General features: G+C 45.2%; 1 long non-coding RNA gene across 2 annotated transcripts; it reads right to left on the reverse strand.

Annotated features, from left to right (window-relative positions):
- Positions 1 to 4,774: 4,774 nt before the first annotated feature.
- Positions 4,775 to 42,876, reverse strand: LOC137144110 (uncharacterized). 2 transcript variants are annotated; one of them, XR_010917326.1, is made up of 3 exons: positions 42,638 to 42,876; positions 5,193 to 5,399; positions 4,775 to 5,083 (listed from the first exon to the last, which is right to left on the reverse strand). It is a non-coding gene; the product is annotated as an uncharacterized lncRNA (long non-coding RNA). The 2 variants fall into 2 exon arrangements; XR_010917325.1 differs by lacking the exon at positions 42,638 to 42,876 and adding an exon at positions 31,745 to 31,829.
- Between the last annotated feature and the right edge of the window lie 29,213 nt (positions 42,877 to 72,089).

Consider the following 72,089-nt stretch of genomic DNA (forward strand, 5'->3'; position numbering starts at 1 on the left):
ATGGAAGAGCAGATGAGGAGCAAGATTTCCAAGCAGCAGATACTGTCCTTGATCCAATCACTCCTGCTTTGGCTTCATTCAAGATCTTGACTGGAACAGGGTAGCTAAAGAGTGATGGTGTTGGGACAAGGTGATAAAACATCCGGGCTGTAATATCTCCACTTCTCCAGGACTAACCTGACCTCACTAGCAATTCTGACTTGTCAAAGGCATTTGCTCTAAAAGGAACTGCCATGGAAACATGATGGCTCGAGGCAGAGTGACAAAATATAGATCTAATACAGTACTTGCAGAATGATGTAATCTTAAATTACTGCAAAAGCGCTTTATTTCTAATTCACCACTTGATTATTAAAAGCCTCTTTCCTAGATTGCTTAGTTTTCATTTCATGGTTGAGTTATTTAAATTCTACAGTTTCAATCCTACTTTTATCCTACTCATGGCACCGGTTTCCTTCATCCCCTCCTAAACCGAGTTTTCAAGTCACATCAAACACCAGCCATGTTTTCCAAAGCCAGATTCTTAGTAAATATTTTTTTCACCCAAAGTATTATGGTAACTTCAAGCATTTCCACTGGCCACAGCTGTCGAAAGAGCAAACGTCTTCAGTGCCGAGAGACGCAATGGTACTTTGCTCATTTCAGCTCTTAGAGTCCAACCCTGCTCCCATCTCAGTCAATGGGGAGAATTTCAGAATTTAGCCTCTTAAAGACCAGAAGTTGAATCCAAGGAAATATAGAGGCATTTGGGGTGACTCCAGCTCTATATTAAGAGGTAAGGATGATTGATATTGAAGGATTTGTGGGTACTACTCACACACACATCACATTACACAGAATATCGTTAGCGAGGAAGGACAGTGCCTTCTGCTGAATGGAATCACAGTTGCTCATTTGTTTATCATAAGCTCTATAAGGTTAGCAACAAATAGAGATTCTCTTTTAGCTCAAGTGACGGGGGGCCCATGCTTTTGCAGCAATAGAAGTTGTATTCTGGCTGTCAGCATGAAGTCACACGTGAAGCAGAATGACAACTGTCACATTCTTTGCAGGTGAATGGTTTGCCGTGGTCTGAGGTCAAGTTACTGTATTAGTGCTAGCCCTGGTGAAGAACTGCTATTTGCTTATTGATTCATGTATTATGGATTCATTCCTTCCTTCCATTTTTTGTTTTAATTATTTCTCCCTCCACACCCTGCTCCGGTATGCTTTGCATGCACTTTCTTTTTTGTTGTTGTTGGTCTCTATCTTTTTTAGTCTCTCATCTCTTGAGAAAACTCTCAACACAATTAAGACGACTAAATCAACCGGACCAACCTACTCACGTTTGCTTGGAACATTAACAGTCTTTTCATAGTGGGTGTATTACACACAGTGCTGCCTTCTTGTTCTAGAAGGTCATTTGAATGTCTAACAATTGCTGAGGTGTTATTGATCTTAATGTTGCCCTGTGTTTGCAATTGGCCCAGATGCCTGTCCGCTTGTATTACTTTCGTATGTTCCATTAAAATATACCAAAGACCTTTACTATTCTTTCTCTAAATAACAGAATGGGAATGTGGAGGAAGGTTCTACTTCTTATAAGATTCCCAGGGGTAACTCTCCCTTTCAGATGATAAACCCCTCCCTTGCTTTGTTGTTTGTTCCCTTTTATTCCTGGTCATCCCATTCCCTATTTTCTCTGAACCCTAAGATCAGAACCATGCAGCCCCCAAAAATTGGCTTGCTTGGTAAAATGGATTGGGAAGAGATATTGTTCTTTTCTCATGAAATATGACAGAGGCAACATTAGAGACAGAGAGATATAGGAACCCAAAAGCCATCAGGATTGCGTATCAATACTTCTGTAGTCCTACCTTACGCCTTTTGAAGGTCCAGGCTACTGGGTCTTCTGTGTCTTTAACTAACAACCCAACAAGAATGGCGACTAGTGCTGTTGCTTTTGACAAACGCTTCAGAATAATTCTAGTCCAAATTTCAAGGCTAACGTCACAGGTTGGGGGGGAGGCGGCTGGGCTGGTAGAGACAAGATGACCTCAAGTTGCCCAAGGTCACAGCTCTTGCTTTTTGCAAAATGTTAACCAAAGTCTGCATTCTTTCCCTGCAAAAAATCAATAAATAAACGGCCTGCAAAGCAAGCCCAGTGAGTTTTGCATCACTGCTCAGCAGCTTTGTTCGTTACGGGGCTGTGGTTGAACTCCAGGAGGGAGCCATTCCTTTCTTCCCTTTCCCTCAAACACTGTTTGCTCACATTGCTCCTAGCCCACTACCTGCCCAGACACTGAGGTGCTGGCAATGGAAGCGTATCCTCCTGCAGTACAGAGTACACAGTCAGAGTCTTGCCAGTGTAAATGTTGTTATACTGCAGTCTTGGAGTGTAAATATTTTTATACTTGTAAGCCAGGCCGGCTCGCTGTGCTGCTCTGCCCCCTCTAGTGGTGGTTAGGCCAACTAGAGATTAATGTGCCCGCTATAATCTTGGTCGGGGGAACTAGGTCTTTTAGTTCAGGTGGTAGAGGCTCATGCGTTAAGATCCCAAGTTCAATCCCCACTGTCGATTACATAAGGGAAGGTGCTAAAGGCTAATCCTAGACCCTGATTAAAGTTTATGGGGATGCTAACCACCTTTCTTTCTGGTGAAATGGAAGGAGCAATTTATAAAGCGAGATAGCTGGAGATAATAGAAGCTACTGCCCAAGGCAAAATTGGCTACATGGTAAGGTCTGAGCCAGGTACTGTTTGGTAAGCTCTGTGTATGCGGCGGAGGGCAGGCCCACAGAGGGATAGAGGTCCTTAGAGGACAGGATGAGCTGGAGGAAGGCTTGGAAACTGACTGTGAGGAAACTACACCAGTGTGGCTTGTTTTTACCGTGTTTAGAGAACAGGACTGTGTGGACATTCTTTGAAAATAATCAGAATTGCACCAAAACATAGATCAGACTCCTATCATCAATTTTTCCTCCTAATGGAAACAACCCTGCATGACCCCATACACGGTGGCTTACCACTTGGGCCGATGGGGAGACAACACTGTCAATCATTTTGAAAGAGAGATGCTGCCTTTTATCACAGAGGGCAAAAGACTCTTTGGAAAAATAAGTTGCATTAGAAGCAGCAGCCAAAGTTATGAAGCATTAGGGCAGATGAGAAAACTAGAATGATTGATACGTGAACTGAGAAATGATCTGGCCTGTGAGCTTCAATGTTTGTGCACCTGGTTCGGTTAAGGACAACACTGAGAAGAAGCTAGCATCCAAGAGAAGAGAGAAGCTGTAATATCAGGAGAGGCAAGTGTTGTGGATTTACATAGTACCATGGCATGCCTGTGTGTCGGGGTGAATCTCCAAAGAAGTGGAGTTTGGGCTGGGTTAAGAAAAGCACTCAACAGTTTGGATGCTCATCCAAAGTTTATATGAACTGTCAGAATCCCTTGGTCTAGAGAAGAGCTGGAGATCTCCCAAGGACAGATTTTCTGATGAGGGGTGACATGCGACAGGTACCAGCCTCTCTCTGTGTTTTAGCCCTTTCCCTTCTAAAGGGAGGAGGAGGTAAGAAAGGGGAAGGAATATATCACATGCATCCCATGCTTAGGGATCCTGCTTCTTTGTTGGAGGACCTGGTTCTGTGTCTCAAGCCTTTAGCCCCCTGTGGCCGTGAAGAGAAGCCTGGAAACGTGAAACAAGCATAGATCAATTCAGTGACATCTGTCCGCCTGAGTCTGCAGACAGACTCCAGCAGCCTGAGAAACGACAGCCACTGTAGTCGGGGAAGAAGCTACTGGCCCCACACCCAACACCAGAGCAGACCAGGCTTCTTCCTCTGCCTCCCTCCCCATCCAACTTCTGCTATTTGGGGGGAAAGGGGAGAGACTGCATGGGGGTGGGAAGGGGAAGCCACCGATTCACCTTCTGCTGGGGTGGAGGTCATGGGACCCCCTGTGTGAGGTGCACCAAGGGCCCTGAGTTATCCTTGTCCAGCTCTATTTGATGACTCAAGGTGAGAGACGGGAAAGAATAACTGTTAGCAGTATCTAAAGGCTGAACACCCTTGGCCATTTGTCCACCTGGGTAAACTTTGCTTAAGCAAGAGAACAACAAACAATTGACGTGGGGGAAAAACATGCAAGTGCCCTGACTGGAAAAGCCCTGGATGACGTGTGACCAGATGTCAGTTGGAACATCTTCATTGCAAGAAAAACACCTCACTAAAGCTTGTTATGCCTAGCCCAGTAAAAATAGAAGCGTCTGATTTATGCAGATGCTTCCTGGAAATCAGGAGGCGGAGTACTTGAAAAATGTGCAAATTTACACATGGAAGTCAAATGTAGTCAAGGGGATTCTCTTTTTATTGAGCATATAATGTGTGTACGTGAATCCTCAAGTGCAATATTTAAATGGTAATTCATTCTGGAGCATTTTAAGTGACTGGTTTTCCTTCAGCAACAAGTAAATGGCAAAGAGCTGTCAGAAGAAGAAATGAAGTGCAAATTAGAGCAATTTCCTACAGTAGATGTAAGCCAGATCTTTTATGCTGGGAGTACTCCCAGTCTACCAGGTCTTGGTGTGGGGTAGCAGACAGAATCCAATGAGTGTGAATAGAAATATATGATGAAACATGGGCAGCAACAACAGGGGATGTAGGATTCAGGGATTTCTAACACAAAGATAACAGCATGAACATGCAGGTTAGATAACTGTCGTAAAGGAAGTCTTTGACAAGATCTGTCAGGGAAGCTTCATGCAATAATGTACTGGCTAGTTTGTACTGAAACTCAGTGCCAGATTCTGATTTCACTCTGGTTTTTACAAACAAAATGGCCCATTTTTAATCTGGACAGTTTTCAGTGTCAGTGGCTAATGTCAGCGTAGAAATAAAACAAGACACACACATGTCACATGATCTATTTATGGTTTTCTTCTTATACCTATTACCCTAGTACCTAAACACTCCTGCAAGTAAACCGGCAGAATGAAATAAAGAGAAGCTCTTGTTACATTTCCTCAAATGGTCCATACGTTGACTTCCATGGAACTACTCTTGCAAGTAAGGACTACTCACGCAAGCAATGTTGCAGGGCCAAGATCTAGAAGAGAGGCATATGAACAGAGGGGAGCTGATCCAAAAGCATTTATAACAGAGCTGGGCACATCTTTAACAACTTCATATAAAATACCTTTAAATTCAATCCTCACCTCCTATATTAGCCAGGCACGAGAGTGCTGACAGGAAGGGTGCTACTAAGAGGGATCCAGTGCCTAAAAATGAAACAAATCAGGTTGAGCTGCTGGCTGCAGACAGCCACTCCAGGAAGTCCAAGGGTTTCGTTAATATTCAGTGTGCGTCTTCTGAAAACTTCAGCATCCACTTTTATAATTTCACTGCCAGATATTTTTTGGGGCCTGGAAAGACTAATATAAAAGGCTGTTATGGATCCTGTGGAGGGTTTTCATATTTGCACTTCAGCCAACCGAGATGATAGAACCGAAACTGCGTTTGTGTAGATGGAGTCTCAATGGAGAGGCTACATGCTGAATTGGCCATGGAATCCGAACTATCCTCTTACTCAACAAGGTGTGGTCCCTCCACTGTGAGCCTAGGGACAGCTATCCAGCATCAGACTAGTGGCCCTTCTTGTCCAGTAACCTCTCTCCAACAGTGACCAATAACAAAGGCATCAGAGAAGGGGCAAAAAACCTTGAGGTCAGCAATTGTGGAATAATTAACCCAACAGGGAAATGTCTTCCAAACTCTCTCAGTTATGTCCTGACACTGCTTATGGGGAGTGAGGGAATCTTGCACCATTACCACCTATAATGTATCTAAGTCTGTGGACAGAGAGGTCCAAACTTCAGAGAGGCCATTGTGGCACATTTCACAAGCACTAAAATGACTTGAAAGAAATAGACAGATTTTTCTCCGCGGGGAGATCGCAGCTCCTCTGATGTAGCTCATCCCATCATCTTCCCCAAGAAGTGCAAATTAGAAACAGGAAGGTCTGATACACCATCATCTTTCCTTAGCACTAGGGAGACTGCTTCAGCAGAGGCAGAGCAGCTGTCCTCTTTAAAAGTGACAGCAAACTAGCCTGACCAGAAACCTGTAGTGGAAGACGATCCGGACTATGCCAGTGGTTATGAGCCAACAGGTCTTGAACCCAGGTCTGTGAGGTTCACAGGAGCAGCCACTCTCCAACTCTACATCACTAGCAATAGCTTACCTGAGACCCATCAAGTCCAGCCCCATTGTGAGACTCCACCCCTGAGGTCTGATTGGCAGGGTTCCAGAGTGGCTGACTGGCCCCCTGGCCCTACTTAAGCCAGCAGCAGGAACAGGAACCTGAATAACTGGGCTCTGCCCTGCTCCAGACTGTGCTTTGTGCTTCCTGCTACCCTGGCATCTGGTTTGTGATTCCTGACTGAGTTTGTCTTGTGCCTCTGACTCCTGGTATCTTGACCCGGCCGGACTCCGATTTCTGACTTGCGCTTCTGATCTCCACTTTGTCTCCTGCTTCTGACCTCCCAGTACCCAGAACCAGCGGACTCTTGAATCCTGTCTCACGACTGTTGACTCTAGGTCCGACTACTAGGTCTGGCTGCCCACAGCTCGGCTGCGACACTGCCAGAGTAAGGACACTGGCGGATACATATCTAATGGAAAACTATAGATCAAAAATTGTTGCTGCCCATTGGAGAAAAAAAAAAAACTATTCCCCCAAAGTGGTGGTGCAAGAAAATGTGCCAAAAAACTGGGCTGCATCAGTCTCAACAAAGCTGGTAGTCTCAAAGTTTAGGCACATCTCATCTGTCCTCACAAAGCAGCTATGCAGGTCCATGTGCCTAACTCAGTCCATCTCTGGCATCGGGACAGGACACTCGGTGTCTATCAGCAATGACTGGCTTGTGCTGTTCATGCAGCCCATGTTCACTTTCTGGATCAACTCCACCAAATCATGTCCCTTTATGCCCATCTGCACCCTCATGCATGGACTAAGTGAGGAAGGGGCCTTCTGCTGCTGCTTTTTAAGATAAAATGAGGGTGTAAAGCTTACTCAACACACTGCAATTCTCTGCCATGTTCTCATAAAGCATTTCCCCTCTCTCATATGTCCCAGTGTAATTCTAACTCCAATTTGTCCCTATGTTCCTAGACTCTAAAACATACAGTTGTCCGCAAAAGCAGCATCCTTGTTGCAGCCGTTCTGCTTTCCTAACCTCATTGTTAGTATCCTATCCTTACTGTGGTTGCAAGAACACCCTCTTTAGAAAAGAGAACATATACACAAAGCATTCTAAATAAGTACTGAATACTTTAAACATCAAAATAAAACGTGTTTTCCATCCACAAGCATTTTCAATCAGATGGGGGAAAAAAGAGGCTTAAATTACTCTTTTGCAAGAATATTTTTCTAAATTACTGTATCTCTCTGATTCTCCAGGAAAAAAATCAAATCATGTGAAGAACCGTCTCTACAGAAAACATTCACCTGGAAGTTTGCAGAACATTATGAAAACAAAAAACCTGAGTGAGCGTCTCTATCAGGGGTTCTGCCTCTAGCATGAAGAGAGTGGAATACAGCTTCATTAGCGGCTTGATCGAATGCTTAACGAAGTCCATGGGAGTCATTTCATTGACTTAAATAGGCACCAGACCAGGCCCACAGTGTGTTTAGACTTCTGATTTACATCAATGTAAGTAAGATCAGAACAGTCCAGTGCATTCGGCTAACGAACATGTTGTGAGAAATGTATTCTAATAGAACGTGCTATGTTATGAAATTATTCCATAGTCAATAAAATCTTAAAGAAGAGGCAAGAAAGAAAAGAAAACAATATCGATATGAAAGAGTTAACTATACATCCAGTGTTCCTCTACATAGTAGCAACCCCAAGTAAACACACATTAATAAGGATACACTTCAAAGTAAGTACTCTTTTCAAAAGGAAGAATTCTTATTTAGTGCAGATAATTATAAGAGCAAAATAAACCATCTTTCTTTCCCCATAAAAATGTTTTACACCACTCAATTAAAGCCTTTGAGATAAAATCATCTCTCCTGGCTGTTTTCCTTTGCTCTTCACTTTGTCGGAAGTCATTTCAATATTTTACTAGCTTGCTAATAAAAAATACATAATGCCTTGCCATGCAATATTATTTCCACAGCCAACTTGCTAGAAGAAGAAAATGTGCATCGCTCAGTTGCCTCATTTTACTTTGGAGGAAAAGTATGTGACCTAATGCCACAGGGGTGGGACTGGAATTGATTCTCACAGTGAAATATATGAGGTTATTTGCTTAGGATTGACACAGTGCCCTTGGATAATCAGACTGGACTAAGCGAGCTGTTATCCCCTGAAAAACATTGGTCAACCACGGCCTATCAGCCACTGCCACTATTCAACATCCACCCCAAATTCCAATTGCAATGAAGGAGGAAGAGAATCAGCATCTTCCTAAGCATCAGTAAATCTTCACCATCCAATTAAATTCCAAGAAATACCACGTTTAACTGGTTCCAAGCGAGATAATTCATCCCTACCCATATATTATTTAACACTGTGCTAAAACTACAATTACTTTATTGCCCGGCACTGGTAAACAATACTTTAAGTGCTTCTAGCAAATCCCAGTTTTATAAAATAATTATTCAATTCTAATTTTTTTTTTTTAAATCTCAATCAAGTCAGTCTTCAGTGGGCATTTTTCAAACCCCCGATATTTCATTTTAAAGCTGATTTTCCATAATAAAGCGATGGGGCCATCAGAAGGAAAGACATGTGTTAAAGGAATTTCTTTAGGTTTAAAAAGAAATACAGTAAGGGAAATTTAGGACAAATACTAGGAAAAAGACTTCTTGGGGCACGTTCAAGCCCTGGCCTGTAAGGTGGCAGAAGTCCGACGCCTTTATGCTCTGTGGGTGTCTAACAAATTTCACATCCTGCCTACCATCAGTTCAGCGCCATTGACCTTAGCAGCAGGGGGAACTCTAGTGTAGACAGAACTATATAACGTGAGCTTAAAATGCTGCCCTGTCATAGTAAATCTGACATGAGGCTTGAATAGCTGATGGGCGCCAGCGTCAGGTCTTTGTTAGCATTCCCACTGCTGCAACCACCCGTACTGCTCAACTGAGTGGTGGGGAATTTATGGGAAAAGTCTCACAGCCGACATGGCTTCAATGCGGCTTCTTTCCACTTAGATTTCTAGATCTACTTATATCCACTTATGGATACGGGCGCGAGCGTAAAGGAGTCTAGGATGAGCTAACTTACACTCTAGGGAGCCAGGAATAGGTGTATGTTACATTAATTTAGACTCTCTCAACACTTAATTCACTTCTGCGTTTGGCCCATTGACACTGAAATCTATTCGGTTGTGGAACAGTCTCCTAATGGAAATGATGGAAGCCTAATTGCATGAGACTTTTAAAGCTAAATTGGAAAATGCCCTAAAAAGTCCATAGTAGGGAATGATGCTGACTGGCAGAAGGGCAGGCGTACATCTGGGAGGGAGGGAGCAGTAAACTGGAAGCCAGTGATTCAGTCTAGTGTTTTAGAGACCAACTCCTCAGACACTCGTCTGATTTTGAGGATTTGTCCTCAATGCTAACACATGGCCTGTATCTAAGAAAGGGCCTGGCCCTGTGACCTATGTTCACATGAATGATGCTCGTTTGTTACACGAGTTCTATTCAAATCAATATGCCGTGTCCATCACCACGGTATCTGTGCGCATAATAGTCTGACTTAGTGAGATTAGTCTGGTGCCTTAGTGAGAATTATCCATGGGATGATTTCTCATGCAAATACGGACTGCAGGATCAGGTCCTTCAACTGTGTGCTGTTTTTGCCTGGTCGCACTGACACATCTGCTTGTGATATACAGTTTTTCTATGACTTGTTCCAAACTTCAGCTTTTGGTGAAAGCAGTGAACTCACAAGAGATTAAGGAGGGTTAAAAAGCAGAATATAGATGCTGCTGTAGAGCATCCTTACCAATCAAGATGCAATTAGCTGGCCAGACACTGGATTATGTTCTTCATGCTCCATTAAATAGTTAAAATGGATTTTATTTTTTTTAAATCATGCATTAAACAGTTCCCAGGGCAACTCAAAACAACATGGTTGTTTCCCATAACAAACCTCACTCAGTGCATTAAAAAAAAATCCACAGGAACAATTTTTTAAAATGAGAAAATGGATTTTTTTTCAAATTTCATTATTGCTTAGTTCAAAAATGGATATTTTTTTTCCCCCAAGAAGAGGTTCTAAACAATTCACCTGCAAAGGAAGAAATGTAAGCCCCAGACGAATATTTGAGGGCAGAGGAAGGAAAAATAATGATTAACTGAAGATCAGGATTTAGAATGGAACATCCGCTTCTCAGAGTTAACTATGGTGCCACTAAAACATACAGTGCCAGAGAGAATAGACCTAGTGCTCTTGGGCAGGTGTACAAGAGGGGAGATGGTGCAAAGATACCTTCCCCACCCTGCACTCTACACAAGGAACTGCCAGAATCCTGCTTAGTGTTATTCCTGGGTGAAATTCACTCCCGGTCAGAGGATCACCACTTAAGCTCTACTTTGAGGACTTAAGCAGGACATAAGCGGTGCATGGGCCCTGCACTGGTCCTCTTCCCAGGGGTGACTTGTGCCTGGCTGCAAGATGCGATGGAGTCTTAGCATGACCAAAAACACCACACGCCCCAGAGGGGACACAGATGTGGGGGAGGGAATGGGGCGGCCCACCCTGCCTTGCACACTGGCGGGGGATGGAGGAAGTGCATTCGGTACAACCAAAATGCAGAGGTGTGAGCACCTGCACTTCGCACAGCCAGAACGCCTCCAGTCACCACCCCTGATGAGGTAAACATTTCCACCAACGCTCCTGCAGGCCGCTCAGGCTTCGCACGCCAACGGCAGCTCAGTTTGCTAAATGAAGGCGGTGTGGGCTCACACACACACAAGCTTCCCCACAGTCTCTCATGACCTGGAGCCAGGGGACCACCTCTAAGATTCATATCTCCATGGCCCATTCCATCCTTGACCTCTCTACTCATCCTGCCAGGGAGAGTTACCAGTCATGGGGGTGCTTTTGTGCTGTGGGTATTTGCACAGTAGAGTCCGGAGTGATTGTTCCTTTCACATAAGTGCTGGTTTTATCCATTGTTTTAGCCTTTTCCCCTCCCTCTCCTCTTTCAAGAAAATACTCTTAAATGTAATGACTCCCTCCACACCCCGCTGCGAGAACAAAGCGGATAATAAACCCCTAAGGAAACAAAACATCCTGTTGCGTCATAGAATCATAGAAATGTCAGACTGGAAGGGACCTGGAGAAGCCATCTCATCCTGCCCCCTGCACTGAGGCAGGACCAAGTAAACCTAGACCATCAGGTGCAGGTGTTTGTCCAACCTGTTGGACATGACAAATAGGGTGATTCAAAGACCTTATAACTAAGCGATGAGGAATGCAGGAGCTCTAAGAAACGGAGGCAGAACTGTTAGCTTAATTAGCACATTCCCCAACATTTCTCAGGATGCGTTAGCTATGGTGCAAGTGAAATATTTGATAGGGGAGCTCCCTTTCCCTGTACACCTCTTCCTATACACTATATTGAGCAAACCACTTGCTTTTAAAAGGGAAACAACTAATTTTTGGCTCAAAAGGCCTGATTCCCTGCCCCTAGCGTAAGGCAGGCAGGTGCGCAAAACCTTGCCATTTTTTTTGGTAGCTTTTACCACCTACTTCGCCCAGGCGCAAAAGATGACACACACTGCAGAGCCATTGAGGACAAGGCCTGGGACGCAGATTTTTGGGTCAGAACCTCAGCTGGTGAAAACCACTCACTTCCATGGAGCTACGCTGAGTGAACCCAGGTGAGAGTCTGGCCCTTGGCTTTTAAATAAAAAGTAGAACAGAAATGTTGGTTGCCGCCAATGAAAATCACTGGGGTTTAGACTGCCCTCCACAGGCGGAAAAAGGGCAGAAGCCCGGAGAAAGCTGTCTGGGGATTCTGTAGCTCGTAAGTTCTCAACCTGGAGGTTTCAGCGAGTCATGGCCACCCACTTTCTCTTAATGGCTAGCTATTGGAGTGTGCCCCTTTTCCATGTTATAGCACGGAGTCGCAGTATGGCTGGGAGCCTTTGACCCACCAGATCTTCTGATTGGGGCCCTAGCTGGGTGCTGGGCATTGGAGGAAATGTAGAGGGTGGAGGCGGGGGGGGCGAAGGAGATCTAGGGGTAAGCTGGGACTCTTGGTGGTGGTAGCTGGGTGGAGATGGGTGTCTGAGAAAGCTGGAGAATAGCCGGGTGGGTGTTGAAAAGCCTGGGGTGGTTGTGGGGTCCACAGGGTTAGGTGTGTGCCGTGGTAGCTGGGAGGGGCAGGGCACAGACCATCTTTTTGTTCTGTGTTTGTACAGCACCTAGCACAATGCTCCTGTGATACAAAGAATAAAGGAAATGTAGCAAAATACCTGGGGTGGCTGGCCGTGGTCACAGAGGCACCTGGGGCTATTGGAGATTTACAATGGGGAGAGGCAGGCGCAGCTGGCTGCAAGAGGAGGAAATCTCACCTTCTGCTGCAGTTGCCACCTGCTCCTTCCAGCCTCTGATCCAGCATGGGGACCAGCGAGAGGGGAGGCAGAGAGATCCCCTGTTCCACAGGCCCCACAGCAGCCCCACCAGGCAGGAAGGTACAACTGCAGGCCAATACCGGAGACCTTCCCACAGCCAGGCCCGTCGAGAGAAATTCGGGGCCCCGTCATGTTCGCTGGAGGCCCACCCCCTCCCATTGCACTTTATTTACACAGATTTACAGCTGTTTTGGTGGGGGCCCTCAGAGCTTGGGGCCGCAGGACAATTGTCTCCCCTTTTCCCCTCCTGGAGAATTTCACAAAGTTCCCCCCTCCATCGCCATCGAAGGGCGGGGGGAGGGCGACACTGCCAGTCAGGGACTACCAGCTTAAGCGAGGTTGTAACTGATGCCCTGCAGTCAGGTGCAAGGCTCCCGCTCTGGTTTCAGACACTCTACGCCTGCCTGTCTCCTGCCCGCTCGACACTCTAGCTTTCTGTTGCTATGGTCTCAGCTGCTCATCCTGTCCGTTCCCCTGGCATAACTGGTGATACCAGAGACAAAAGGAACTGGCTTTCCACTGAGTCATAGACCCAAGAAAATATATATTAAAAAAAATATTAAAAATATTTTTTTTTTAAAAAAGAAAGACCACACTCCCTCCCCCCCACAAAATGGTTTTAAAATATTTGAGCTGCTCTGACTATGCCACTCAAGCAGCATGAGCCTCTTTTTTCAAAAGCTGGGTTTATAATAATACAAAATGCATTAGCAGCACTAGCATAATAGAGCTGGATCTCACCATGCCAAAAGACCAGTGTCTAACACAGTAGAAATGAGGCACAGAACGGTGCAGGAAAGTTATGTGCACAGGGAAGCAAAGAGCAGCGTGGGTACTTCTCAATGCAGAATAAAGGCTTGGGAACATCTGAGACAAAGCACCGGAAATAAATCGGTCCTTTGGAATGCTCCCCCAATGATGTCAGCATTTGTCCTTGAGCACAAGGGGCAGGCGTGCACATGCACAAACGTACACAAACACACACACACAAAATCATGCTAGGGATACAGAAGAAATTCTCTTCTCCCCCAAGTTGCCAAGGAAATTGCCCCACACTGAGTCTATCTACTCTCTATTCCCTGGCCCTAAACATTTACTAGCCATGTAGACAGGGAATATATCTTCCCCCTCCACTCGTCTTAGCTCGGATTGCTTTTGTTTTCCAGGTCGCTGAGTGGCAGTAGGGCTACCCTTGATCCAAACATCAGTCCTAAGGTTGTAATGGCCCACACTGTGCACGGGAAGCTGGCTAGTAGATCAGCACTGGGGTGGATCCATCTGTCCCCCCATTCTCTCTTTCCCAACCCTAACTTACCCCTACCCCAAACAGCAGGGATGTGGAAAGAACTCCCATGGCACACGAGGCTCCCTAAACACACACACACACACACACACACACACACACACACACACACACACACCCCCTCCCCTTCCATTGCAGTAGCCCAGCATTATTCCACTGCAGGCAGGGTCCTGCATGGCTTTGGAGGGGGGGAAAAAAATAGGCAAAATTTAACCCTTCAAAGAAAAATGAATCCATTAGCCATCACAGGGCACTGCTCCCAGTTTCTGTTTAAGGGCCCGATCTGCACGAGTGACTAGTGGGAGATTTAACACTGGTTTCAGTAGAAGCAGGAGGGGGCCCACCAGGCTACATTACAACAAAACCAGGAGCTGCACCTGCACAGATCTCGGGTGAAATCCTGGCCCCATTGAAGTCAATGGCAGTTTTGCCCTTGACTTCAACGGGGCCAGGATTTCACACTAAGGTATGGCATGGTCCTACCTGCACTATGCTTAGTCAATGGCAACTGGACCCCCCGTCCTACCAGAGTGTCCCAAGAAAATGGGAATCCTTATACACCCAACCGCTGGCTGGCTGACAGCCACATTAAACCCACGGACCCTAGGGGCTGTTAGAGGAAAGTGTTGTGCATAAAAATCAACATTATAACATAAAAAGAACGTAACGCAGCCATCTCTGATTGAATGGAAATGCTGCCTTACCCAAATCATGGAGCCTGTGTGTCATTTTTCACTGGTCCCAGCAGCTATTTAGCCAAATACCTTTCATGCTCCTGAAATGATCTGCCTAAATCTGACTTTCATTTAATGAAATCGCAGGTCTAGCGAGACCCCCCGGAGCCTGAAATATTCTTTTATCACCTGATGTTCAGGAGTTTCCCCTCTTCCAGCACTGCTTTGAGGAAACAAATGACAGCCGCAATTTTTGACAATACCTCACGTTTTCAATGCGATAAAAGATTTTTTTGCTTTTAAAAAAAAAAAAAAATGGAAAATGGGGTGATTGTTTGATCAACATTTGGACCAGTCTCTTTTGTCAGGAGAATTTTTATGCTGTTCCATTCCTCTGGCTAATCAAAAGGACTCTCTGACTGAGATGTAACATTTCCCCAGCTTCAGAAAATCCCCACTTAACTTTTAACAGGATTTCCTATGGGTTTGTTACAACGTGGATTTTTTTTAAAATGTGCTTTTCCCCTTTGGCCGTGGGCGTTCACTCAGCATAGTGTGCTTTTATGGTTTGTTTGAAGGCGATTCGGAAGCTGAGAGGTCATAAAGCATAGAAACAAGTTGATCTGAGAATGCACATTAAATCCACGTAGACTCCTATAGGTTTACAGGATAGATTTCTGCACAGGATTGAAGAGCTCTCAGTAATCGGTGAAAGCTTCAGTTGATGTAAAACATTCTGCTGTGATGTGTGTACACACACACACACACACACACACACACACACACACACACACACACACACACACACACGTTCCCAAAGTACTCTGGTTCTTGGAAGAATTCTCTTAGTAGGAACACAGGACTGGAAGTGACCTGCTGGATCATTGAGTCCAGCCCCTGCTATACAGGCAATCTCATCATCGGATGGTAAACTCTCTGGAGCAGAGACTGTCTTTTCGTTCTGTGTTTGTACAGCACCTAGCACAATGGGGCCCTAGCCCATGACTGGGGCTCCGAGGCACTACAATAATACAAATAATACTAATATAATCCCATTCATAAATGTATAAAGCTCTATTTTATTCTTAAGAACACTGAAACCAGCATTGATTGTTCAGGGTTTTGGAAAACGTGCTCGTTTTCTCGGTTGACATTCTGCTGTTCATCAGGGATCCAGCTGGGAAGGTCAGAACATTGAAGGTAGCTGATGGATCTGAGAAGTTCCAGGAGCTCATCTTGGTGAAACTTGGGCCAGATCTGTCACAGAAGGACAACGGTCCATCTTGTGTTTAGAATGAAAAAAGCTCAGCAGCGATCTGTCTCTGAGGCACGATCAGCACGGAAGAGTGAGTCTGGAGTGTACAGTATGGAGTTTGTGGGGATGGTGGTTCTTTGGCTAGAGTTTGCCCAAGGAAATGTGAAGACAACGGGATAAAAAAAAAATAATCACAGAGGGAGCATTTTAAAGCATTTCTAATGCAAAAGTTAGGAAGTATTTTTCCTGGGAGGAAAAAACAATCACAGGGAAAATTCAACTGTCTGAAGAGGTACTGGGCCAAATTTAGAGGTTAAATTCAGGCATTTAAGTGTGAAAAAGCAAATTTTGATCCCATTTTTGTGTGCACATTCAATGCAGCATGAATGCTGGAGTCACTCCTGATGCCTCTGCACAAACAGTGTGGGCCAGCTTGTGCCCCCCCGCTCCAGGACTATGCCAGTGAGTGGAGATGGTGCAAGAAACCAGCCCAGTGCAGTTACACACCTTGCACTCCTGAGGTCTGTGCTCCTGGAATGGGAGAGACACTAAATGGTAGGACAAATGACAGAACTGTCCTCCCCCCGGGCCCATTCCACACCAACCAGAAGAGCAAACTGTACTCTCAGGAGAAGGGACATGCTTAATCTCCCGAAGGAGTATAGTGGAGGTGGCGGGGGGGAGCACACTCCCCTTCCATGCTGGGGAACTCCAAGAAGCATCCCACACCCCAGAGGTAGAATTTCCCTGGAGCTTCCTCCGGTGAGCAATGCAGCTGCACAACAGTCACTTCTGAAAAGCCCTTTGGGGGAGATTTCAAGGGAAGTTAGGCACCTAATTCGAAAGTCAGTCAGAGTTAGGCACTGCCTAACATTGGTGCATTTGAAAATCTTCCCTTTCATGCACCCAGCTTCCATTCAAGCGACCCCTTCTTTCGCCCTCTTTCCTTCCTAAATGCCAGTCAGCAAAAGAACTTGCCTAGCCTTTTATCCCCAGAAGAAACACAGTTTTTTTTTAAAAAATATATAGCCCAAAACATTAATCCACACATTACAGCTACATTCCAGGCCAGATTAAATATTCATTGCGGTCCCTCATTATTTTCCTCCCCTGAAAGCCTTTTTTTTTTTCCCTCTCCCAATTTGTGTGTGGAGGGGGTGGGGGGAAATCAGGGTTAAGACTTTTCCAGTCAGTCATGTTAATTTCCTTCCCTGTTCTAGACAACTAATGAGATCTGCGTGGGCGAATGTCTCCTGCACCGTGTCAGAACTACCCTCACATGGATTGAGACATGTGACTGGAGTACCATTGTGTGTGTGTGTGTGTGTGTGTGTGTGCGCGCCTGCTGTACGCTTTCAGACTGAGTTGGGGGGGTTCGCCGCTGATGATGCACTGCAAATCTCATCTTGCTTAAAGGTTAAATCAATATATTATCCACTTTATTAGCCATTTGCATGCGGGGAATATTTGTGCAGAAAGCAAGTGGGTCTGTCTCTTCCCCATCCTTGAGCTGGGCTGGTTGTCTTAGAAATGAACTTGACAGAGTTCAGCCTTTAACCCTCTCTTTGTTTGGGAGACGCTGGCACAGGAAAAAAAAGTAGATGTAAAAAGCACGTTGCATGCTTCATTGTCCACGGTGACAGGGTGTTAGGACTACATTGTGGAGAGGATTTAGGAGTGAATTTAGAGCTCATTGAAATAAGGGATTTAAAGCACCGGGGTAAGCCAGGAGCTGGGCGAAATGTCTGCAAGCTCTCCAGCTCTGCATAAAACCACACCCCACCGCAGACCTGCATCTCTTCCTGCTCGGACAGCAGTGGAGGATTACCCAGCTACTGAGAGCCGGGATGAAACAAGGCTGGCAGGTCGCAGACCTTTTCCCAGGGGACAAGCATCCATGTCACATACTGACATTAACAGGAAAGAGGATGAGGTGTGAATAGAGGCCACGTGGTGTTGCAGACAGGGCATGGGACAGGCCGTCAGGAGACCTGGGTTCTACTGTGGTTGTGCTTACTGAGTCACCTTGAGCAAATCTCTTCACCTGTCTATGCCTTTTTTCCCCCCCTTTGTCTTGTCTTTTAAATATAAGCTCTTTCAGGTAGGCACTGTCTCTTCCTATCTCTTCGTGCAGCACCTAGCACCATGGAGCTGCAATCTCAGCTGGGGGCCTTTGTAATAAAAATAATCAGTAGAATCAGCAGGGAGACTAAACTGCCTGGTCTCCGGTAGAGGTAGTGTCTCCCATTCAGGGATGAGTTGCCTGGGGGAAGCTTGGATTGATTCTGCCTGAAGTCAGTGAACCTGTTCTGAGATTAAGGAGAGGATGTCAGGACCGCCCTTCCAGCATCTTTCACCTGCTTGAAATTCACACAAGCTCTCAGACAAAGAGAAGCAGGGGCAAACCAGCAGCTGAGGGGTTGGGGTTCGTTTGATGTGCACCAACAGGGAGAAGGATGAGACCAACGTCCTCATTTCCACGTGTACCAGACATGAGCTCAGCTTTCTAGATGCATGGTGTACATTAATTAAAGTCGTGAGGGAATTTTTTTAACAACATTTTTTTTGATTGAAAAATGCAGTTTCCACAAAATCAGAATTTTCTGCAGGAAACTTTCAATTTTGCCAACATTATTTGATTTTTCCATCAGGAAAATCAAAACAGAATACTTCTTTCAGGTGAGGTCGAAGTGAATCAAAATGCTGAGTTTTGGGTCAGTTCAACATTAATCTCTGTCCCCCTGAGTTGCTATGGTGCCTCATGGGACTTGTAGTTTGGGTGTCTCACACCCCCATTCTCCTCAATGGGCTGGACTTCCTGCCTGGACTACATTTCCCATAATACCCACCTGAGGTTGAGCCACCATGGTGCATCATGGGAGTCACCTGTCCACAGTGCATCATGAGAGTCATAATTCATCCGGGGTGCCCAATCCATAAAATGGGGATATGAAGCACTTGAACTACAACTCCCAAGAGGTACCATGACACTGCAAGGAAACACAGACAACTGTACAACTGAGATTAAATGAAATTTGAAATTGAAATTTGAAAATGAAAACATGAAACTTTTTGACATTTCCCAACGAAAATCTGTTGGAACTTTCTGTTCCATGAAACACTTTGGCATTTCCTTTTTGCATCCCAATTTGGAACCAAAACAAATGTTAAGCTATTGAATGTTAGATGGAAATTCTGATTTTTTACCTGGCTCTAATGTTAATCTAGAGTCTCAATGAGCTCTTTGTGGACTAAATCCTGATCACCTTAGTTATGCAATTTACCCCCCATGTGTTCCGACTAGTCCCAAACAATCCCTTCCTCTCTCTTTTAATCTAATTTCTTTCTGGATTATGCCCTGTCTAACCTAGAATGCAAGTGCCTAGGAGAGGGGAGAATTTCCAAGATCTTCAATAAATGGTTGTCACAGGTTTAAGCATCTAAATTTGAATTTAGGAGCTTATCTTTAGGAACCCATTTTAGAAAACCTAAAACAAGGACCCTGCTTCTAGGAGCTCACAATCTGGGTTAGATATGATGCAACATGACATGGCCCAGGGATAAGTTAGCTTATGCAAGGGAAAGGTGGGAAGGGTTGACTGGAAGTTCAAGGACTTCAAATTGAAGGGGTCAAGAAGTCTGAGAACACTTCGGATAAGCAAAATTGTGAGTAGTTATCCAATATGAACTGAAGATCTGAACTTCTTGAGGTCTATTCACTACGTCAGCAAACCAAGTAGGGTATTAAAAGCCAGAGTTAAAATCTTACACTCAATTATGGGAGAAACGGGACACCGTACACAAATCCATTTGCTCCAAGCAGAACGCTCCAGTGAATGCATCAGCTAAAAATAAGCTCATTTCCTCCAGCTAAACCTCATAACTGCTGCCGGAAACCTGAATCGTAACGTCAGCAAGATATCAATCTCACAACACAAACAGCACCTTTGGCTGCTGAGAACTATTTGGAGAGAAGTGGGTGGATCCCAATGGGTTACATACACCATCCTGGAACAGCCAGAAATGAACATATATATGGCAAATGGAGAGAAACCATAAAAAGAGGCCAGATTCTCAGCCGGTGTAAATCAGTGTAACACCATCGGCTTCCGAGGAGCTGTGAGGATTTACACCAGCTGGCCTGAAGTTTTCCTTACGGAGACTGACTGCATTTAATTCCAGTCCTGGTGAAAATAGCAGCAAGGGTTTTAGCCAACATGAGGTGATAAGTAGTCTTCTCACCAGATCTACCACCCTGCATTGGGTGGAGATGAGATAATTACATGGTACATCCTCTCGGAGAACAACAGAGGTTTATCCACCTGGACTCTTCCCTGGCCACGCCTAGACGAGCTTCTTACAATAAAGTAGCTAATACTTAACTGGAAGTGAATGTGAACGTACTATTATTTGTGAGACACCGTATCAAGTTCTTTACTAAAATCTCAGCACACACCCAATTACAGCTGCTCTCTTCCTTTCATCCACTCACTCTGTAATTACATCACAGGAACGCGATCAAGATTTCCTAGCAAGATTTATTCTCCGCAAACCTATGCGGTTTTATACTCCTGAGGTCTGATCCTGCAACCCTTTCTCAGGTCTGTCTAAGGTACCATTTCTGCAGTATCTGAGCACCTCACAAGCTTTAACATATTTACTCTCACACCCCCCTGTGAGATTAGGCAGTGCTATTATCCCCATTGACAGATGGGAAACTGAGGCACCGCATAAGTGACTTGCCCAAGGCCAGCCAGGGAGTCTGTGGCAGAGCAGAGAATTAAATCCAGGTCTCTCAAGTCTAAGGCTAGGGCTTCACTTGAGTGGCTTAACCCACAGGAGCACTCATGTGAGTTAAAGTTGTAGGATCAAATCCTAAATATATGGGGCTAGATTGTGCCTTTAAAACATGGTCTTGTCCTGGGTGGGGTGCAGGGTGGCACCAGGAGGCCTTCTTCCTAAGACAGGCACAATCCCTTCCTTATCACCTTTTGGATGGCCAGGTGTTTTGAGTAGGATGAAACATTAGAGAAACAGTACAATAGAGATGATGATCCATTAGTTTAATCCGATCTATTGGCTTTCTAGGTTCTTTTTCCAAGGTGAATGTCATGTAGATTTAAACAGCATGAGAGGCAAGAGTAAGAGAGAGACCCAAATCAATGGGGAAGAGGAGTAGGAAAAGGACGGAATTTGGTGCTCGTGGGATTCCCTGGGCAGCAGTTTCGCCTCAGTGCTTTGTAGACAGTTACACATTTTATTCTTTTCTCAGTGGGATTAATTACATGACAGGCAGAATTTAAGGAGTATGATGTCAAAACTTTTAGCTTCAGAAAGACTTGCCTTGGTCAATAAAACCCAGCTGAACGATGGTGTGTGTTAAATAGCATGTTGAGTAACTGGTTGTAAGACCAGCACGCCAGTAATATACGCAGTTCCCTTAAGGGCTCTAACATCTCGGATTCTTCTGATGGGTGTTGGTCAGCATTGCATCTGGTATGCTCTATCACTTTATATCATGTTGCACTTAAGTAGATTAGACACGTAATGTGAACGAAGCAGAGTCAGAGAGAGAAGTTTCCGTGTCATGAGTGAATTGTATCATTCTCATTGAATCTGGAAACCCTGGGCCAAATTCACGACAGTAAACTGCTTTCGAAAAGTCATTTTCAGCCTCACTTTATTAGTTTTCCACTAACAGAGTCAGGAATGGAGTTGTGTGAATAACAGATTTTTTTTGCGGGGGAGGGAGGTCACTGGAAATTCCAAAAAAATAACAAACAAATTGTTTTGGGTCAAACCAAACTCAAAATTTCTGGAAGACTGAAGAGTTGGGGGCGGGGGGGGGGGGGGGGGGGGGGGGGAAGGGGGGGATGGAAATCACACTGATGGTCGAATGAAAAAAGTTTTCTTATGACAAAAATCAAAATGCTTCATTTCAATTTTGACCATTTTTACTTTTTTGGTTTTTGTTTTTTTTTCAAAATAAAATGTTAGGACATTTTGAAAACAAACAAAAAAAAATTGCTAACCAAAAAATTCAAGCTATTTAAATTCAGTTTTTTGGTTTTGTTTGTTTGTTTTTAAACAGGAAACAATTCAGCGAAACTGCCACATTGGCAAAACATTTCAGAAGTGCAGAATCAGGGTTTTTCCACTGAAAAACAGTTTTGGCTGAAAAATTTCACCCAGTTTTAGGAGAGTAATGAGGATCTGAACCTAGATTTGCTTGATTAAGCGTATGTCCACACTGCATGCCTCTTTTACATGTGTGCCCCCCCAGCACAGGTGAAAATAGCAGTGTAGACCGTGAGGCATGGCTTTGACTCAGGGCAGGTCTACACTACACAGTTAGGCTGACATAATGTGGCTTCCATTGACCTAATTACGTCAGTGTCTACACTACAGCCTTCCTCCCAGAGATGTAAGTGCCTTACTACACCGACATCATAACTCCACCTCCCTTACATTGGCTGTTGGCTGTCTTATCAAGTTCGCAGGCAGCCTGGTTAATTTCATGGCTCGGTGAAATTGATAAGGCTGCCCAGATCCTGGCGGGGAGGGCTGAGAAGCCAGGACAGCTGGACCCCGCTTCCTGGGAAGCTAAAAGCCCCGGGCAGGTTCCTCCTGCTCCCAGTGGGGAATGAAGAGCAGAGGTGCGAGGGGGAGATCAGCCCACCGGGAGCCTATGGGGCAACCAGACTCCCAGCAGGGAGCTGCCAGTGGCTTCCCCAACCAGGCTCTCAGCTCCCCACATTGCCCCTCTTAGGTCGGTGGAAGTGATCTTGGTGCGGACGCGCCCCTATGTCCCAAGGAGGGTCGTGGGGACATGCACCACCCCAGTAATTGCTGCTGTGGTTGTAAATCGACCTAATATAGGTCGACTTACGTTCATCGTGTAGACATCCCCTATGAAAGACACACCTGAAGGACATGGGTATAAACCCGAGCGCTTACCCTACATGGCTGCCTACTCATCCCAGCTGTGTCTGCCTGTTGACCCTGCTCTTTGTAAAGCAGCGTGACGTCCCACTGCCTCCCTGGTGCCGGAGCCTTTCCCCGCCGCCTCCCTTCTTCCTGAGCTTTTCCCTGACCCAGGTCGCCACACGTCGCAGTGTGGCCGCCGCCTGCTTTTCTCTGCAACATGTAACGATGCTACCTGCCGCTGACGGTGGTGTGTCGTGTAGATGGATCCTGCGTGGAAAACAAGGCGCACACTCGGGTTGCATGTTCAGAAGACAGCTCCTCTATTCCCTGTAAAGGGGGCATCTGCAATTATCCACAGACAGTTTGCTGTCACAGATAATTGGGCGCTTGCGTATTGCTATTTGCCATGGCAAAGGCTGATTAAAATTGCGATGCGAAGCATTAATTAACAGTAATTTTGCCTTCATTCAAGCTCAAAAGAGAACAGTCAGTGAAGCAGCCCTTTATCAAATGCAGCCCCACATACATTGACCTTGATCGTTCTGGTGGCTGCACTGATCTTTCCCCACATTCTCAGTCTTAAGATTTCGTCCCAGTATGGAAGTATGTTACTGTACTCAGCTCCTGCAGTACATCACTTTGCTGTCGCTGCCTGGGTTTTCTTGAATACCAGCATTTCTTGTGCACTTTGGTTAAGCTGCTGATCCTGAACTAGGGAATCTATGCAAACATTAGCACATACTATATACATATTGGCCTGCATTCTCCTTTACATTCAAGTCACATTACAACACTCTGGCCTCAGAATGGATGTAAGCTCCATTTCTGCCTGATTTAAAGCCGCTTTACACTGCCAAAGTGGTGTAAAGTAGGCCAGAGGCTGTTCCCTGGTCTAACGTTTGGGGGCAACTTCCTCCGCTGATGATTTCACCTGGCAACAAGATTGGCAGATGGTCAAGATTCAGAAGAGAGACTGGACACTTATGTGGAGGTCAAGAATACCCAGCGTTATCATAATGATAACAAAAGTTTGTGGAAGGGCTATTAAAACTCATGCTTTAGCCAAACTCTAGCTATTAGAGATTGGGATGAGACTTTACATAGGGGGCACAGACTCCATCTACTCTGGGGTTCTGACTCCTTCTTCTGAAGCATCTGGTACAAGCCACTACAGCACACTGGACTAAATGAATCTTAGGTCTGCCCCCGTATGGCAGCCCCTGTGTTATGCAAATTGCTAGCCCTGAGCCCTGCCATCTACAGAAACATAAGGCTGCAGCAGTGTTGGGGAAAATAATACACAGAACCTTTATGCTGGGATGGAGGAGAACCAATTTTTGTGTGTGTGAAATGCAGGATTCATAAAATTGGGCTTCAAGACGTTAGGCCTTCTGAGCCTTGATTTCGGAGGTGGCAGCAGCCGCTGGAACTTAGCGCCGCTGAAAACCAGGCCATTTAGTTAAGTACCCACACATGGATTTAGAAATGTTGGCCTATACAAAAAAAAAAAATGCTTTCTCTAATATTATTCGTCTTCCCACACAGGGTCAATGGCTCAATTGAGCCGTGAGGGACAAAGATCACAACATTATAATCCATTTTCTGATCAGCTTTGCCGGAGCCTTTCAATCGACTTTCTTCCAGTCCAGGTAAACTATTCCTTACACACTTACCTCCGCGCTACTGTTTATTGCTAAAGGGGAGGAGGCCAGATTGCAGTGCAATTCAGTTGCATGGAAGAATTGGAATGAACAAACAGATCCAAAGAGAGAGAAAAAAAAAATACTGCGCTCCACAGAGCTGAAGGACTCAGCAGACAGGGCAGGGCAGGAGGAGATTTCTCTCCTTGCTGATTTATTCTTAGGCTTTCGGGGGGTGTTTTAAATAGGTTATGAGCCAATACACTTTGGGCTTGGATTAAACTGATTTCATTTCCCTCTATTTATAAGATGGCAAAGGCTCAGGGAGCTGTTGGCTCACGTAGCTAGGAAAAAGTACTATTTGGTACTTTGTTAGCTGGACACACCCCACTGAGTCTAACGAATTCTCTCAAAGGCTGTGCTAATGTTTTCCATCTAGAGGGGATTAGAATGGCCTGTCTCAAACTTCATACCCTCCAGGCCTATAGGGGCATTTGCCATAGCGTATAAATTGCTACAAGATTCATCCTTTCAGTTGACCTTGGCAGCTTCTCTTTTTCAGTCATTGCAGAGGAAGGCTGTTTAAAGCTAGATTCCAGCCATGCTTCTGATGTTCAGCTGGGCCGCCCCACCGCGAATGCAACGCCAGTGTTTCCTGTGGCTTATTTCATCTGTAGATACAGCTGTCTGAAGCCTTCCCTCTTAGTCTGGCCCACGCCAGGCTTTCGGGGGAGTCAAATCAATGGCTTGGGCGCGCCAAAGTTTGCTCACCCTTTAGGATTCATGCAGACTAGCCTGAAGACTAGCTGTCAGCCTGTAAGCAAACTCAGGCCTGGTCTACACTGCACTACACTTAGGTCAACGTAAGGCAGCTTAGGTCGAGCTAATGACATCAGTGTACACACTACAGCCTGGTCCCGCCGATGTAAGTGTCCTACCACACTGACATAACTCCACCTCCAGGAGAGGCGTAGGGCTAATGTCAGTGTAGTTAGGCTGATGCAGACACCGTGTTACTTACCATCGGCTGTTGGCTGCCTTATCAATTTCATGGCTCCATGCAATTGGTAAGCAAGCTAGGCAGCTAGAAGCCGGCTGCCACTCCCCACCGGGCTGCACCTACCTGGCTCCCCTCTCCAGGAGGCTGGTCCCCTCTCTCCCGGCTGGGAACGCGGAGGCAAGAGCCAGGAGGAGTCAGCTGGGCTGCCACAGGGAGTCGCACAAAGGGCTCTCAATAATTACTGCCGTGGCTGTAAGTCAACCTAACATAGGTTGACTGAGGGATGTAGTGTAGACATGCCCTCAGTTACCCCTGAAGCAGGTCTGAGCTCCCCCTTCTGCTCTTCAAATGTGGAGGGGGGGAGAAGGAAGCGGAGAAGTGGTCTAGTACCTCCCCTTGATGCAGGAAGGATGTGAGTTGACGGCTTCATTTGCATCTTTTTGGACCGTCTTTTCCTCCTTTAATTACTTGCCAAGATCTGAGTCCAGGTTTCTGATCTCATTGGCTATTCCAGGAGGAGCACAGAACACCTCAGCTTGACTCTTGGCATGGATAAATGAGAGTACTTTTTCTCTTCACCTTCATGGCTTGGATTTATTGTCCTGTTCGGGGGCGGGAGAGGGGGAACATCCCCCAGTACTTAGATGTGAGGGTGGGCACCAGAGAGTCAGGACACCTGGATTCTGTTCAGAGCTCTGCCACCCATCTGCTGCCAGTAACACTGGACCACCACTGACCTGCCTCTCAAATGTCCTGATGTGCCCAAAGCTGAGGGAAGGTGCTTTAGAAGCACCTGGGGTTATTCATTCCTATGACTGCTGTCTCCTCTGCTTGTTTCACAGACTTCCCACCCTGCTAAGTCTGAAGACCTTACAGAGCAGCCTGGCACGGAGCACACCACTCACCTCTGCCTGGCCCTGCCTCCTCCCCGCTTCGGGGAGTAGCTTGAGGTGGGGGCCCTCCTTCCACGGTTGTTTTCCCCCCATCTTGACTCGATCCGCACCTTTGCTCTCTCCCAGAGCTGAAGCTTTCTCCTTGTGGCTTGGTCTTCTGGCCGGGTCATTGAAGTCCCCCCATTCTGGGGAACCACGGTCTATCCTAACTCTGCTGTCTGGTTGGCGTCTCCCACACCCTTAGTCAGTATTTAGTGACTGGTGGGAGGGGTGGGGGAGGACACAGGTCCGCCCACTGCTCTGGGTCTCGGCCCAGGGACCCTACAGCATTCCTTTGCCTCGACTACCGCTGCATTTCCCTAGGCCACTTCCCCACAGCCACAGCATCCTCCTCTGCCTCAGCAGCCCATCCAGAACTCCTTCCATGCTCCCTGGTCCCTGCCTACACGGCTCTGTCCAAGGTGCTACAGGGTCGCGGCCTCCTAGAGACACAGTTTTCTCTCCTCAAGCTCCCAGCAGCCACTGATCCCCTGCTGCCCCATGGCTCTGCTTATATGGGCCTGCTTGTTATATAATGTAAGTTCATATACGAATTTAGGCCTGTGTATTTGCCTGAGATAGGATTCTGGGCCTCGGGGCCAGCCTGAAAGTTAAATTCTCTGAGGTACACGTTAGCAAAGAGCAAAGACCTAGTGTGTTCTTCTTGCAGTGAAGTGAGTTTTTCTTTATTACGGTAAAAGAATTAAAAATGCAGATAAAACCTTTCAAGACATAGTAAAAAGTGTAGAACATAAATGCACAGGTAAGGGAAAGCTCTAACTCGTCTTCAAGACAGACGCCAGAGAGCAAGGCCAAGCAACTGGCTAAAAAAACCAAAAAACCAAACAAACATAGGGCCATAAATGGACCATGGCCAAAATGTGGCCCCCCTCTCTGCCCGTCCCATAAAGTACAAAAGGGGTTGTACCAGAGCCCCCAGAGCCAGATGCCACAAAACAAAACATGACCATATATTGGAAGGGGTGGTACCGGGGGTGGAGCGGGGGTCCAAGGCTACCAAGAGGAAGGAGGGGGTTTCGTCAGCCTACCATGGTCAAGGGAAGAGGGAGTCCTAGGAGCGTATAGAGCAAGGGTTGGGGGTAAAGGAAACTATCAGCGTACAGAGAAATAACCCCGACTGGTGTGAACGGCTCGGAGGTACGGTTCTGGTTTTCAGCTTGTCAATATAAGCCCCAATAAACCCTTCGCAAAGTGCCTGCAGACTGAACTCTGGACTGTTGTTTTCCGGCAAACTGTGTCTAAAAACGAAGAGGGGAAAGGGCAGGGAGCCCCAACACTGCTGGGCCCTGATTGGCTGCTCCTCACAACCCCCCCTGCTATTGACCGTCTCCCCGTGCAGCCTCCCTGGGCTTCTTTTTAACCCCTGACTTGCGAATGTGGGCAGACGCCCCCTCACATAACCCCTCAGCCATGTTGAGCTGGCTGGTTTGCATCACTCCGTCCCAACTCTCATCTGAGCTGCGTTTTCATTGTCTCTCTCATTCCTTACATACGCAGCCAGCCTCTGGTGGCTGTTTACTGCATGTAAAAAACCAGCCTACTATAGACTGCGCTGATGAATTTCTGCCACAGGTGAGCTGGGAATTCAGTTACCCCGAGTTTCCTTGCTGGTTGCATGATGTGATGGGCAGATTTCCGCAGAAGCAATGGACGAGTCAGGCCCAGGGGGGAAAAAACGTGCAGCAACCCTTCCCCGCCACGGTACACAACGGAGACTAAACTGCCACTGCAATTAATCATACAGCTATCAGCACCTGGAGTAACTTCTCCAGAGAGCCATTTCAATTATGGAGGCAGATAATAATACCGGTGAAAACACACAGGAACAATGTACTACGGATGAGTAAGGGAGCCCGGCTGGGACTAGCTCAGCATGTCAGCCCTTTTGTTGTTGTGAAATTTAGGAATCAGGTTAATTTCATTACAAGCAAAAAGATATGACCAGATAAGCAGCATGGTCTAGTGGGTAAAGCAACAGCCGACCACTCAGGAGACCTGGGTGATATTCCCAGCTCTGTCACTGACCTGCTGTGTGAGCCCTCTGTTCTGCTGTTTGCCTTTCCCCTTTTTGTCCATTTATTTTGATTATTTAAGCACCGAGGCAGCGACTTTCTCCCACTTTGTGTAGTACAGTGCCTGGCACAATTGGACTTTGATCTTTGGTGGCTTTTTTAGGTGCTAATGCCAATCAATAGTAATAAAAGTCACAATAACTTTTTGATACTCCTTTAGAAGTTTTTTTATCATCTGTATTTTAATTTTTTTCCTAACAGCAACCATTCCACATTGGTGAGTCATTCGGTTATATCTTTAGCTCCACCCAAATGCTTTGGCTTCTGTTCCAGGATTATAAAGTAATTAAGGGATATTAATGAATTAATCCTCACGGTGTCAGAAGTGAAACACAATTGTCCCACTTTTCCATCTGGGGGAAATCAAGGAACAGAGTCTGTGGCTTGCTAAAGGCCGCAGAAGAAGTTTCTTTTCAGAGCAGGGACTAGAACTCGAAGGGGCCTGGCACCCAGGTGAGTGCTCAGACCCATAGACAGTCTTAAATTCTGTAAAGTGAGGCAGAAAGGAACCCTCGTCTTGCACTGGGATCCACGGGGGCAGATCCCTGCATCTTTGCTGAATCAAGGACCTTCGCCCACATCCCCAAAGGCATTTAAGTGCCTAACTCCCCTTGAAATCAGTGGGAGTTAGGCCCCTCAGTATCTCTGAAGATCTAGGCTCTAGTGACTAAAGACCTCTCCAGCAGAACCACTTCACTTCCAGACAGAGGTTTGGCAAAAAGGAAACGCGATGCTTTCTCCCCCAAGCACGTAGCACTGGAGACAATGGCAACAACTTGATGCAACTTTTATTCCAGAACTGTTTATTGTGTCAAAACTGGCCCCAGTGCCCAGGTAGCACTGGGCTGTAGTATAATGGGCGGTGCAGACAGCTGCTATTCTTTATGCTCTCTGCTTATTAATTTGTTAATGCATAAGGACCATTCTACTTCAAGCTATACTTGCAAGGCAGCCTGACAGCAATCAACTATTTATGCTTGAGACGTACATAATTTACACATTATGACATGAAGCATTTATGAGCTAAACTGATTTCTCAGGAGTTTATGCATATATACATAGGCATCTGGGTCTATATATTTAGTTTCATTAAAAAGATGTGTTTTGATGGGGCCTGGCTTGCCAAGTGAATCAGTTCATGCCGCATCTGTGGGGTTCTCTTCTCTATTTGCCACCCGACGTACCTTTGTGTCATCTGCAAACATGATCGGCAATTATATTTTCTTCCTGGTCATTGAATATTGAAAAATACTGAATAGCACAGGGCCAAGAACCGAACCCAGATGACACTTCATTAGATACACACGCACGCACGCTCTACTGAAAGCTTCCTCTTTGACTTTAATGGGGCAAAGTTTCATCTTTGACTTGGTTCCTGGGTCTGGCTCCTCCCATGTTGTGTGGAGGTTATCTAGGATCCTCTGGGGCTGCCTCCCATACAGTAGCTCAAATGGGGCTAATAGAAGAGGGGGGATCAACTGGGCCCAGTGTTGAGGGATCTGAGGCCTTGGCCCTCCGTTCGGTTCACTAATTCAGTGCTGGTAACCGAGACCAACAAAATGTATATAGTCCAACCTCCCCACATAAGAAAAGGTCTTCAACCCACCTCTGGTCGCCTGTGAGTGGCCCACCCTGGGTTCAGGGCTTATAATGTCTCTATCCTCTCCAAGGGAGGAGAAAGGGGTTTATGTCCCCTCCACAAAAAGGAGGGTCGTACAGGAGCCCGGGCTCTCCCTCTCCATTGGGCATATGGTTAAATACCTCACCTGTGACCCTCCAGAAGTTAAATGGAAGGGTTCTGTCATCTCAGGGAAAGGTTAGCCCCTCCTCTCAAGCCTGGCTACACCTGCCTCAGGATGGTCAGAGGGTTCTTTGGGAAGCACTGGTGAGACCCCGAGACATAGATCCTGGCCTATCTCATTCACATCCCTCTGTGGGCAATTAGCAAGGATTCATGGCAGGATGACAGCTGGCTCCTTAATCCATGCCCTTAGTGTCAGGGACCCAAGTGGCAGCAGCTCCTGCCTCCTCTGCCCCCCAGATCCTCTGGATGTGACCCTTGCTGGTGTCATTGGGGTTGCTCTAACCCACAGACAACAGGCCCCTCCGAGGCAGAGTCCGGGAAGTGAGATGGTGGGAAAATTCTCACTGAAACCGTTTTCTGTCGGAAAATCCCACAAAACCTAAACAATCTCCCGTTTGTCACGAAGCGTTGAATTGTCTCATCACACACAAAGAGGAGCCACTTTGAGCTGGAAAATTAGATAAGATGCTCCTGTCTGTGCTGCGTGGTTGCGACTCTTATTTCAAAATAATAAAATACAAATAAAATGGAACATTTCAGAGACTATGTCATAGGCTTAGAGGACTCGACGTGAGGGAACACCTCATATTATGTGCTGCTACTAGTGACACTCAGAGAGATCCTCAGAGCTCCTCGCTCTCCACCAACATGATAGAGGGAGGAAAGGATTGTTATCCTGACTTGACAGAGGGAGAAACGAAGGCTGAGGAAGGTGAAGTCTTAGCTCACATAACCAGTCCGGGGCAGAGCTGGGAATAGGACCCAGGAGTCCTGACTTTCAAACTAACCATTTCATGCATTGAATGATCAGAATTAAGTGCTCTCAGATGAGCTACAGACCCACAATTGTTCATGGTAAATATTCAGTATGTATTTCAGAAGAACTAGAACATTAGAGAGAAACATGACCTGCTCAGAGACAATGAAAGGAGAGACGCAGCAAGATTAATCATATACATGATTGGTTAGGACTTATTTGCTTGGTCTTAAAAGGAAACAAAAAGGACCCGAGTCTCCCCCTTCTCAATAGCCCCCAGCTTGGCCAATCAGCGTTGAGACTCTGAACGGTGGGAAGCTGTGGGATCTCCCCAGGTCACACCCGGAGGGGATAACTCTCCAAGCACTAGTCCAGCCCCACCTCTTTGTGAGGGTCTCCCACAATGACAGCAACACCTCCCCCCCCCCCCCCCACACACACACACACCTTCTTGGTGGAGGGAGGGAAAAGGGAAAAAAGAAGCAAGAGAAAAAGAGAAAGGAGGGAGGGAGAGAGGAAAAGGGAAACCCAAACGGCCAAACCTCAATGCCCCCAGTGCTTCTAAGGGACAAAGTCCTAGGTAGGAAATAAAATTCTGCCACCTTAACCTAGAGTTTTCTGTGCCTAGAATTCAGGGATTTTTGTTTTCTAGCAAAATCAGTGGGAAGAAAGGAGAAAACTCTGAAGAGATTCTTCCCCATTTCTAATATGAATTTGTCTATTCTTACCTTCCTGCTGCTGGGCCTTGGTCTGCCTTTCTGTAATGGGGTCTGTAAGCCCCGTTCAGGATTTAGGCAGCAGGGGGAAGGGGAGCTTTCCCTACCTGCAAACAAGCAGACCTGCCACGCCCACACGCAGCTGCAAGAGCTGCCAATCCTGGAGGCAGGCAGCCACAGCTGAACCTTGTGAAGGAGGCAAAACCCAGTATGAATGAGGAAGAGCAACAAAGGCAGAGAAGCTTAAAACGGTAGAGCAGTGACAGCCCTGGGTCAGACAGCCTTCCCGAACCTTTGACGAGGCAGCGTGTTCTAATAAACCCAGCGAGGGCAACCACCACAGAGGCTGCCCCTGATTGCGGGGCCCAGCAAGGAGCCCAGCACAGACTCTGATGGGAACCTGTGACACTTCCTCTGCGAGAGTAAAGAGCCCTTTAATGCCCAATCTCTTCTCTTCCTGAAGGCATTTAAACACTTCAATTAAGTCATTTCTCGGTCTTTTTTTTTTTTTTTAAATAAACTAAACAGATTGCTCTTTCAATAGCTCACAAGGAGGCATTTTTCTCCAGCCCTCCAAATACTTTATGGTCCTTTACTGCATCTTCTCCAATTTTTCAACATCTTTTTAAAATGTGGACACCAAAACTAGACGCAGTATTCCAACGTCAGTCTCACTGATGCTGTAACTCCTCCTTACACTACTCCCTACTCCGTTCATAGGTCTAATGGTGGCCTTAGCCCCGTTCACCACAGCATCGCTCATGTGGGGGGGGGGCTAAATCCTGGTCAGAGTCACTGCTTTCCTGGGTACGGTTCCCCAGGGAGGTGGGGTCTACATGCTTTGTTGCTAGGAATATGACCTTGCATTTGTCTCTGTTAAAACTTGTTTTGTTTGCATGGGTCCAGCTTACCAATTGATCCAGATCTCTCTGTATGACTGCCCTGACCTCATCACTATTTACCACTCTGCCAGTATTTTGTCAACCACAAATTTTATCAGTGGTGATGTTATATTTTCTTCCAGTTCATTAATATAAAATACCTGCTCCTTACAGCACAGCGGGAAAAGGTTATCCAGCCCTGCTGTTACATATGGCTAAGCACAGAACACATGCAGAGGAGCTGTGTTATCCAGAGGCTCTGACATACGTATGGTGGTCAGCTGCTTACACATGCACTGCAGTCCTGTAGTGTAGACAGACCCCAACTGTGTCTCAGTCTCCTACCCTGTAAAATGGGGATAATAAACGAAACCTTGATTATCTCTGTTTTATAGTTGGGGAAACAGAGGCGCACAAAGGCAAAGAGATTTACTCATGGTCACAAAACCAGGAACGGAAAATGACAGGTCTTGCAATTGCCAGTCCTGGGCCCTAGCTCTGATTATCCTGGCCTCTGGGCTCTAATTTTAGCCACAGCCCAACTAGAGGTGTCCTTCTTCTCCATGTCCTTTAACTCCACATCACAGATTTTCTGTTAGCCACGGGGCTGTAATGCACGTGGGTGTCTTTTCAAAAAGACATGCTCTGGCTGAGTCTCACGTTATGGGTTTGATGCAGGAATCACGTGGTGATGTTCTATGGCCTGTGTTATATAGGAGGTCAGACTAGATGGATGTAACGGTCTTTTCTGACCTTAAAATCTATGAATCTATACATTTTTCTGCTGCTAGTAAGGTAACTCTGGTCATATTTTCTATCATTCACTTTCAGTTGGAATAATAAGGCAAAACTTTCAAGCACACTCTACTTAGAGAAGTTTATTTATTCAGCATTGGCTCCTAATCCATAACACCAAATTAGCCTTCTTCCTTCTCTGAGCACATGCTTTGTCTTGCCTCCTTTCCCATCTCCTCCCCCATTCTCTCTCCTAACGAACTACCAGCAATTTGCAGCAATACAGGATAGAAGCCGGCAGAGTTATATAAAGAGAGCATGGGAAAGGCAGGGAGAGTGTGCAGCAGATACATGCCGATTATAGCTTCCTCTGTTTATCTTTATTAATGAATAACCTCAGATAGGGGTGCATATATTTAGCCCTGGAAAAGCAATTACATGTTGTCTGCATCCATAGAGTAGTGTGCTGCTGTAATATTTCACAAGGTAAGCAGCGTCAGGGTGGGTTGGTGCTTGGCCAAGTGACCTCTAAAGAAAACGATGTGCCGTTGGAAGTACTGTGGATGTTTTAGTAGGAAACATTTCTCTTTGAGTCAGTTTGGAATCAGTGTCCCAGCAGGATGCTGCTGGATGTGCAGCTTTTTGGGAGATATGGAAGAGGATGCTACTGACCCCCTCTGACGCTCAGAAATCCTAGTCCCAATCTCCCGGCCAGATGCCAAGGAAAGAAGCTACAACCTGCCTATCCAACCCCCCACTGAATATAGTATGCTTTCTTAACTACCTGTCCGCAACCGTTTTGCAACAGTTCATGTTAATGCTGCACAACTATCATCTTCCACCCCAGAGGTAGCTGCATTTCAGTAGAAGATAAAATGGTTCCTCTTGTATGAATCGGATTTAAAACACAGCGAAGTCAATGAAGTTGACAGACTCCTAATGATCGTTGGTGCAGGTTCTATATGCATTAAGGAGAGCCTTATTAGATCAGAACTTGATCAGACCTTTCTAAGACTTATTTTGTATGAGCAGATCCTACTATAAAAAGTAATCCTATGGTAAAGCATTTATCAGCCTTCTGGAGATCCCTTGATTATGTCTGGAATGGATTTCAGGCCAGCCAGAGAAATGAAGGATTCTGGAGTTTCAACACGTCTATGATGGGATTCATTGTAAAACAGGTAAGTAAATAGGAAGAATGCCCTATGCCGTTACGGGTCAAACACAAATACAGCTGGACTTCTCTAAGGTGCATGAAGCCAAGAGCAGAGCAAAAGTCTAAAGGGTGTGGCTCTGGTCCCTTTTCTAGCCCACTTCCTAGAGATCCTTCCTCCATCATTCTTCATTGCCAGACCACCTTTGCAAACCAAAAATCAGCTCATTTTGTTTCAATAATGCTGAAACATTTTCATTTTGATTTCACTTTTATTATTATTTTTTAACTTTTTTTTCCCTATAAATTAACTTAAATTTCAAAATGAAGTTGTATCAATTCCAAAAAATTAGAACTTCTTTACTTGGAAAATGTTGAAAGTGGGGTCTTTTGACAATTTGGAAAATATTTTTTTTTTCAAATTTTGTTTAAACGGGAAATTTGTCACCACCATTCTTTTCCCGTGAGCAGCTTCAACGAATCAGCATTTACCAATGAAAAAGCCTTTCACCAAGAAATTCCCACCCTGCTTTAGATCCAAGGGTTAGCCCCACTGCTGCTGTGAAATTCCAAGTGGCCAGAACACGACAATTATGAACTCCAAGATGACTTCTGACCCCTTGCTTAATACAATCCACCTAAAAGGTTAGAATATTGGATGCAGATACTGCCGTGATCTGGAACCAATCCCTCTCTTTCAATCTCTCCTGTCGGAGCTGTTCTACTTTGTATAAATATTCATTGCACCAGAAACAAAAACTGACTCTATAACTTTGTGGGTAAGAGCCTGACAACCAAGTCCCTGCGCTGACTGATTCAGCTGGGGGTCTCTCACATCCTAGAAGACTATCCCAACTATTGGTTACTCTGGGGCCTCTGTCTCTCTTGTGTTTTTTCACACCTAATTTCAGAAGGCCTCATTTTACTTCTACATGGGAATGAAAACGAACTTCAAAACCTTGCAAATTTGTGCAAAACAGAATTGTTGTTTTCCAGCCAGCTTCAGTTACTGCCTTGCCGTCCGTAGCTATTTGTGACAGAGCAGGTGGAAAGTTAGACAGAGACACCACACAGCCTCACAGGAAATCGTAAAATATCTTTTCTTCTCCGACAGGAAGCAACTCTTTCTGTAGCATTGGGCTTTGCATTGTAAAGACACGGCTGGCCACGCAGTTCTCTGGTCTATTCTAGCTATTTCTTCGTTAACAAAAAAAAAAAAAAGGGATGTTATTACCACAGGAGAACTAATGTGTGTTAGCTAGCTCACACTAAAAATACAGCAGACCCAAGTCGCTGTAGTTTTACCGTGAGGTGGACTAGGCCAGGTCAGCCATGGGCAGAGGGATAACACTGATCCCGCTTAGTTACCTCACATTAAACACTGCAGGTTTCTTGTCCCTATTTCTGATTTTACAGCGAAACAACTATCACACATTAGCCATCCTGCTGTACGAACTCCACCCTTCTGTCAGCGAAGACAAAGCCTTGGAGACAATGAACCAAACCTTTTCTCCATTGCAAATGTCAAAGGGGGCTGGAGACAATCCAGCCCGTGGTACAACTGACTGGTTGGCCTGATTCTGAGCTCCCTTGCATTGGTGTCAGTCAGACGTTAAGGGAGTTATGCCAGATATGAAAGCAGTGTTGGATGGGTATCATGCAGTCGTCTGTACCTTTCCCTAGGAATAAATGGCAGTGCATCAGGAGCGGTTACTAACAGGATCCTGGTGCTGCTTCTTTCAGGGATGTTACATGTCAGAGCTTCAGGTTTCTCAACTCCCTGACTTTGCGGGATAAGCCTTGTGTCCTTCTCTACTTGGCCTTGTTAAGCAAGGGAGGGAGAGTGGGCCATTTTCTCTGCTCAGTGCCAGCACTGTTTTCTCTGGGGCCTGGAACTGGTATGGCTGACAGAATCCTGCTGGGGCAAAGGGAAGAGAAGGTGAGTGTGTGTGGGAAACTGCAGTGAGACGTAAGAGAATGGCATGAAAGCAGAACACTGAAGCAGAAAAAGCAGCAGATCCTCACATTGACAAAGGTCCTCTCCTAGATCAGTAAGTGGTTAAAGATAGGAAACCAAGGGGAGGAATAAATGGTCAGTTTTCAGAATGGAGAAGGGTAAATAGTGGTGTCCCCCAGGGGTCTGTACTGGGACCAGCACTGTTCAACATATTCATAAATGATGTGGAAAAAGGGGTAAACAGTGAGGTGGCAGAATTTGCAGATGATACAAAACTACTCAAGATAGTTAAGTCCAAAGCAGACTGCGAAGAGTTACAAAGGCATCTCACAAAACTGTGTAACTAGGCAACAAAATGGCAGGTGAAATTCAATGTTGATAAATACAAAGTAATGGAAAATATAATCCCAACTATGCTTATAAAATGATGGAGTCTAAATTAGCTGTTACCGCTCAAGAAAGATCCTGGAGTCATTGTGGATAGTTCTTTGAAAACATCCACTCAATGTGCAGCAGCAGTCAAAAAAAGCTAACAGACTATTGTGAATCAAGACAGAAAATATCACATTGACTCTTTATAAATCCATAGTACGCCCACATCTTGAATACTGTGTGCAGATCTGGTCGCCCTATCTCAAAAAAGATATATTGGAAGTGGAAAAGGTACAGAAAAGGGCAATAAAAATGATTATACTTATAAATAATAAAAATGAAAAGCTTCCATATAAGAAGACTGGGACTTTTCAGTTTGGAAAAGAGATGAGTAAGGGAGAGATATGACAGAGGTTTATAAAATCATGACTGGTGTGGAGAAAGTAAATAACACAAGAACTTCCTAATAACCAAGAGCTACGTGGTCACCAAATGAAATTAATAGGCAGAAGGTTTAAAATGAACAAAAGGAAGTATTTCTTCACACAAAGCACAGTTAACCTGTGGAACTCCTTGCCAGAGGATGTTGTGAAAGCCAAGACTATAACGGGGTTCAAAAAAGAACCAGATAAATTCATGGAGGATAGGTCCATCAATGGCTCTTAACCAGGATGGGCAGGAATGCAAAACCATGCTCTGAAGTGCCCATAGCCTCTGTTTGCCAGAAGCTGGGAATGGGTGACAGGGGATGGATCACTCGATGATTTCCTGTTCTGTTCATTCCCTCTGAAGCACCTGGCATGGGCCACTGCTAGAAGCCAGGATACTGGGCTAGATGGATCATTGGTCTGACCAAACCAATGTTCTTATGTACCTGCTATGAACATGGCTGCAATGGCAATATGCTGATTGTTGAGTCCAGGCCAAGGCAGAGACCCCCATGTGGTAATGTAACCAGATTAGAGGAAGGTGATATACTAATGTCAGCTACCTTCCTGTATCTCAGCTTCCTCTTCTGCTGTGGCACACATCAGAGCTGACTTCACACACACACTTTTAGCTGGTAGGAGAGTCACACAAAAACTCTAAGTCTATATATTTAACCTGTCTCTCTGCATGTGTATGCACACACACACATGCCTAAGTTTACTCATAACCCTTGAAACAAATGTAAATATTGTCAATAACACGTCTTTTTAAAAGACACTTCAGCAGCTTCCCCGCCAAGTTAGTACTTGCTATTATCACAAGTTCAAATACAGTTTAAGAGTAAAGATGACACCCACATTTTTATGCAATTATATATTTTATAGAGGAGGAAACTGAGGCACACAGCAGGTAAGTGACTCACTCAAGGTCACGGGAGGACTCAGTGGCAGAGTGGAGCAAAGATCCCACAAATACATACCCGGTACTTCCATTCTAATGCTTTAATGCCTGGAGAGAAAAAGAATGAAGCTCTGATATGAAGAACTTAAAACATTCTTGAGGGAACTGTGTGTTTGCATGGCGCCAGGTCAGAAGAGAGATGATAAGTGAGCAAATGAAGCAGAGCTATGAGGAATAAGAGAGCAGATGCTACTGAAATAGAGGGGGTAAAATAATTATTTTTAAAACACAAAGAAATATTATTCTAGACAAAAAGCCGGAGCATGACACAGTGTTGACAGAACTATGGATCTGTTCCTTTTTGTATAATTACATGGGTGACCTCCATAGCAGCAGTGGAATGATAAATATCAAATGACCGGAGAACACAGAGGAAAATAGCACTGAGATGTCAGTAAACAGAAAGTAAATAGTTGATGAAGCTATTCAGGCAGCCATCTCATCATCAGAAAGCCATGGTCTTGACCTTGGAAGGGAATTAAGTGGCCCCATATAGACTAATCTTCCTGCTTCTCGTCCAACATCATTTGGAAATAAAAAAGTAGACGCAGCCTCCGGTGCCCTTGCGGAATTTCCGTGTATTAGGTAGAGTGCGCAGCATCATTTTCTCTCTTAGTTCTTTCAGATACTTCTTGTAAAAAATACAGTGATCATGAAGAAGAAAAAAAAGGAAGAAAAGGAGCTTCATGGGAAAAAACTGCCAAAGCTCGTGAGCTCCAAGATAAATATCCCTCACAAAGGGAGATGGTTTGGTTTTGGTGGAAGTGGAACTTTTAGCTCGTGAAATAAAATCCCTATAATTGCTACCACTTTTATCATTAAGAGCTGTACTCTCCTACTGATTTTGTCAAGACAATGGCTTTATTTGGGTGTGATGCATTTCCACTGTCTGACGAGAGCAGAAATACTGCAGAGTTATCCCACTTGTGTGGGCAGCGCCAGTCCAAAGAACTGAGTTTCCTTTCTCAATAGGATGAGCCAAGCAAAGGAAGGACTTTACAAAAGATCTAAGGCCCAAATCCTGAAAGGTATTTAAGGTCTCCTATGGAGTTAGGTACCTAAGTATCATTGAGGACTTGGGCCTAAATGACTCAGGAGTGCAAGTCCTACTGGAAAGTTATAGGAACCAATTGGATTTGTGCTTCTGAATCACTTCACATGTTCTTGAAAACCCCACCCAGAATTTTTTTTTTTTTAAATCATGACAATCAGGTTTTTCAAAGAGTGTAGCTCCCATTTAGACAGCTGCATAACTAAGCCTACAGTGATGTGTAGAGTGCATACTCTGCAATCCCCTAGAACAGATATGGATAGCAGTTTAGACAGTGAGGCACGGCTTAGGTGAGTAAAGACATGCCAGAACCATAAGGTATGTACCCTACAAGGTTCTCTACATGCCCAAGCAGTGCCTCTACTGTCTGTAGGCCTGGCTTGACATGAATAATTGGACATGGGTGAGGCCTTGTCTTGGGAGAGAGGATTAAGGAAGTAAATGGACCAGCAGGCTGGAAACAGAATGCCTGTGCTCGCTAAAATAAGGGAGAAACACCCAAGGAACCATTGACAATGGACAAGATAACAATGGATAAGAGAAGTCGGGAATGTAAAGATGACATAAAGAGTAAGTTGAACATGGACTGTGTGTGGACAGAGCATGCTGCACAGGGATTGCTTCCTACAGAGTAACCCAGCCAATCGTGAAAAGGAGTGATGCCCTGTAGAGTCCATGCAATGCAGTGTGTGAATGCATATAAAAGAAGAGGTTTGCTGTCTGACTTCAGATGTGTGGTAGGCCCTACGCCCACCTCCATGCTTGAGTTGGATTAACTCCATGTGGCTTTGCTGTATGTCAGATAAAGGAACTTTAGTGATGAGACTGGAGTGGGACTGAACAATTGGGGACCAAGTGGAAGAGATCTCGAGGGAACCCCACGCTGTCTACAATACTATTCTCCTGCTGCTTCTCCATGCTGGAGCCTCTCCCCACTGCCAGAGCTTCTCCGCTCTGAGTAGCTGCACACCGCACTGTGGGCACAGCCTGCTTTTCAGTGCGGCATGTAGCTATACCTATCTTATGCACCACCTGGGTAGACAAGGCCTCAGGGGGAAGATTTTCCAAGGCACAAATGGTGACCAGACACTCACCTCCCCACTGGAAACCGACAGGAGTTAGGTGCCATTTGTACCTTTGAAAACCAGGCCACGTGTGTTGACACTGCTGGGTGTGGAAGAACAAGTAGGGCGCGTTCTGCACGGCCATCGCCCCTCAGGATGGAGAGAGGCCAGGAGGTCTGTCTGGGTGTGGTGCGGGTGGTGCGCCTTCATTTCCCCCTCACCTGAACTAAACGCTCAGGCTAAGCCTCCCCCTAAAAGGCCGGCCATGCAGGGGGGAAATGCTGCAGGTGTGGCATGGGTCACCCCTCTGGAGGGGCACCAGCCCACTGCCACTTTTGGAGCGCCAGAAGCGAAGCTCCATGGAAGGGGGGGGGGGCATTAGTGCCCAGACCATTGCCCCAGCCTGCCCCCACTCTGCCTCTACCCCCGAGGCCACCCCTTGCCTGCCGCTCGCTCATCTCTGCCCCTTCCCTCTCACCTATCACCTGAGGCAGGAAAAAGCGATGGGGCCTTGGGTCCCCTATTCTGGGAAGGAGGTGGAGAGAAGCGAGCGGCGGGTGGTAGGTCTTGAGGGTGAGAGGAGCTAGCGGCGTGCCAGGGGGGGTTTTGTGGGACGAGGTGGAGAGAAGCAAGTGATGGACTGGCGGACCTCCTTGGTGGGAGGGGGCAGGGAGGAGCGAGCAGCTGGCGGGGGACCTCGGGGGAGAGGACAGGAAGAGGTGGAGCGATGGTGGGCAGGGCCTCAGGGAAGGGGCAGGAAGAGGCTGAGCAGGGATAGGGCCTCGGGGGGCGGGGCCATGGTCCAGGTGCCGGTGGCCTCTCCCACTTCTAGGGAGCTTCTGGTACGCACGCGTGAGCCTCCCCAAACAGAAGACTCACGCGTCGCCTATGGTTACACAGAAGGAAGATGCAGCGCCTTGGGCCCTTGCACACTCACGCTAAATCTCCAGCCCTTTCATGGCTCTTCACAGCCCTCCTCTAGGGACCCATGCTCTGGGAGTCCCTAAATCTCTGACTGCTAGAAGCTGGGAGTGGATGAACAGGGATGGATCACTCGATAAAGAGTCCTGTTCTGTTCATTCCCTCTGAAGCACCTGGCACTGGCCGCTGTCGAAAGACAGGGTACTGGGCTAGATGGACCATTGGTCAGACCCACTGTGGCTGTTTTTATGTTCTCAAGGCTGCCCTGGATAGGTTTTTAGCCCTGTCCCTAGGCTACCAGACCCAGAATACCTGATTTGGAAGGGAACCAGTCATGGAAAAGGGCAGTGAGCCTGGGCCACAACCGTTCTTAAAGGGGTGAGAGTCCCTTGTTACAGTGCATCGCTCTTTTCTCTTCTTGCAGACAACACTAGGTGCAGTGGACGCTGGAGTATTAACATTAGGTTAACAGATTGACAGGAGAAAACTCACAAATCTTATGCGCAGACAATGTAAAGACATTTATCGACCTGATTCACTACTCTTCACATCAGTTTTATGCTTTTATCATGAAATCAGTGGAGTTGCATCAGTGGAAAACTGATGTAACAGGGTAAAAAATTGGGCCCAAAGTGTGACTGCCAATATTTTAGCATTTTTAAATGGGTTGTCTTAGTCACTCTTTAGATGCTTAAATATTTCTATGTAAAAGGGCAGTGGACAGACAGCAGTGGATGATAGAGGTCATCATCAATAAAACACTGAGTTTAACATAAAGGTCTCTTTCTCATGTCAGGCAAATACACTGGGATTTTTGCATATCCAGAGCCTCATTTTGGAGAAGCTGAAAGGTGGCAAGATTCATGCAAATCAGCCCAAGCATTTTGCAACTAGCAATTACTATCCTAGCAGATTTGGCTTCTGCAGAGACGTTATGTGCAGCATTAAGAAGCCAACATGAGCAGGAGATGGTGCTTCAAACAGGGAAGGAATGATTTTCATGGTCTGACACTTTTTCATACAGAGAATACTGTTGGTCTAGTCAATTGTTTTAATCACGAACATGTTCTACAAGAATATGCAGAGAGGCAGAACTCTCTGCCTTCGCTCCCTTGCACACACAGAAGATGGAGATCAAACTCTGATTTGGCAGTATTGCAGAACTGTATTTACAAGACACCCATTAATTAAATCGGCTAATTCAGTGTTGGGTTGTGTCTTTTTTTTTCCTACATAAGTTTGGGTTCTAGTCCAGCCTCCAGCTCCTTGAGGCTAGCCCATCATTAACAATCCAAAGGACCCATTAACAATATCCCGCTCATTCAGGGAATTCTTCAATCATTCAGAGTCCCAAAAAGTCTGTCCCAGGACATGGTTCTTACCTCAGAGCCTGGGTGAGCAAACAGGGTTTCTTCACAGAGTCTCTCGTATCAGATATCTTATGGTTGACATGGATGAAACTGTCATAAGTGAAACCGAGGCTGATAAAAACGCGGGATGAATTGCTTAAAAGCTGATTGAGTGGGCCTGCTTTCAAAGTGGGTAGGCCATGGCCCACGCAGGCCCACCCGTAGCTACACCACTGGCTTGTAGCTGCCCTATCCACAGCTGACTGCCTTGTAGCTTCTCAGGATCAGCCTTCCCCTGGCCCCGCTTCAGCTCTCTTATGAGAAACCTGCCCCAGGTGTCTCTGGCTGGCTCATTTAGCAAGCCTACTCCAGGCTTCAATTTCCTGCAGAGCAGCTCTCTTACTCTTTTGCTTTGAGGATCTGGGCCCCCCCGCACCCAACTCTCCCTGAATGTCAGAGGGAATTTGACGCTGAACTCCCATAAACTCTTTTGAAAACCTCAGCCCTTAAGTTCATCTGGAAGAACTTCAGTGTCCATTGATTGATCTTTGAAGCACAAACTGGTCCCCTTTGCTACTGGAGTCAGTGGTTAACATATTTTGGGCGGAAGAGAGCTCCCTTTCCAGCTATGCTTGATTATCTTCAGGTGACCTTACCTGAGAGAAGTATAAATTATTTTGAGCCAAAATTGAAATGTCAAATTATATTGACATTTTGGGCATCCTATAGCCTGCTTCACATACTGTTTGGATGGAACCTTAATGACCAAATATTTTGGGGCCGTATTCAGAGGTTAACTGAAATCAATTGTTAAATTGAGGGATTTACATATTGAGTGGGCTGAAAGAAGGTGTAATTATACCAATTTAGGCTCTCAATCTCATTGTGGCCAAGTCTATCCTGGAAAAGCTTTGCCAACACAGCTATCTCAGTAAATCCTCCTAGTGTAGACGTAGATTATCCTGACAAAAGAGTACAGTTTATACCAGTTCTTTGAGTGAAATCAACTAACAGCAGAAGGACTTTTTGCAATATAACTGCATCTACACTAGGGCTTTTGCTGGAATAGAAACATTGTAAAAAAAAAAAAAAATCACACCTCTAACCAACAGTTCTATACCAGCCGAAGTTTCTTTGGTGGACCTGTCCTTAGATTCACCTTTGTCTGTAATAATTTCTGACCCTTTGTCTGTAACAATTTCCAGCTCATGGAGGAAGACATGTATTCCCATATTGTGTGACTGAATTCTCCCGGCATGGATACAAACCCTTTGTTCCTGTGGCACGGAGTAAATTATTTACTCCACTTACCTTTTTAACTACTCCTTAATTAACCGTTATCTGTGTTTGCAACACTGTGAATTACCAGAATCAGAAAATTAAATGATTCAATATCACAGGTTCAGGGTATTCTTGTTCATTTAAGCTAAACCGCTCTTTGAACGCGTTTGTGCAATGGCACCACTATGGTAGCAGAATAATTACTATAATTGTCACAAATTGTTAACTCAGCAGATGACAGGGTATAGCACCGTTCATTCAAAAATGAGCTACACAATCCATGCAGCCTTTTAAAATCAACTCCTTTGCTGAATAAATGTAGCCAGAAGCCTTGCACTTTGTCCCGCTCGCTGAGACTTGAGGAGATTCTTAAGCTTTATACTTTTGCATAGAATTAAAACAATAAAGGGGACACATATGGAGAGGCTGAGGGAACTAGGCTTGTTTAGTCTGCAGAAGAGAAGAATGAGGAGGGATTTGATAGCAGCCCTTAACTACTAGAAAGGGGGTTTCAAGGAGGATGGAGCTAGGCTATTCTCAGTGGTGGCAGATGATAGAACAAGGAGCAATGGTCTCAAGGTGCAGTGGGGGAGGTCTAGGTTGGATATTAGGAAAAACTTTTTCACTAGGAGGGTGGTGAAGCACTGGGCTGGGTTACCTAGGGAGGTGGTGGAGTCTCAATCCTTAGAGGTTTTTAAGGTGCAGCTAGACAAAGACCTGGCTGGGGTGATTTAGTTGGGGTTGGTTCTGCTTTGAACCGGGGGTTGGACTAGATGACCTCCTGAGGTCCCTTCCAACCCTAATCTATGATTCTATGACTTTTTGGTTTCAGCAAAAGGGCTGTTTGAATTCATATGATTAGCGAAGACTGGACCCAAATATATTCATCATGATGTCTATTAATATCAGTGGCAGCGCTAGGTTAGAATTTTAGCTGGAGCTAGCTGAACGTGTATACTTTGCAATAGCTACACCTGTGCTCATTTAATTAAGTGAACTGTTGAAAGTGTTGCTCCGTGATCTGCTGTGGTTGCTGGTCTATTCAATGATGTCTTGATGATGATTCGTCTTTGAAGCTGCCTTCTTCAATATGCATGAAGGGACTATACAGTGTGAGAGAGCTGTCCCTCATCCCTGCACAGAGTTCCCATCTGGAAAAACTGCTCTGTAATATTAGCATGAGAGGTAAGCTGGAAGCCAAGTCCCTGGATCTAACACCCTGCTCAGTATGGAAGTTCAGGTCTGGTTTTGCAGTCTGGGCCCCTCTTCAATTAAGATTTCTGAGACACGAATGGGAAGATGATAACTGTATTGACTCTGAATTTCTTCTTTTTGTGGATACAGAGGTGCAGTGGCTTTGCTAATGGCCACGAATGATCTTTCTATAAAGACTTCTTATGTAGGAGCTGGACCAGGTCCAAATTTGTAGAAACATTTCTTCAATGAAAAACTAGCTTTTTTTTTTTTTTTAATGAAAATTTTCTAATTTAGTTGCAATTTTCTTGTTTTTCTATGAACATTTTTCAGGTTTCGGTTTCCCCTTTTTCACTTTTCCCCTTTTCCCTCCCCCCTCCACTTTTTCCAGTGGAATAAAAATGGGAAAAAGGATGAAATCCCCAAAAGTTTTCAGTTTTCTTGAAAAAATTCTGCACAATTATTTTTAATGTGAATTTCCCATTTCTTTCCCAATGTTTAGCAGAAAATACTTACCATTTTTCAGTCTTCTCTATAGGCCAGTCTAATGGCCAGATTCCAAATCTATTTGGTGAAATTCCAGATGTACAGCAGTGCAAGTCAGATCAGAATCGGGGCATAACCTCAGGTATCACTAGGTTCCCCACAATGCTCCTCTGGCTAATACCTGCAGGAGTGATGCTTTCCGATACTGCCTCCACAGATAACAGCAACTGTATTCACAAGAGTGATTCCGTCTGACTGGGCGTGTAAAGTACATGTGATACTTGTAAGGCGAGGCAGCTAGAATAACTGGAACGTCACGCATTTCAGACTGATGTTCCTAAGGTTAATAAGGCCAGGTCCACATTACAAAGTTTAGTTGGCAAAACTATGTCGGTCAGGGAGTTGAAAAAAACAAAACAAAACCCACTCCCTGGCCAACAACTGTCAGCAAAACCTCCAGTGCAGGTGTTGCTACGCCAACAGAATAGTGCTTCTGTCAACATAGCTAATGTCGTTCGGGGAGATGGTGTTACTATGCCGACAGAAAAACTCCTTCTCTCAGCATATGGGAGTCCCAGCATATAGGGGCTCTGCTCATTTAGCTCCATTTGTACTCTAGACAAGGCTTTAATCATTCTATTCCATCTCGGCCCGTAAATTCACTGAGCAAGTTCGGCCCAATAATATCTTAATGGAGCTGACAGCCCTTCCCCTCTCCCAGGTACTCGCTCTTGAAATCTCTGACTGTTCAAAAGTGAGAACTTATTTTTAACTGAACCTAATGGGAGAGATATTTCATTTGGGGGAGGTGAATTAGTCAGTTTCTTCACCATCCTTCTTTGCTTTCTGTCCTTGCCTGCTGGTTTCCAAAGTTTCAGAATAGTCTCCCTTAATCTGAGACTGACCTTGAAGTATACACTAAGTCCAGGAGCTGGGGCCATGCTGTGTTAAAAGAAATGTGACTCAAGGCTATTTAGGTTAGTCTTTGCCCTTCACAGTCATCATTCTCCCTGAATCTTCAGACCTCAGTGATGTGAGCCATCTCACCACTAACCTGGATTGATGTTCTGTGTGAAGCATCCCCCCTCCATCTTCTCTGCTGATCTTGGTGTTTTGTTTCTGTTTCTAGTCATAAAAGACCAGGAAATCTCCCCTCTCAGCATAAAATAGCTAATGAGTATGTTTTCTGTTACCTCTTTCTTTGCTCTCTCTCCTTGTGGGTTTGTTTTGGAAGTTGTAGAACTATTTACTGCAAACAATACTTCAGAATCAATCTATGATTGGTTCCAGGCATCTGGGCCATGCTGTGTAGACAAATATAACAGAGCTATAAGATACTTACTCTCCATAACCTTTTCCCTTGGCTCTTCAGGTGATAGGCATATAAATCATATGCAATAAGATGATATTTTTAATCCCGATTGAAGACACGAACGAATACCCATGCTTATCTTGGTGTAACACATCCCATTCCTTTTGCTGATAACTTACACACTGCTTCTCTGGTATTTCAGCATGTTAAAAGAGCCTGTTCATATTTTCCTGACTGACAAAAGGCTGAGTCTGTTAGTGACTGATGCAAGCACTTTAAGAAGAGGAATACTAACGTTCAGGTTTACCAGTACTTATGCAGTCCTTTCCACTGGTGAGTAGATATTAACTAATGTATCTTCCCAACATCCCAGTGAGTATCATAGATATTAGCCTGGTTTTATAAGTGAACAGACAGAGGGAGAAAGGTGAAGTAAGGAGTGTGCTTACGTCTTGTCGGATAAAAATATATCATAATCATCACAGGAGAGTAGGGCGGGATGGGACCTTAAGAGATCATCTCATAGACTTTAAGGCCAAAAGGGACCATCGTGATTATCTAGTCTGACCTCCTGCACATTGCAGACCACAGAACCTCAGCCACCCACTGCTGTGATAGACCCCGAACCTCTGGTTGAGTTCCTGAAGGCCTCAGATCATGATTTCAAGACTTCAAGTTACAGAGAATCCACCATTTATGCTAGTTTAAACCTGCAAGAGACATGTGCCTCCATGCTGCAGAGGAAAGCGAAAACCCTCCTGAGTCTCTGCCAATCTGACCTGGCGGAAGATTCTTTTCCGACTCCAAATATGGCGATCATCTAGTGCATCTCCCTGTGCTGAGAGGGGACCAAGTATACGTAGCTAATCCACAGATCTCAAAGCCCTTCAAAGGTCAATATCATTATTCCCATAATGATACAGCTAAGGAAACTGAGGCACAGAGAGGGGACATGCCGTGCCCAATGTCACGCAGGCAGCCTGTGGCAGAGTCAGGGAATGAAACCTAGATCTCCTAAGGCCCAGTCCAGTGCTCTATCCACTAGGCCACACTGCCCGCTCACCCTCTACTCTCCATGCATCCTGTCCCTATTTCACCTCCTGTTTTTGAGAGTAAGTGCTTGAGACTTACTAGAGCTGCTACTACTCAGTACCAACTCCTTTAATCGGATCCAGGCTCTTGCACTGCTTCCGTACACACTCGCACTGGAGCAGAAGAACTTTGAGCTCCTTGAGACTTGAAACATTCAGACCCAAGTGTGTCATGTTCCTCTCCGAATTCGACCTGCAACAGTAAGTCCAGTACGATCTCCCAAAACTAGTGCTATTTATTTCGAGAATCTGCAGCTCTCACTGTTTTCTTTAGAACTGAATTACATTGCACAACATTTCTAAGTAGAGTATCACAGAATACACACTGTGGAGATTAAGAGAACTTGTTCACAGGAATATTGTGGTTTTGTTAATGGACCAAAAAAAAAAAAAAGGATATTTTTGTGAGCTTGGCTGACATACGGAATTAGCACACATTACCATGTTCTAATTGCAAATGGCTTGACTGGGGACTTTAAAAGGCTTTCAGCTCATGTACAGTATTTGTTATATGTCTTTTGATGCTTAGCATAGCTATAAAGGTTGCATTATTATTGTAAATCTCAGCAGCATTTTTAGCAAATGATCTATCTCACTCCCTTTTAGAGAGATGGCCAGTCCAATGCAGATACTTTACTGACCATGGGAGATTGGAAGCAACATGAATTTAAAGATGCCCTGATAAGACAAAAATCATGGCCCCATACTTGAAGTCAATGAGAGTTGACTGAGACAGGAACTGAGTGATAACTGAGGATTTGGCCAACATGTATCACTTACCAGGTTACTAACGGCATCAGAAACATCATGAAAACTGAAGACCTGAGTCTGCATGATCTCCTCACCGAGAACTCAAATGGTCTCCTAGACAGTGCTGAGTTTGCAGAAGCTTTACTTCATTTTTAGCTATGTACTCTGCTGAGCTCTGAGGAAGTGAAGTTTGCATAAAAGCAGGCTACGCACACACCCCTAGTCTGAACTGTGGGGCATTCTAAACATAGGTTTAGGAACCTATGTCCCATTTTCAAAAGTGACTGCCACAGTGGGCCCAGATCTTCAGTGGGAGTTAGGTGCCTGAATATCTCTGAGACAAATCCTATGTCATTTAAGAGCTTTTGAAAACTTTATCCTCAGTAACTTGCCTGAGGTCAAACAAGAAGCCTGCGGCAGAGACAGGAATTTAATTCAGATCTCCTGAGTCCCAGCCCAGTGCCTTCAACTTTCAGTGAATTTGTTTTTTAAGTGTCATGGCAACATTTTTGTCTCTATTCAGGTTTGCAACTCCCTTTTTTAACACCACGTCTAAACCTCAGACTACTTGATGCTTTCTGTGTAAATAAGCATTACAAGATAAGGGAAGTGGAATAGCATGAGGAGAAAAAAGATTAAATCCCCTTGTGTATGTTAGGTCGTTTAATTAGCTGTGAAATGCTTGATTAAGAAGCCTCATTCTATCCTTCCATAGACAAAGAACATCAATTAACAAATGTTTACCTGAAGATTTGTGTGGCAGTGTGGAATCTGAATAGTGACTAGCTTATCCCTCTGCCTCTGTCTTTAGCTCCCTGTCTTAAACAAGCACTTAAAATAAAATCCAGTCATGTTCGGCCAGGTAATTTTGTCACAGCAAAATTAGAAATGGGGTTGAAATTAAATAAAAATCAGATGTAAGCTGGTTTGGTAAGTGTGGTACACTGCAGTAGAATAGCCTGATACAGTATATTGGCTGTATATATATACTGTATATATACAGTATATTGGCTGTGGGCTGTGGGAATTGGTAATCACATTTTCAGTTTTAGAGCCTTTAGGATGAAAGACACTACATAAATGTAAGATCTTGCTATTAATAATAAATAAGGCATTGGACTATAAAACAAGATTGTCTGAGACTCTTGTTTTCTGTCATTTACGTTTGATCTCTTTATGTGTCTTCCTCTTTTCTTATAATTTAAATATGAAATAGTCAACAATCTTTGTAGATAGTCTGTCTATTAAATCTCCACCTCTCCTAACAATGCTTTAGTTAATTATCTTTAGATAGCTATTAAGCAATAATTTTAAAAGATAAAAACCTGAACGAGAACTTGCTGATGAAAGATCACACACAGGCATTTGGGCTGTACCCAGCATTTACACATGTAATCTCAGAGTGCCATCTTAATGACGCCGAGGAACACACATCATGAGATGGCAGTAACACAGGGTGATAATTTCATGCATATGACACACCAGGGATTGGGGCTGGGGAATTGCTAGTAGAAACTTAAATATATATATTTTTTTTAAACTGCAGGGAAAAAGCCCTCCCCCCCTCCCCCCCGCTCCCCTCCTCCAGCAAATTGCAGCCCATCTGCAGGCATTGTGTGTTCTGAAGTAATTAACATCAATGACACTTGCTGACATGTGCAGAAGAGTGAAGTCAACCAGTCTGGGCCCAAGTACTCAAGGCCATTTTCCAGTCAAGAGAAAGAAAAGACTGAACTGCTGCTTAGTGCCCGGACCCGAACTGTGACGCTGTGTCTTGTACGCTGCCTGTTTGTTGTCTCCACCTGTCGTCTCTGCTTAGACTTGGATCAGCAGCTCTTTGGGGGCACCTTTGTGTTAAATACACGCGTACAGGGCCCAGCACAATGGAGTCCTGACCTGCCAGGCACGTCCATGGTACAAATGATAAATACTAGTGTTAAAAGGTGTTACAGATTAGGAGCTGGGTTCTGATTTAGACGATGGACTTGCACACCAGAGTAAGGACTCCTCCCCTTACACCTCTATATGTGACCAACCCTTTGGTCCAGGGGCATAGGAAAAGCCAGGGCTACTCATGTGCTAATGCCTTTCCTGGAGCAGGTGGGCAAGAAAGGAGTGAGGAGGGCAGGGAATGGGTGGGGCTTGACTTCAGCCCCCACCCCTAGTTGCTGGCCTCTGGAGGGGAGCCAGGGTGGAAGGGGTAGAAAGTTACTTACGGTCTGGGCCAGCAGTAAATTAGTACTCCCCAGGAGCGAAAGGAAGCAGGGGGATGAACTGTAACGTGGAAATGTGTCTCCGTGTCCCGATGTGTCCCCCAGGGGCTGCTCTGAGTTGGTGCAGTTTACTCCTCAGACCCTGTTCGGGAGGGGGAGGGGTGTAAGGTCACCACCTCGCCCCAAGTGACTCTAACCGTTGTGGCTCCCAATAGGTTAGCAAAGAACAGGAAGCCTGATGCTGAGACTGCTGGAAAGGAAGAGTAACTCCATTGAACGGAGTCCCACAGCCAAGTTGTGGCACAGCGTGCTGGCTGGTACTAATTTCTATATTTTGTGGAGGGGAGAAAATTAACTGGGCTTTTTTGATGTTGTTATTGTTATTTTTTGGGTAATATCTGAGGTTATGAACATGCATCCCTATGTTGTAGCAGTTAATAGGGCTGTTCATTGAACCGGGAAGGAAAAGCAAGCTGTAGTTTATTTAAATTGGCTCTTGGCAAATACTAGGAGACCCACAAAACCTAATTAGGAGAGGATACATTGCAGCGTGTGAATGAACCTGGGAATCTCTGCTCCTCAGCCTCCTCCATCCTCTTCAAGAAGAAAAAGAGATGGCTGGGATGAGAGGCTTCGTGTGTTTGAAATGACAAATGAGCTAAGACACTCCTCTTAATTAATTTCTCTCCAGGAATCACAGTGTTTTCCTTTCCATAAAAAAGAACTAAAAATATCATTTTAAAGCGACAAGGACACAGAGATAAGATGAGTATGTAACTGGATGCCTTTAATGCACCGGAAAGCATGGTGTGCGAGAACCTTCCCAGTTCAACTTCCCTGGGCTGGCTCTCTACACAGGGGGACAGATTTGACACTAGAAGAGTGGGCAGCACTGCACGATTCTCGAAGGGTGAAGTTCAGCCTAGTGCAGAGTCATTGTTCACAGACCCCCTGCACCCCTTAGGTAGGGGCTTTTCACGGAGCTCAAATGGTACAGAGGAGTTCAGGTTTGCTTTCTGCACTGGGAGCTGAGATTCACTCCTGTGCAGAAAGAAGACACCACAGACCAGGTATATAAACCACACGGGAGGAACAGCAGTTCAGTCTGCTTGACGTCACGCTGGGACATGGAACTCTCCTGCCTGACGGAGGCAACAGACTCCTCAGGCCTTAGCTAGCTCCAGCCTGAACATCTGATTCTGGCTCCAACCACTAGGCCTGACTGTTTCAGCTCCAACCACTAGGCTTGACCATCTCCATTCTAGGAATAAAAGCCCAGGTCTCTTGAATCACAGTCCAGTACTATAACCACTCGTGCACACTGCCTCCCGTATGATTTTCCTCTGTTTCGGCGGAAAAAAGATAGCATGTCACCCACTGTTGTCCCACACAGTTTGATGATATCAGTGAGAGTGTTGTTTTTCATGATGATTTCATGAAATTGACGTCTTTCCTGTAATAACTAAATTCATGCAACCTTCAGATAGTAGTAATTGTTGATGAATAACAACCTAGACTGGATCTGAACTGGTGACCTCTAGCTGATCCTTGAATCAGCATAGCATATGCCTTCCCAGAGACCAAACTCTATGGCTACTGTTTTCATCTTTCTTTCAACTGTAATGCTTAGCTATTCTTACAATTTTTAGCTTTATGGTCTTTTTTTTTAAATTTATTTCATTTTGTTCACACTTTAAGGGTTGTTTTATATTAAGGGTTACATTTATGGACAGTTTATAAAGGGTTAATAAAAGATTAACAGATGTCATAATAAATGGATCATCAATTGCAAATTGTTGTAAATGATGTGGCGGCGATGTTTGCAAATACATTTATAAAGCGTTTGTTTAGAAATTATAAAGGGGTGTTTTAATAAATGGTTAAGTGACTGTTATAAATTATGTGATGGTAATGTGAGTAAATGTACAAAACCACCTGAGAAAGTGAGACTTTACAGATTGCTATAATATCATCTTTCGTTATACTGACTTTAAAACAGCTTATTGATGTTTGCTGCACGCTAATAACAAAGTGTGCAATCCCCAGGCTAAAATGTCAAGTTATTTCATTTTTTAATCTACATCTATTAAGCATTTATTAACCCTTTATTATACCCTTAATGTAACAGTTACCTTCATTATTCTCTTGCCATGCTTTGCTCCATATACATATTTATAATAGAACTAGGAGGTATGTCACTTTGTGTTAGTCTCCACTGGAAAAACCAGTGATCGTTCTAATGCAAAAATGCAGCCTCTCTATCTCTGTGAAAGGGTTCCTCTGATTTAATAATACTGGAAATGAAACGGCAAATCCTCTATTCCCCTGGAAGGTATTCTTTAGAACGACAGAATGAAATCTTTCTGATACCCACTGTAGGAAGCTCTTGTCTTTCCGCTCTGTGCTGAGGAATTCTTTCTAGCAGCTGTTGCTTGATGTGGTGGTATGCCTAAAAGAACCGTAAGACGAACGTAAATGTGTGTCCTTCTCTCTTGCACATTACCTGATGCAGTTATGATCTTGGAAATTAACTTTGGAGTAATCACACTGCTATAATTGTCGACTTGACTTGCTAGCTTGTGTCCTTTGTAGCTATTATCTGCCAAGGCAATTGGTTTTGGCAACAGATTAGTCCATTGATGAGTGTGGCCTTGAACTCCTCCCAAATGGCGTAGGAGTAACTGAATGGAATTACAATAGAAAGACATTTGCAAAGGCCTATCATTTACTCTGTTCTGCTTGAAGATGAGAGGGTAAATATCTGTGAATGTGATTCATACCTTAGTCCCACATTCCATCACCTTTAAGCGGCGACTTAAGTCTGTTACTAACCTTCTGTTTCTACAATATGGAAAGGGTTTTTTCTCTTGGTTAGATGGAAGACCCTTAAAAGTTATTGATGGTGACATTTTACAAACGTGGCGCCTTTTCCGCAGCCATTTTTCTTCAGAATCGCTTACCTCCATGATCCTTCTTTGTCAGATTCGGCAGGTAGCTCTTTCACATTTCACCCGCGCACAACGGCTTTTCATCAGCCTCCAACAGCAAGGCAGATATTCATCACGCACAATCACAAGGCTTCCTGACTCTTGTACCTGTCTAGGACGGGAGCTACTGGGCAATAGGGACTAGAATGTGCTAGCCCTTCACCTGTGCGAATGCATTTCCAAATCCTTCTTATGATCACAAGCATTGGTCAGTTCTGGTCCCTTGACCCTAGTTCCCCTTTCTTCACTTCACAAAGCAGTTTCACTTCAGAGCAGGAATAACTAGGGGGGTGTTGCAGCAAAGACCTTTATTTTACTTTTGAGTAGGTTCATGAGGCTACTCTTGAAGTCAATGGGAGGCCAGAATGCATGTCTTAAATCAAAGGCCTAGATTTTCGCAAGGGGCTGGTGATTTTGAGTGCCCAGTTGAGACACCTAAAGGAGTCTGATTTTCAGAAATAGCTGAGCACTCGCCCTCTGAAAATCTCTCCACCAAGTTGGCATCCCAAATGCTAAGGTCTTTTGAAAATCTTGGCTGAAATACGGCCCAGAGATTGCGTGGAAACATGTATGTGTGCAAACTGTCTATATTACAGAACTGGATACATTTGTTTTTTTAACTAAAAAAAGTTAAATGTATTCGCAAAAATGTAAATGAAATCTAAGACTTTCATATGAAATATTCTCTATAAATCCATGATTCTTCATTATTATAAATACTGTATAACAAGAGAATTGGAATTAAGTTATGACAGTTAGTCCCCTGAGTCCCAGTCCAATACTCCCTTTAAGCTATTTCCGATTCTGCAGTTGGTCTGATGGATCACCTTGGATAATCACTTCACTGCCTTCTCCCTCAGTTTCACCATCTGTAAAACAGGGATGATGATACTGACCTCCTTTATAAAGCACTTTATGATCTACTGATGTGGTACACAAAGAACGAGGTATCTTGTTGTTGTTAAAATACTCAGATTTCAGTGTGTACATTTTTAATATTCATTAACAATTATTTAATGGAGGACTGTTTTGTTCCATGGTTGCCCAAATTATGGTTGTAATAATAATTTCCTTCTGGGTGTGAGTAACAAACAATGGGTCTGATCCCGCATTTCTTGTGCATCGAGAACTGCTGACTTCAAATGGGAGTTGGGGTCTGCAAAAGATCAGGCCCAGGGATTGATTGAACTGAGAAGAAAAGTGTAGTGTAGCTTCCTTTATGCTTATTTAATACCAGTTAATATCTACTGCATTGAATGTCTACTGCATTACTATTACATTTTAATTCCCCCTACCCCCGCTTAGTTAGCATTTAATTAACACAGAAAAACCCCTGTTTTGTTAAAGTCTGAAGGAAATCTTTGTTTGAGACGGTTAATTTATTGTGTGAGAGTTTCATTTGATTCCAGTGAATGGTTTGCCTGGCAACATTATTGCTGAGGGCTTGGTAATGGGGCTACAGAACCTTTCATGTTTATGGAACTGGTTCAAATCCTGCAGTTCAAGGTTATTACCACGGCTAATTTTTCAGTGCCTTCTATGAAATGAGTTTGGAAGTCTCTGTCCAGTTCCCAGTGGATTACTTACATTAGTCCCAGGCACCTGAATACAGAAACATAGAGATGTAGGGTTGGACAGCACTTCAAGAGGACATCAGGTCCAGCCCCTCTGCTGAGGCTGGACCAAGTAACCTAGACCAGCCCTGAGAGGTGTTTGTCCAACAGCACTGATCCTGTAGATTTCTGACACTGAGTGACTTGCTCAATGTCACAGAGCAGCTGTATCAAATCCAGGAATTAACCCCACCTGTCCTGAACTTTAAGCAAAGGCAAGGAAGTGTTCAATGGGAAGGCCAAAGATGTGGGGAAAATCTAGTTTCTCTATCTCAATCTCTGTAATTAATAATGTCCCAAGACATCTGCATTGGGTATAGCTAATGGTTCTTCTTGGCACGTTTTCATGGCTTCTTCTAAATGTACTTTCATTATTGTATCCAAGTCACTTAATTATGCCCCTGTGCTTTATCTCTGAAAACTGCATGCATTCAAAACAGAAGAAAAAAAATGTTAAGTGCATTTAGAGGGACTGCAACCAACGGTGACACATTTACTTTCTACTGACTGTTCCATCCATAGGTTCAAAATTTATATTGATAAGAATTGACTGTGACAATGGAAAAATTAACAGCTGTCTACCAAATCTATTTCCTGACCTCTATCTATCATTCAGCAATCTAATTTAATCCGCCTCGCATTTAATTTAGTCTGTTACATTCACCATGCAACTATCACTACAAAGTCTAGGTGCCAATGTAGATGCTACCCAGCGACATAGTTAGACTGGGAAATCAAGGTGGTATTTTCTGAGGCTGTGGTGTAGTAACGGTCAGTCTTTGTGACTTTTTAATAGCAACTATGGAGTTTAGCACTTTTCACTGCGAGCCCCTAGAGCACTTTGACCGGCAAGTTTTGAAACGCCAGGACACCTCTGTTTGTAGACACTCAGATGGGAGATGTTATCGGCGTGTTATTGTCTAGTCATTCCACACAGTCATAAGATAGCCAGATCCTTAGTTCATGTTAACTGGTGCATCTCCATTGTCTGGTTTACAGCAGCTGAGTATCTGACCACGTTGTTTTTAACAAGCATATATTGCTGCCATCATTTGAACCAAGTACTGAATCTGGTGAAAAGGGGCAAGTCTGGGAAGCAGCCCAAATGAGGGCGAAATATACAAATCAAGAAAATAGGTTCCCAACCAGCCCAGTGGGAAATAATACACACACACACATTAATTGTGGCCATAGGTGCTGGAACAGCCAGAAGTCTTCAAAGCTAAGCTTTTGAGGGCATATAGCTTCTCCTCTTAGAATCATAGAAGATTAAGGTTGAAAGGGACTTCAGGAGATCATCTAGTCCAACCCCCTGCTCAAAGCAGGATCAGCCTCAACTAAATCATCCCAGCCAGGGCTTTGTCAAGCCGAGCCTTAAAAACATCTAAGGATGGAGATTCCACCACCTCTCTAGGTAACCCATTCCAGTGCTTCACCACCCTCCTAGTGAAAAAGATTGTCCTAATATCCAACCTAGCCTCCCCCACTGCAACTTGAGACCATTGCTCCTTCTTCTGTCATCTGACAGCACTGAGAACAGCCTAGCTCCATCCTCCCTGGAACCCCCCTTCAGGTAGTTGAAGGCTGCTATCAAATCCCCACTCACTCTTCTCTTCTGCAGACTCTTCAGTGAAGCTCCGATTAAGCTAGTATGCTGAGAGATATGGTGAGCATCTGATACCATTATCTAAACTAAGACATGGTGGTATTTAACTATGATGATTGCTCTGTTGCTGAAGGAGAGATAGAAGCAGAGTGAGCATCGCCCACCCCGTACCTCATAAAGGGCCAAATCTACACAGCTTCCTGTCTTCGTTTGCCAAAATAACTTCCGATACCACTGTTATTTATAATGTAGTAGTGCCCAAGGGTCCTAACCAAGTGCTCTGCACTGTACACACTCATGGTAAGAGACAGCTCCTGCCCCTGAATAACTTACAGCCGAAATAGACAAGGCAAAGATTAGGAGAACAAGCAGAAGCAGAGAGCAGGAAAGTGATTTCAGTAGTAGTGTGGCAGAGCCAGGAATAGTACCTAGGGCTCATGAATCTTGAGACAGTGCCCTAACCACTGGAGAATACTGCTTCTCCATTCCCTTCTGTAATGTAAGCCATGCTCAGTGTGGCTGTCTGTCCCCCTCTAGTGGCGTCATGGCCAACTAACTCAATCTAGACAACTTCAAGGGGGCTGACTACGAGTCACAAGCTTCTTTTGACATCTTCTATTAACATTTTGCTGGGCTTTGACTTTTGAGCTGTTCATGTGGCTGTGAAAAAAAACATCAGCTATTTGCAATGTGCTGTTTTCCCTGGTTGATTGTGCCTCCTTCTGAAACGGAATAGGTTTCCCAGCCAAAAACCAAGCCACAAATGAACATCACCTGGAATTTTTGGCACGACTGAAAGCCAAAAATGTGAATTTCTTACTTAGAAATCCGGGTGCGCTTTGCCATCCAGCCAGCCACAAAATGAAACATCTCTTGATTATTTCTTGGGTGTTTGTCACTCAGGCCTCAGGCCCACTGCTACTGAAATCAATGGAAGCACTCGTATGGATGCTAAGGAAAGTTGGATAAGAATAATACTGTCAAATCTTAAAGCTGACACTGAATGTATAATTCTTGGCAAGACACACACACACATTTAGATTATATACAGACACACACACACATCTATATGCATGTTGTATATGTATTAACACACATGCACACCCACCCTTCCATATATGTATTACACACGTGTACACACAACGTTTACATTCATTTAAACCGAATTTCTATATGCTGGACAATTGATAAAGACTTTATGCCAGACGGTGACATGAGTTGGCCATGCAGCTAGGTATTAAAAGCGCCTATTCAAGCTTGAGGCACCAGGCTGGCATTGGGTAACCGCGTGCACAAATGACTTGGCTCTTTTAAGCAGTGTGTTTCCTTCCCTTCGGCGTGCAGCTGAGCTGACACGTGCACGGCCGTTCTTCTGTCCTTACTTTGCCCCTTCCTGCCCTTGTTGGAGCTGGTAGCATTGCTCTCACTGCTAGTCTTGAACCATCTTTTGCACTCACTCAGTGAAAGGACTGGGATTGTGTCTGGCCCCTGCTTAGGCTACAAAGGAGCAGAGAGCACAGCATTCCAGTGAGGTATTATTTAACATTTTCCCCATTTTGGATCCATTATGGAAGAAGGCCTACACAGTGCCCTCGAGAATGTTAACTTTGCTCTAGGTTGTCTTGGGCAGCCAAGAGAGGAACAGTACAATACTCGTTTAGATCAGAAAACCCAAGGGAAATTCATTAACATGACCAATTGGATTGCACTTGGCAATGCAAAGGCATAATACAGATGCTCGATGTACAGGGAGTTTATATGTCACATATGCAGGAAACTAAATGGGTTAATAGCCACAGCACTGCCCTTTCTTGGCAGCTCAATGAGCTCCTCTGTGCAAGGTTTTAATCAACTTCTTCTGTCTAACTTCAGCCAACAGTCATTCGTAATTCACACACCCGATTCACATAGACCATCCTGCCAGGCACTGAGCAAAGTTAGCACTTCCATTTGGAATGCAGTCAGGAATTACACTCCATTTGATGAGCTGCTGGGAAATACATTTCCTGTCACCTCTCAAAAGAAGCTTCATTGTGCAGTAATCAGTCCAAGCAACCAGATGCCAGGTTTGCCCCTAAACCAGCACTTTGGAAACAGTGCCTGAAATCATAAAATCTTTGTACGCTAACTAAAACTGAGCAAAAGTGCTGGGATAGCTTTCTCTCAATAGCCAGCAGATCATGGGAAATCCCTGGGTTAGCATCTTCTTGGGCTGCTTTCCCTTTAACCCGCAGTGGTAGGCTCAAGCTCTGTTGTGGCAGCCTTTCCAGATCCTTTAACACCCAAGATACTCATGAGAACTCACCACGTTGAAATGAAACTTTGTGGAGAGCTCTTCTCTTCCTAGTTAATATCCAGATCTTTTCTGAAAGTGGCTTGCACAAAAATATTGGAAGTACATGGCAACAATGACTACACATTCCCAGATAGCGTTTATCCAAGAATCTCAGATACTGTAGAAGGAAAAGATTTATTTGATCATCTCCTCCCTCTCCCTACAATTGTAATATCTATACAGTACATTGCCCAGTACAGCGTCCACTTGAGCTTTAAGAGTCATAAGTGATGGAGCTTCCACAACATCCCTCGGGGTTCTACTGTGTCAGGATATTTTAAAGATGTGATCCTTATTTTGGAATATCACGCCTGATTGTTCTTTCTGTATTGTGAGCGCCAGTTAGTTGTTTCCGGTAGCACCCACAATGTGTTAGTGTACATTAGCTGGTGTAAAACCAACTGGGAATTTAATGCAAATGAATGGATTTTTAACTATTATTTTCTAAAACACTATTGTTTTATGGTTATAAGTTTAATGTAATACCTGTTTTTTCATTTACTTAAAAAAAAACACCCTGCGTTGCACAATTAACTTTCATATCTTACATCAGAAGAAACTCCTGGTACAGCCATTTAATGAAATTAGTACTATGGACAATGTTAATTTAACGAGAGTTCTGTAGCACTTTAAAGACTAACACATTTAATTTCTGCAGGCATAAGCTTTCGTGGGCTGTAACCCACTTCGTCAGATGTAAGGAATAGAAATCAGATAGGAGGCACATATATACATATCCAAGGGAAGTAACAACAATGGGGAAGGTGGATGAAAGCAAAGTCCATTCAGTTAGAGTAGTTGAGGCCTATTCACAACCATTGATTAGGAGGTGAGAATGTGTGATCAGTAGCAATTACTTCTTGTAACGAGATAACCATTCCAAGTCCCAATTCAGACCCAGTTTGATTGTGTCAAGTTTGCAGATGAGTTCCAGCTCTGCAGTTTCTCTTTGAAGTCTGTTTTTGAAGTTTTTTTGTAGGAGTATGGCAACTTTCAAGTGAGCTATAGAGTGTCCTGGGAGACTGAAGTGTTCTCCAACTTGTTTATGGATATTACCATTTTTTATGTCTGATTTGTGTCCATTTATTCTTTTGCGTAGTGACAGTCCAGTTTGGCCAATGTACATGGCAGAGGGGCATTAGTCTTTAAAGTGCTACAGAACTCGCGTTGTTTTTGCTGCATACAGACTAACACGGCTAGCCCTCTGGAACTTTTCAAATGTTAATTTTACTTTCCTTCATGTTGCTGCATTTATCACCAGCACTCTGTGTAATGGGAAGCCACATTCCACTTTAAAATCCATTCCTTAATGTTGTTGCTTATTGAATTAGACATCCTGAATGCAGACCACTGCGTCAGACGAACTCACGATATTTGGGGCATGTGTCACAATTCCTAAAATGTCTAATTTGTCTTGTTAGGATAAGTTAGTGGAGGAAGTAGAAGTCACTTCTTGGATTCTGAGCGATTGGATGGAACATGCACTGATGTTTTATGGCTGGGCACATGTCTGTAGTAGCAGGTAATGCAAATTAAGGTATCTCATGTACGTTGTCCAGGGCTTATAAACAGACCTTATTTTGGTGAGTATCGGTAGACTGCATGAACAACGCATTGAACCTATACAGTGACACCTGTTATAGGCAACCACTCAAAAACCCAACAGAAAATGAGATGGGCTCCTGATAAAGTGGGTTGGCAGAATCGTACTCAGAACAATAGTGGATGCTTTGAGATGGATTTTAAGACAAGAGGTTAGCTAATAAGGATGTTCTCTTGTACAGGTTTTGCTGTGTGTGAGAGGGCTTGATTCTTTGCCCCACGCCTCCAGTACAATCTATCCTTCCTACTTGCTTAACCAGCACATGGAAGATCACATCAGTGTAAAGGATACCCTTCAATGATACAGAGCCAACGGAGAGACCCCCCCGACCTATTGTTACAGCTGAAGCAGACTGGTAAGACTGACAAATGGTCTCACACATTTTTATTTAACCGGTTCTCATGGGCAGGCCGACCTCTTATTTTTCTCCCATCTAGCGCCGTTATCGATGGTAATTTGAACCCTACATGCGGCAGCCTACATTTTCAAAGCCACCTCTCCTCTGAGCCATGGCAAAGTTACGTGCTTCTGGCACTGCTCCTCCACTTCGCAGGTGCAAGTCATCTCTTCAAAGATCGCTGCCCACCCAGTCTTATACCTGGGTGCATGCACGTATTCAGCTTTGCTGCCACAAAACCCTCAAGGGGCTTGCACATGGTTGAATTTTCACCCTCCGTGTTAGAAGTGTTTATGGGGAATGTGCTTACACCCAAAACCGGAGGGGGCCACCGTGGTTATGTGCTATTTGGCATGTGCACCCATGAAGGCCAGGTTGAGGTCTAGCTGAAACTATCCCTCCCTCCCCACTATATGTCTGCTGAGCCATTGAACCCTCGCTAACACTGCGTCCCCTTTACACCCCCTCTGCATTTGTAAAGGGGATGTGGAGTGGGCACAAAGTGCAGCTCCATGGTAGTGTGAAGAGTTCTTTGAACCTAGCTGCCACGCTTTGTGCAACTCCATGCATGACAGGCTTTACAAATTATCTAGAAAGGTAATTTGTATGTGCACAACTAATTTGCATATAACTATAGACTCAGTCCTTAAGTGGATGACATAAAAGAGAAGCTGCCTCAGTATTTTTAAGCAAAATATTCAGCTGCGTCTCCTTTCTGCTTCTGGGCAGCATTAAATCCATCTATATAAAAGAAGAAATTCCCTCCGGGAAGTACACTGAAATGCAATCCCCTTTCCCAGGGCTGGATAGGGCAGCTCGTGTTTTCTGACAGGCGATAATGTACAGGGGAGATCACAATCTATGCCCCTGAAGAACACGGGACTGGCCCACTGCCATTCTGCAACACCACCACAAGGACACATCTGAATTGATCTCCCATTCGGTGCCATACTGGAAGGTACCTGAACCAGTGCCATAAAAATTAATGAAGTCTCCTGAGCGTGGCACAACAGGGCCAGTGTAAACAAATGTGTGTTTTAGACGGGAATGGGTTTTGCTAATTGAGTTTATCCTTGAAAATCAATAGCACATCTGAACTTCACTCAATATCTACAACCCTCACTGACTCTGCCTTGAGGAGGTAAGTCGAGACTGAATTCCCTTAAACAGCACTTTCCCTGGAGAGAGTAATAAGGCCTTTGTCACTTTTCCTCACCTGCAAGGGTATGGAGCCAGCATCCCAAATTCACCCTTAATAGGAACAAGAGCCTGATCCCCTGGAAAACTCATGTCAACTTGGATAAGAAGTTGGTGCCATTTGCAGAGATGAAAGAACAATTATGAGGCCTTTTCTTCGAATTCAGGACTGGCTTGTATCCGCTTAAGGAAGGCAAAGCCTTTGACGGTAATGTCATTTCCCCACCACTGGAGAAAGAAGTCTCTGGAGGATAGTTTTGCTGCAGAAGGGTTAGGAGCAATTGGCAGTATTGCAGCAAAGAGGTAAAAAGCTATTTTTAGTTCAAGCGGTGGGTTCATCCCCTATTCTTTTTCTCCAGTGGTGGCGGGAAAATACAGACCAATGGACAAAGCGAGCAACCGAGAGGCAGAATCTCCTGCGTTCTAGACCTCTACTGCCTTGCTGTGCGGATTTGGACAAGTCACATCATGCCGTATTCAATAAGCACACACCTCACTTTAAACAGGGACTTCATTTCAGGGGGGCTAATCCCGTGCTTAAAGTTAGTCATGTATTTAAGTATCTTGCTGAATGAGGGTCCCAGGGCCTGATTTTCATCCAGGCCTCAAGCCAGCTTCCATTTTCCTGAGCTCGTGTTTAAACTCGCAGCCAGCTGGGCCTGCAGTTTTGCTTCCGCAGTTAATTGCCTGGCAAATATTAGTAACCAGGCACCTAACTGCTGATTTCCAGGTGCAAACACCTACCACAGTTATGTAGCTGACTATTAATAGCTGCGCTTGCTTATTCGTTGCAGATGCAAAACTTTGTGGGAAAGTTGTTTGCAGGAACATAAGTGAGACGGTAGTTGAAAGTCAAGCCCTAAATCTCCTGTTTCAGTTTTTCCATTACTACCCATGGGGATATTTATACCCTATTTGCCTACTTTAGGGGAGTTTAAAGGGTTAACTAGTTAATATTTGTACAGTTCTTTATGTTTTTAGATAGATAGACACACAGAGAGATAGACAATAGGTGATTAGGTTGGATGGACCTGATATGATAGGCTTCAAATTCCTGAGTCAATTCATAGAAACACTGTTTTTGAAGCAGAAAAATGAATGCTTGAACTTTCCCAAATATCACCCTATTTACTGTATGGCAAAATCGTGTTTATCTTTCACTCTTCACATTTAAATGTCAGCGTATCAGCATGTCTAAATCCCACATTCTCAGATGGAAATGGTCGATTTTTAAATACAAAAGGTACACAGGAACGTAATATACATATTACTTTGTGTCGGAGCCTAACCTTTGAGAGATGCACTTTAAAAGCATGGCTTAGGATGAAGCCAGCGAGTTTACTCAAACAACAATTTACTGACCCCTGGCACCTTCATCCTAAATGATTCCAAACGACTGTGCAAAATGACACAGTTCAGCCCCTCTACATTTGTATACTAATGATGAACATGATATAATGAACGTGTAATGAACACTTGTAGACCTTGAGCCTTTCTGGTCCTAGGACTGAAATAAAAACAGTAAAGAAGGGGTCAAGAAAAATCTAAAAATCTATATGGCCATTTGCCTGTACTCACATTTTCCCATTCGAAAAAAAACAAAGCAATAAACCCCCTCCATTCTCCAGGAAGCACTCTGCATGCATTATTTAAAATGCCATTTTTAAAAACTGAAGTAAATGGCAAGCACTTTAACTCCAGCACAGAGGTGTGCGTTCTGGAGGAGACAGACTACATTTAGTAGCACATCAGTCTGGGGGAATCTTTCTCCTTAGTGCCTTTCATAGACATGAAATGGAATCCTGGATTTTGCCCTGCAAATTAGCTGTCGGGGCAGAGGACTTACTCTGCACAGAGCCCTGACAACAGTCTGTGGAAACTCTAGATTCTTATAGCCCAGCAGACAGGAATCTGGTGTCATAGAGGTGACATATTCAGGTCTCCTTCATCATCACGAAACAGAGAACTACCGGTGCACACCTTGCTCAAGGTAGATTTTGGGATGTGCGCATAACCCAGTAAGTTGTTGTCAGAGTGAAACTGTTAGGACAAGCTAGAAAGAAATGCTGCAGCTTAAAAGAACAGTTTAAATGAAAGTAGCAATGGGCAACCTTGAAAAGGTTTGATTTGTATAAGCATCCACAAGTTTAAGGCTGTAATTTTGCAAGATGCCGAGAGGAACTAGGCACCACATTTCTAGTTAATTTCAATGTGAGTTGGGCACCTCACTCCCTTAGGCTCTTTTGAAAATCCTATCCTAGCTGCAAATCTATTGAGGAACCCTCTCTTTACCTTTTGAATCTGCAGAAGGGGTTGGAAGTGTCACAAGACCTGACATTCCCAAGAACAATTTTTATAGACTGTATTTCAACGCTAGCATGTCTGCTCCTAGCTGGACACAAAGATGAAAAATAATGCGGTGAAATGAAAAGGAAAAAAAAAAGGAGAACAAATATTTGCACACATCAGGGTCTGGCTTGGGACTGCGTGATGGACCAAAACCTGGGAGAGAGGTTTCATCTCAGAGAAGCTGTGTCACTTTCGCTACTTTTGTCTTCCAAACTTTCCCACCCACCTTTGTTGCCATTTTGTTTTATACAATTTTCCTCCCTCCCTAAATCCCTGAAAAAAAAAAATCCATTTATCTGCAGCTTCGATGAAGTGGCTATTTGCACGCTCAACTCACGGGAATTCACACAAGCTCTGAATCAGAAATCTATTTTTGCTCGAAAAATGGGCCTGGCCCATAGACACTCAGGGTTATGTTCATGAACTGGCCTTTTCCCCTGCAATAAGGACCAAGGGCTATGTGGGCGTTAGCAAAGTATTCCATGAAAATGCACTGCAGATTTTAAACTCCCCAGGGCAGGGACTACTCTTCGTTTTGGGAGATATCCATCCCTCTGCAGGGGACCACCACCAGAATTAGCTATCATTTCACTCCCACTTTCATCTCAGAATAAGGATGTATCTGATACCTAAAAGTCTTATTCATTGGGGTGAATTTTGCCCTGTGCCTGATACGGTACAGACTGCACTGTCATCCCGCAAAATGGGACACGCTTTACTGGGGCCTGCAGAGCAACGCTGGGCTTTTAGGAACAAACCCGCGCAAGGGCTGGTGGGCAAACGCGTTGCCCCAGCACAAGGGGCTGGGGTTCAGAGTCACTTCTCTTGCAGGCACAGTTTCATCCCCGCGGCCCACCTGTTCTGGGAAGCAGGGCAGGAGGGGTGAGCATCGGCTGTGTGCCTAGACCAACAGCAAGTTACAACGCCCTCCAGCCTGGCCTCTTCCTTTCTTTATTTCTTTTACACCAAGCCCTCTTCTGGCGACCCCATCGGACTTCACCGTCTGGGGCAGTTTGGGCCTTGTACCTTGCCGTGTGCCCTAAAAATCCAGAGTATTGCAAGCCGGGGAGCGTGGGAAGCCTGTCCCAGAGCTCGGCTTCGTTGGACTAGCACAGGCAGAACCTTGGCTCTGCCCCACACCTGACCCCGCCGGCTCTGGGGCAGACCAGCGCCGAGCATCCTGTTGGCCATTGTAACTGAGCCCCCTCTCCACGAGGACTCCCCCTCGCCCCCCGCGCACGCCGTCACGGCTCTCTCGCAGGGCTGGTGCCCCCTGCTGATGAGTGCTCCGGCGCGCTGGTGGTTTCTCTGCCCATGACCCAGCCTCCTGGCCAGGGCAGAGTTTCGAGTTCCCCCGCCCCTCCCTCCTGGGGCCACAGTGGCTCAAACTTAAAAACGTCTTGAACACCAAAGAAATATTTTGCCCTCTTGGGGGCTCTGCCTCGGCCAGCCCTTGGTTCAGCGTGCTGCCCCTTGCTGGGCTGGACAGCCACTGCGGAGGGCTTGTGCACCCCCCTCCTTGGGGGTGTATGGGGAACCCAGTCCCGCCCCCACTCTGGGCTCCAGCCAGGGCCCTGTACGGCACGGCTAGGTCTGCTCTTTCACCCAGAAGGCAGTTTTCCCTGGGCCACTTCCTACCTCACCCCTTTACTTCCCTTCTGGAGCTCCCGGTCTTGTCACGGGTGGATGAGGATTTCTCCCAGGCCTCCCTGCCTGGAGGGATTTCTTCGCTGTTCTGCGCTTCCTTTCCTGCTGTGATTCTCCTTCCGACTCCACGCCATCTCTTCCTACCACCTCTTCCCCCAGCTGGGCCCTGCCCGCACTCCAACCTGGCTTCTTTTCTACAGGAAGCCCCTGATTCCTCACAGGTGGGGCTCATCCTGTAATCAGGGTTGACTTAACCCCAGGCTCTCCAGCCCAAGGGCAAGCCACCCTGTGACAGCCGTACATACCCAGGCCTAAGGTCCAGGAAGCCTGCACAGAGACATCACGGAGAGTCTTGCTCCCTCACATGCGTGTGAAGGCTAAGTCACAGTCTAGCCTGTAGCAAAATGCAAGAAACCATGCATGTAGTTTTTCTTTGCTTTTCTTTGCAAACCTTTTCCACACCTACCATTCCATTAGCTGCAGTTGGACGCCCATTCCCTAGTGCTGTAGTAACACGCTTCAGCTAGGATATCTGACACCCCTGTCCTTGTACAATGGGGCTAAAAAGTTGTTAAAAACATCAATTCCTTCCCAGCAGCATAGCTAGACAAATGTTTCCCTTTATTAATCTCCCATTATTTCCCTAGAAAGGTCCGATTTTGCAGCACCATCATTTCTTCTTTATGAAGATGTTTGAAATCTCTACAGCCCTTCAGGCAATTGCTGTGCAAAAAGGCATTGAAAATAGTAGCATGTGCCGCGCGTACCTAAGGAAAAGACAAATGGTGGCTTGCCAGACATGTACTCCCCTAGGCTACCCACTCGAGGAGCACAATTAAAGTGATTCAGGAAGCCGGGCAGTGTTTGCCTCTTCCAAATGGATCATCATGGGAGAAGATTGGACAAGGCCCATTGAGAACCGCTGATGCGGAATTGATTTTGTGTGTCTTTAACTCTGGATAATTTGCATTGTTTTAGGAGGCACTGTTGCCTGGAGAATGCTGATGGATGGGCTGACGCCAGGCAGAGTTTGTTACATGATGTCACAGCATGCAACAACCAATATAAGCTTTCAGAACATCTCCAAGCCAAAAAACAGGAGGTTTTCCATTGTCAAGGATAGAATGAAAAGCTACCCAGAGAGATGGGGCTTGCCCAAGGTACCGTACGCGATCTCCATTTAAAGATACCTTTCTGTATGTCGAGAAACTCTCTCTTCCTCTTGCTTATGGTGCCCAAGAGATTATTCTTCACCAGTTACCATGTTATTAGCTCTTTTAAAGGACAAAGTAAACAGGCAATTGAGTTCTGATTGCATTAGAAAGTGATCTTTTTTCTTTAATTTCTTTTTGCCGGCTGAGTTCAGGTAATATATTCATGAAAATAAGACAGCGCTAGCTAGGGCCGGGCTAGTTGGGATAGGCGTTATGCAAGCTTCTCCCATACAGCTCAACTAATACTCATTATGTCTCACACTCAACACTTCCTGCTATTCCAGTCCTAGGCCATCATACAGTTCTCTACTTCACCTCCATCCTTGTCCAATCCTGGGTCCCTACGTTCATTTCTGCCAATGCACCTTCATCGTGATCTTGGAGAAAGGGGTGGTAAAGTACAGGACTGGCTCGCTGTATGACCTTGGGCAGGTCAATTCTGTGACTATTGCTCTGTGCCTCAGTTTCCCCATCTGTAAAATAGGGATAATGATACTGCCCTACCTCACTGTGGTGTTGTGACATTTAATACATTAATGCTGGCAAAATGCTTTGAGATCCTCAGATGGAAGGCTCTGTAGCAGTGCACAGGATTATTTTATGCAATGCTGCTCCTTTTCCAGCCCTGGCTCTTTGCTGCTCAGAGACTGCTAGCTGTGTTGAACTGCAACAAACGGGGCAGTGATGTAAACATAACAACTTGGTGCTTGAGTTGTCAGCTTCGTTTGATCCTGGGGACCTTCTGTGCTGCCAGTATAAGCCTCTACCATCCGAGATAAGGGAGTAACTCCCTTAGTTGTAGCTGCAGTAAGCTCTGATCCTTACATGTGGACCAACTACTAGAGGGAGACAAAGACCAACATTGCGCCAGAGTGGGTCCGGGGAACAAATACCCATTAGGGACTAGACTGCATCTAATATCCCCTCCATACAATCTCCCTCCATTGGTCTCCTGGGTTCCACCATGATAAAGTCTTGTGCTCTAACCCAGTTCACTGATTTCTCTGTCCACCACGAATCCCCGAGAAGTGCTCCTTTAACAGCTTGTTGATGTCTCTATGGAATAAATAACTGTTCTATTAAATCACAATGAAATGCTTGTTTGATACCCTTCATTAGAACAAAACTCTCTGGCATAGAGAGGTGAAGAATGGGCAAATTAATCTACTAATTGCATTACAGTCAGTCCTCTGGCTTTGAAATGTATCCTTTAGAGTTGTAATCACTCAGAACTAGAGCCCGTGAAGGACAAATGGAAAGTGTACCAGTGTGTAGTATTTTGGTGGAGTCAATGGCTTTATTTCAGTGGCAGCCTTATGCAAAGCACTGGTGAGGCTGCATTTGGAGTATTATCTCCAGTTTTGGGTCCCCCACTACAGGAAGGATGTGGACAAATTGGAGAGAGTCCAGCAGAGGGCAACAAAAATGATTAGGGAGCTGGGGCACATGATTTATGAAGAGAGGCTGAGGGAACTGTGCTTATTTGGTCTGCAGAAGGGAAGAGTGAGGGGGGGTTTCACAACGGCCTTCAACTACTTGATGGGGGTTCCAGGGAGGATGGAACTAGGCTGTTCTCTAGGTGGCAGATGACAGAACAAGAAGCAATGGTCTCAAGTTGCAGTGAGGAAGGCTAGGTTGGATATTAGGAAAAACTTTTGCACTAGGAGGGTGGTGAAGCACTGGGCTGGGCTACCCAGGGAGGTGGTGGTGTTTCCGGGGTTCTGCCAACCCAAAGCTTGTGGTAACTTTACTTTGTGTGAGGTGGTATCATTGGAGGATCCAAAAGCTGTGTCCAAGAAGAGATCTCAAAGAGTCCAAACCTCATTTATCCTTGTTAGTAGACAATAAGACACCAAGAAAGAGGGGGAAAGTTTCAAGAGCTAGACCTAAGGTGGCCAGAGGACTAATGAACTAGATGTGTATATACAGAATCTGCATATCTTAAGGTCTTTTCCTGAAACACAGAGCCCAGCAAATCCACCAGAGCATCAGGAAGGGGGAGATGCAGAACGGAAGCAGCCTGGGGTCTGTGCTGTTTCCTGTAAGCCAAGGGTGCTGTTCCACCCCCCAGCTCGTCGCCCCACTGGGCGGGGGAAGCTGTTTTCACCACCACCCTCTGTTAGGCGGGGAACAAGCAGCCCAGGAAAGAAGCTGCAGCCTGCCACAGGGAGCTACTGAGCTGTTACTGTTGTGGCCAAAATCTGGTCTGGAACTGTAGTGGGAGCCAGAGTCGGAGGCTCAGAGCTGCTGCCTGCACACTGCGCTCTGGAGATGTTTTAAAGGGCCACAGCCTGTGCGCCGAGGCGGCCCAAGTTTTGCCCGTGGCTGCACTCCTGGATCCTGCCAGCACCTCTGGGAATGCAAGGGGCAGGGGAGGGAGGCACTGGCAGCCGGCTGGCACCAGCCCCCTGCCACGTGCTGCTTCTGGAGCCAGATGAGCAGTGCACAGAGCAGAGCAAGTCCTGGGGAGAGGTGGCTGAGGGCTGCAGCTCGTAGCACTGAGAGTGCAGGGCAGGGGTCCCCCCCCCCCAGTTCAGCCCAAAGGCAAGAAACAGGAATAGGGCAGGGAGCTGCTCGCAAAGCAGGCAGCGCTGCCAGGTGTCACCTTTGCAGAGATCTCTCCCACCTCCGCTGGGGGACACTGACTGCAGGGTCTGCACCGTAATGTTTTGTTCAGAGTGACGAACCGCCTCCATTCCCGAGGTGTTCGTATCGCTGAGGTTCTCCTGTGCGTGTATTTTAGGGCCTTCTATTGCACCTGTCACCACTGTATCTAAGTGCTTCCGTCAACCCCGCAGCAGGGCATGTTCAACTCCAGCCTTCTAGCACTACAGAAACCTACTCACACGCCCCTAGCTGGATAGCCACTGCATGCTATTTATTCCAGACCCCTCCACCAGTACCGTTACTGCTTTGCGCAGCAATACCTTCTACAACTTCCCTTGTAACCTCAGCCCTTCCCCAGGGCCCAAGAGGAAGAGCTCTCCCTTCCTGGAGATCTCTCTGACTCTGGACTCAGCTGCTCCTCTCTCTTGCATGTCTCCTGTGCTCCTTTTTATCAATCCTCAGCTGAGGGCTAATTAATCTTTTAGCTCTCCCAGCCTGTTCTCCTGATTACCCAATTACATTTCATTCCCCAATCAGTCCTCTCTGGGGACGCTAATTAGTATCATAGGGGTCAGAGTGTAGGCTCACCTGTCACAACCCCCCTTTTGCAGATGGAGAACTGAGGCACAGATAGATTAATACCCTCATTTGCAGATGCTCTGAAAATGTCTCATTAACTTTAATGAGAGTTAGAGGTTCTCGGTATCTTTGAAAATCAGGACCTAAGTAGAGCTGGTTGGAAAATTTAAAAATATTTGGGGGGGCAGGGTTTGGCTGGGGGATAAAAAAGTGGGGAAATTTCAACAAAACCAAAAATATTTTATATTTTGGAATATTTTATTAGTCATTAATAGTCATTGACCAGGTCCCCATGGTGCTAGGTGCTGTACAAACGCAGACGAAAAAGACAGTCCCTCTCCCACGGAGGACCTTGCTATACCTTCAAAGTCTGCACTGTTGAAAGGTGGCTGGTTCCAGCCTGACCCTTCCGCCTGAAGGAATGCGGAGCAGCAACGCACTGGTCTTCGTCCCGCAGCGAGCTGAGAAAAGCAGAGTTGAATAGATCTCTCGCTCCTTTGTGTTTGACCCAAGAAGAGGTTTCTAAGGCTACGTCGACACTTCGAGCCCAGCCACTATGAGCGTGGCTACACATTGCAGTGAAAGGCTCTGGTAGTAGGGAAAAGCTCCAGCAGGTCCAGGGTGCCAAAACCTTTTACTGAAGCAAGGAATGGCTCTAACAGGGGGGAAACAGCAGGACACACACTGCTAAAAATAGCAGTGTAGAGGTGGGAGCACAGCTTGTATGTGCAGAGAGCTCTGTAGGTTATGTACTGAGGGGTTCAGGCATGTAGGGTACACCGCTCCATTCACTTAACGAGTGCCTCACTGTCTACACTGCCATTTGTACCTCTGCTCGCTGGGTGTGCAGTGTCTGTACTCCACACGCCGCCATAAGCCTAGACGTACCTTTAAATGGAAAGAGTTATCAGTCGGGATTACATACTTAATACAATAAAAGACCTGTAAGGACAGACAATGGCTGCTGCTACCTATACCTGTGAGCGGAAATAGCATAAATAATGCAAAATGAGGCCTCATTATT

The sequence above is a fragment of the Emydura macquarii genome, unplaced genomic scaffold, assembly GCF_026122565.2.
Source record: "Emydura macquarii macquarii isolate MOO-44397 ecotype Brisbane River unplaced genomic scaffold, CSIRO-AGI_Emac_v2 contig_3390, whole genome shotgun sequence".
In the NCBI taxonomy this organism is placed as follows: domain Eukaryota; kingdom Metazoa; phylum Chordata; order Testudines; family Chelidae; genus Emydura; species Emydura macquarii.